This window comes from Gossypium arboreum, chromosome 2 (assembly GCF_025698485.1).
Source record: "Gossypium arboreum isolate Shixiya-1 chromosome 2, ASM2569848v2, whole genome shotgun sequence".
NCBI classification, from domain to species: Eukaryota; Viridiplantae; Streptophyta; class Magnoliopsida; order Malvales; family Malvaceae; genus Gossypium; species Gossypium arboreum.
Genome location: NC_069071.1, coordinates 4,309,106 through 4,370,053, shown reverse-complemented (window position 1 = coordinate 4,370,053; position 60,948 = coordinate 4,309,106). Strand labels below are relative to the sequence as shown.

Here is a 60,948-nt window from a genome sequence, read left to right as displayed (position 1 = left end):
TTCGCCATCACAGACGGTGGTGCGTGACAACAACAAAGATTTTTGATCTTGCGCCGGTCTGGCGCCTGGGTACCGACCCGACCATGGCCGGAATGGGGAAAGATGGAGAGAGTTGAGAGCTTTGTTTTATTTTTTTATTTTATTATTTTTACTAATATTTATATTATTATTATTATTTCTCATGTATATATTATTATTTATATTATTATTATATTATATATACCCTTTCCATATTTATTTATATTATTACTATCATTATTGTTACTTCTATTATTTTTATTTCGACTACTATTATTATATATATATATGTATTATTGTTTGTATTATTATTATTATTATTATTATTATTATTATTATTATAACCCTATTGTTGTTACTTTACTTTTGTATTCTAAATATATTATTAATATTACTCATATTTTCATTATTTTTGCTATTACTATTATTATTATATATTAGTGTATATTTTTATGTATATATATATATTTATATATAGTATTGTTTTTTATTACTTTAATTTAATATTTTTATTATATTTGCTTTTTGTATTTCTATATTTATTATTATTATATAGTAGTGTGTATTTCTATTATATACATATATATATATTTATATATAGTATTATTATTTACTTTACTTTAATATTATTATTATTATCATTATATCCAACCCAATAATAATTCTTTCATAAAAGTAATATTCCGTATTTGGTAATTCGAGACAATTGTGCCCTAACTTACTGGGTTTCGATTTTTCTCCTTTAACCTAAATAACGGAATACTCTTTTAAATCGCGACATGAGTTTTGAAAAATGCTTATTCTCGGAGATACGAGGTGTTGTGCCCTAACTTACCGGGTATGGCATTTTGTTACCTCGAAATAAGATTTTTGCAAGGCAAATTCGGTGTTCGAAAATTCGAGGAAACGTGCCCTAACTTACTGGGTTTCGATTTTACTTGTTCACCTTAACTAACTGAATAACCTTTTGAAATACACGGATTTTTATATAAAAGGCAAGCTCGCTCTCGAAAATTCAAGATGTCGTGTCCTAACTTACTGGATGTGACATTTTATATTGTGAGACGAGAAGGTCTTTAACATTTGAGCATTTTCTTTACAAAGAGGGATCGTATTTTAAATTCTTTCAAGTTTTCAAATTTTCGACACTAAGACACTAATTAATCAACTAGGTGCCAATTTTGGGCGACGAGGGTGCTAATCCTTCCTCGTATGTAATGCACTCCGAACTCATTTTCGATTTTCGTAGACCAAAATTATCGTTTTAGTAAATCTTAACTTTTATTAAAATGATTAATTTAAGGTGATCCGATCACACCTCATCAAAAAATATTGGTGGCGACTCCTCTATTCGTTTTCATTTCCAAAAATCTAAGTCGATTCCCGTTTTTTCAAAAAAAAATGGTTACGACACATATTATCTAAGTTTAACAATGTTAACTTCTTAATTTTCATTTCATAAAGTAAAACGACCAAATTTTGATAAAACAAAAGGAATAAGTTCTTTGTTTTAATAATGTAGATAGATGAAATTCATAATTAAGTTTTGTTGATACGAGTCATCAACAAGGAGGAGATGACGATGAAAGGGAATATCAGTTCACTTATGACAGGTGGAGAACTAGTGTAAGAAAAAGGGAGAAGAAGAACTAGCAAGAGAGGAGAGCTAGGGTTGTGGTGTAGGGTTTTCAGAGGAGAAGGAGTCGATCCTTGGTCATTTGTGCACTTAGGCTTATATAGGAGGTCATCCATTGTCTTATAGTGCCACGTAGCCAACAACAAAATGTCCCACAAAGTTGTGCAAGTTGACCAGATGGCAGGATTTTTACAAGTCAGTTGTCACCAAGGAGCGTACTATGCAGTCTTGCTCTGACATTCTTATCATTAATGCCGTACGAGGCAATTATATTTGAGTGGTCCCCATAAAAGGTGCATAGCGAGCCGTCTTTAAGTTGACTCAAATAAGATTTGTTTTGGGTTGCTTGCGAATCGTCTCACACAAAGAGTTGATACGGGCTATTCGTTGTGGTGGGTTGTATGCAGACCGCTCTTAGCAAAGGGTCATATGCAAACTGTCCAATAGCCTGCCGCATGTTGTACTAAGGCCTTAGGCCCTTGAGTACTCATAGTCAAATTCTATTATATACAATTATTATGTGTGAGTCTCCAATCACACCATTATTACGTGTGGGTTTTATATTGATTTTTAATCTATTTGTGTTAGTATTAATTTAATTCTACATTTTAGTTGTTAAATTATATATCTATAAAACATTAAAAATGAAATAAGGATTTATATCATCTATACTTATTAAGATTAAAAAGTGTTGATTCAAAGGTTGTTTTCTTTTCCTTTGAAAATATATTTTTAGACTTTTTATTTTCTTTTATTTCACTTTCATTGGTTTTTGAAGGGTATTTGATGGCATTTCCTTAAATTGCATAAAACTATGATAAACTTTTAGAGGTAATTGATTGATGAGTGCTTTACCTTTTAATTTCTTTCTACTTTCTTTTGTTAGTACTACCCAACCATAGGAAATAAAAAAGTACATTTTGCTCTCTAATATTATTTATACACTTTCATTTATTTATCTTTAAATTATAACTTTCATTTTAAATTTGTCCCTAAATTTTAAAAGATTTTAACTACACCCCAAACAGTTTAGGTTATATAACTTATGTTATTCTATTATTAAAATAATTTAACTATTAAATGAGATGTCAAATTTTATATGGCATGGTTTAAAATGAAAAGTTGAAAGGAATATGAATATTGTAAAAATCATAAAAGCTTCATCACCCACTCTCCTCTTTTTTCCTTTTACTTTTAGAAGTTATGCGGCACATTTTACTCTTTTTTTAAAAAAAAATTCATTTTAAATTATGTCACATAAAATTTGACATGTCATCTATCGATTAAATTAACGATTTTAATAATTGGAGTTGATTGATATAACATCGATAGTTTAGATATATATATTTAAATTTTTTAAAAATTGAGAGCCAATTTAAAATGAGGATCACAATTTAGAGATGTCTGGTACAATTAACACATTTATTTATAATAATTTCTTAATAATGTTTTAATTTTGTATCAAACATACCATACGGTTGGCAATTTTTAAGAAACTAGAATGTTTTCTCTCAATTATATAAATAAATACTTCCATTAAGCATGATAGATTATTGACTTTAAACCATTGTGGATATTTAATTCGGTTTTTAGCAATTCAGAGAATATTTTAATTACTCTTTCTAACAAATTCAGAATGAATGCAGATATTAACCTTTTAATATCTTTTTTTTTTAGAATAAAGCTGATATTTATTAATGAAGGAAATAATGACACACGGCTCAAAAACTGACTCCAACATCCAATCAGAACCAGAAGAGAAAAGTATAGGAAACAAAACCAAATGAAATCGAAATAGTCAACAAAACTAGATAAAAAGACGCACATAGAAAACAAGCAAATCATAAATGAGAAAATAAATCGCCCCATGCCAAAACCCAAACATCACAGAACAGAGAAAATATCAGCCAAACTTTCTTCCAATCTTGCGAAACTCAAATCTGAAAGGAGTAAAGGAAGAAACTTGAAAGCTCTAAACATAATCATGGAGATTCGCAAGAACCTTCTCCAAAATCAGAGCATACCCCAAAAACTCACTTATTCTGGAACCAAATCGTTCGATCCATAGAGCCATCTTCTTCATCAATTCGGGAACGCCATCAATCCGGATGCACGAGACTTGCCGTCTTTTTTCTTCCAAAAACAAGAGTAGGAACCGCATTGTTAATCTCCCGAGGAAAAAAGATAAGAAACACTTTCAAAACTCTTCTCAGTAGAACGAATATTATGAAAAATAGAGCTGAGAATGGATTTATCTTTCGCAGATGTCTTAAGCTTTTTTATTACAATCAGATAATTCGACGAAAACCCATGTCGACTGTAAAAAAGATAAGCCTTCCACAAGCTCGTGTTTCGGCCACAAAAGACGACATTTTCAACAACGTAAGTACTTGCCCCTACAACTTCACACTTGTAGTCTCTAGCCAAAACTGCAACAATAGAAGTTCTAGAGTCCCTTTGAAAAGGCGCATCAAAGTTTATTTTGATAAACCCATTATTAGGTGGTTTCCATAACTTTTCTGTCATTGAACTGGAAAAACTCTTTATATTCTCATGACTTAAACATATCTCTTGATGATATCCTCGGATGAAACTTAAAGTTTTCTGCAATGAGAACTTGACACCTTCATACACACATTTAATTCTACGGTACCATAGTGCCATAAAGAGATAGATATAATCTGTCTGTTATGTTCGTCACCTGCAAGAAATGTATTAACAAAATGACATTTGTAATTTGAGGTACACCCAACCGGAGCCATTTTGATTTGAAGGCCATTACATAGTTGTCGTAAGATACAACACGACCACAGCAGATGATCTGAGTCCTCCGGATCTTTCTTGCAAAGAGACCAGTTAACATCCGTAACTAATTTCCTCCTAGCAAGAGTACAAAAATGCGGCACCAAGTTTTTAAACAACCTCTACACATGGATTTTTACTTTAGAAGGAATTTGTATAATCCATAGCGCCTTATAGAAACCCATGTAATTTTATGCATTAGGAAGGTTGTAACTCTTATTTTGATTAAGCTCTGTAAGTAGTACTCGATAATCGATCTTTACAGAGAATTCCCCAGTAGCGTCATGTTTCCATACCACCATGTCCTCTAGACCATGGCTATTAATTGGGATGGCAAAGATACGCTTTAATTGATCTTCATCAACAAAACTACCAAGAAGCTCATTATTCTAGGTATTGGTTTCTGATTCAATTAATTGGTTCACAGTTTTCATTTGAGGAATAAAATTTTGGAATAATAATCTACTATTTTCTAGACCAGGGAGCCACGGATCATTCCAAATGTTAACACGGGTTCCATTGCGGATTTGCCAAATAATCCCTTCTACAATCAATTTTCTAGCCTCACAGATACTCCTCCAGGTAAACAAAGGGTAAGAATCAACCTTTGCTGATAGAATATCTGAAAACAGAAAATAATGGGCTTTAAATACTTTAGCTAAAAGGCAATTGGGTTGGGATAAAATACGCCACACTTGTTTTGCTAATAACGCCTTATTAAACAAAAAACAAATTTCGAAAACCCAGTCTACCAGCACATTTCGGCTTACATAACACGTCTCACGTACTCCAATGAATGCCTTTAGCAGTTTTAGAATTTGACTATCAGAATTTTTCATAATACCTTCTAATTTACAACATAGCTATTTCGACAAAGCGAAACATTGCATGACATAAACCGATATTGCTTGAAGAACCGACTTTATAAAAACCTCATTACCACCCATAGAAAGATATCGCACACTCCAGTTATTGATTCTTTTCCTGAACCTGCCCACAAAATTAGCAAAAGCCAATTCTTTTTCCTACCAACCATCATTGGTAAGCCTAAATACTTTTCTGGATTTGAAGCCACCCGAACACCCAAAAGATTAACAATTATCTCTTTGATGTTTGACTCCACATTGGCACCAAAGAAAATAAGGGATTTATCAAAGTTTACTCTTTGTCTCGAAATCGTCTTATACTACCGAATAGTATTGCGGACCACATTAGTTCCTTCACTCGAAGCGTCCCCAAAAAAAATGCAATCGCCTGCAAAGAACAAATGGATTATCGATAATCTTTCCCTACTAATAGGAGCACCTCTCATCAACCCTTTTTGTTTTGCCTCGATAAGTAAAGTAGAGAATCCTTCAGCACAAATTAGAAATAGATAAGGGCTTAAAGGATCATCCTGTCTTAACCCTCGCGGCGGCGTAAACCAATCACTCATATCCCTATTGAGGCACACAGAATAGCTGACAGAACAAACGCATCTCATAACAAGAACAACCCAATCAGCATGGAAACCTAATCGAATCATCATTCCAGCTAAAAAGTCTCATTCAACACGGTCGTACGATTTACTCATACCGAGTTTAAGCGCAAAATTACCTTTCTTCCCTTTCTTTTTCATTTTAAGAAAGTGTAAGACCTCATAAGCAATAAGCACGTTATCAGAAATAAGTCTTCCTGGAATAAACGCTCATTGAGCTTCGTTAATGTAACATCCCAAAATCCTACTTATACGATTCACCAAGACTTTCGCAACGATCTTGTAAATAACGCTACATAAACTTATAGGTCTAAATTGAGAGAAATTCATTGGTTTCTCAACTTTAGGAATTAAGACAATGTGTGTTTTATTAATCTCTCCTAATTCAGATTCACCGCTTAAAATAGATAAACAAAATTTAGCAATATTAGGCCCAACAATGTGGCAATACTTCTAAGAAAAAAATTAGAAAAACTGTCATTACCAATAGCCTTCAATGGTGCCATATCTTTGGCAGCTTCTCCAATCTCCTCCTCGTTAAACTGTTTGAGTAGTTTTACATTCATAACCGTAGAAATTTGTTTCTCCACAATCCCGAATAACCGATCATCTGCACCCGCCTCCAAAGTCGAGAATAAATTACCAAAGTACTTAACAGCAAGTTGAAGCATCTCTTCAGTCGTAGAAGCCTATTTACCATCGTCCCTTTCCAAACTGTTAATCCTTCATTTATTATATCTTTGCACAGCTATTTTATGGAAAAAAAACTCGTATTCCGATCACCATTTTTTAGCCAATTAATATGGGCTCATTGCTCCCAAAATACTTTTTCTTGGCCAGTCTCTAAATTAAGACCCAGTTGAACATCCAGAATTTCAGCTAAAATCTCATCGGTAGGACCCTGGCTATACAAGTTGTTTAACCTTTCTTCTAAACTAATCCGACTTTCTTTTTCTCCCTATTTCTGGCCTGGTCCCATTGATAAAGCTGCTGGCCCAAGATCTCAAGCTTGTTCGGCACACTTCCTGATAATAAGTCCCATTTTCTTTTAACCACCTCCTCAAAAGAGTTTTCAAGACACTATTTTGCTTCAAAACGGAACCTTTTAATCCCATTAGTCTGATTTATCGGAACCTTTTAATCCCATTAACCTGCTCTATCCTTTGTTTTCCAATGGTATCCAATAGAATAGGACAGTGATCCGAAAATGCATGGCTTAAATGCCCCACCTAGTGGTTCAGAAAAAGATTCAACCATTCCAAAGAAGCAACCCCTCGATCAAGCCTCTCCCTTATATTTGTTGACAAAAATCTCCCTCGCTCCCACGTAAACCACCTACCCGTGTAGCCTAAATCATTTAGACCATAATCCTCCAATGTGGTTCGAAACTCTTCCATTTGACGTTCTAATCTAAGGAGACCACCCTTTTTCTCAAAAGAACTTATGATCTTGTTAAAACCCCCTATTACCACCCAAGAAACCGATTGATCATGGCCCAACTATCGATGTAGCTCTTAAGATCCACTTCTATACCTTTCTTCTAGATGCCCGTAAAATCCCATAAACCTTCAAACATCACTACCATCATTATCTTGGACCTCAACATCAATGTGACAACAAGAGAAACTTTTGAGCCGAAACTAACGAGTTCCCTTTCCACCCCAATAATAAACCACCTTTAAAACCTGATGCCTCAATATTAATTCCATTTAAAAAACTGTATTCTAGTCTAACCATTTCCATCATTTTCAAACTTAATTTTGTTTCTATTAGAAACAAAATTTAGGGATTAACGGCTCTTAGTTTGTTCTTGAGCCTATTAACAGTTCGTGATCTCCCCAAACCACGAACGTTCTAACTTAAAATCTTCATAGCATTTGGCTGCTCTGTTCAACAAAGCTAGCCGTTACAACAAGCGAAATTCTTTTCGAGCTGTTTCTAAAATTAGTTGTTGAATCTTCCACAACCCTTTGACGTTTCTTCCCTTCCAAAATAATTAATGGGTCATTTTCCTCATTCAGCATCAAATCTAGTAGGCCATTGTCCCCCACATTTTCAGTCGAAACCCCGTTACCCAAATTATGCCATCTGTCCAGCCCTTTAAGTGATATCTTTTGACCAGATTCCAAAGGCATGGAATTAGGAATTAAAGATCTTATCCCCAAATCACCCCTTTAATTTCTCTCAGTATCACTCTCCCCACTAAAATTGTTGTGCTGATTATTCCTTTACAAATCTGTACTGCTGAAAACAGAACCATCCATCGTACGTAACCACCGACTCACTGTACTGTTCCTTCGGCATGCCACCGCCCTTAAGGAGATGTCCCACCTAAAGATAATTTTAGCTGGATCAATTCGTAGTCGCAGTGGGCAAAAACTCTCACCATGCCCCAATTTACCATAATTGAAACAAAATAAACTCAACTTTTCATACTGAAAACGAGCATAAATCGTCGTTTCTTCTCATATCCGAATCTTTTTCTTTCTTTTCAACGGCATGGACACATCCAATCGAACACGAATACGTATAATCTAAGTCCCATCGCCGGAATAGCATGATCATATTCAATAAACTGCCCCATAAAATCGCCAAATTGTTTAGCCATCGTCTCCATCATTAATCCAAGAGGCAAATCATGTATTTGAACCCAAAAATCAATAAAATTTAACAAGATACTTGACGGATCTTCTCCATTTTGAACTTTTTGTAGAATAAGCAGATGGTTATTGAAGAACCATGGCGTACCAGATATCGCTCTTTTAATATCAACTTCATAAAAGAATTGGAAAAGGTATCTTTTATCCCCCAAACCTGAAATACAGATCCCACCAATAGAATGCCAGAGATCGTCTATAGTGTTGCGAAGAGAAGGAAAATGAACTACGCTATCGGTTAAGCAGCTCCCAACCAAACAATATTGATAGTTCCATTCCATCATAGCAGATTCTTCATTAAACTTTTCTTCCTCCTCGTCCATTAGTTTCAAATTGGCTATTCCTTCCTCCATAAAAAGAATCACTTAATCGGCTCTCCAAGAGAATAAAAATAGAACAATGACAAACCAAACACCCATAAGGAAAAAAGAAAAAAAAGACAGACAGAGAGAAGCATGTCACAGAGACAAACAGAGAGAAGCGTGTCACAGAGACAAACAAAATCAATTCAATATCTATTATTTTAAATCCATTTTATTTTTACCAATAATAAATTTAAAGTTGTATATCTATTAGGAGAATTTGATTTATTTTTAGAAATAGATTTAGAAATAGATTTAAAAATCTAAATTTATCATCTGTTATTTAGGATGGGTTTAGATGGGCAATGTGTCTACTTGCGATTAGTATAAAAATAACAATGACGGTTAGATTAAATACGGTAACGATACTACAATGTGAGAAAAAATATAAATTAAATGCACCACACCTAAATCACTCATCCAAACCCACCCTTAAACTTGTATCCCTAATTGAAAACAATAGTTGCCCCAAGAAGCATAGATGTCTAATAGAGATCTTCAAAGATAAAAGGCCTATGGAGAGAGATGCTCACCAAAAGCCCATTGAGCAAATCACGCCCAAGCCCACAACACCAATATCCCTAATGTTAAAATTAAGAAAAAAATTGAAATTCATCCGAGTAGATTTTTGAAAAATAACTTTAAAAAATTATATAAATAATTACTTTTTTTTCAAAAGACCATTATATAAAATATTATTTTAGACATGTATAAACTATAAAATTTTAGAAAATATTATTAAAAATAAAAATAAATTCAGCTGAACCGAAATCACGAATTAGGTTTCCAATACATGCATGGATGTAGGAAAGAGTTTCTATTTACAAGTAGTTCATCAATAAACACTACACCATTGCTGACCAGCATTTGTCAACATCTCACCACAAACAATTTCTATTTCTAGACATAATTTTTGATTCAGTCCAAAGGAAACAGTTCTGTTTTTTTTTTTTAATACAACCCCATTTGCAATTTAGGGTAAACATAATCAGAAATTCAGCTGTCTGCACCGCGCCGCATCGACATCGGATGGGCAGTACGGGCACTTGAAAGTTTTCGATCCATTCTTCGACATCTTGTTGATGGATTGTTTGCAGAGCACGTGACCACACGACATCAGCATCGGCGGGTTATCTTCGGTCGATTGCTCCTTGGACACGGGACACACGAATATAGAATGAAATTGGAACTCTTTATCTAACTCAACCGGCACAGGCAACTGCTTCATTGATTGCCATTCTTGCTTCTTCCCAGCCATAACTGTCATAAACTTTAAAAGTGGTGGTAGACCTTGCACACCTGCTGCTATTGTCACACTCAATGGGCTCTGATATGACTGCCCCAGTAAGTTGCAGAACTGTCGAGTGAGCTCTTCAGCCACTATATCCCAATTGGTTGGTGATAATAAATGAGCATATGGGGACTCACTAAGTCTGTCGGAATACAAGAGACACCCCATGAGTTTCTGGATCTCAGCCATATGGTTTCCGGCAAAAGGAACGAAGTTAGTTCTTGCATACTTGAGTGCTTCATCTCTGCTTCCCTTCTGTAGTATTTTCACAAACTGCAACTGATGGAGTCCCAACAGGAGGTCCGAACCATTTTCTTTCAGTTTATCAGAGTTTGCGGCTGCCCATTTCAGGGCAGGCTCTAGGTTCCTACTCTTCATGGCTTCAAGTATTTGATACATTTCTTGAAAAAGCGATCTCACAGCAGCAGCAGCTTCTGCTTCCCTAGCTTCAGTTATAAAACAATCACCAACATCAAACATGCCCTGCCGATAGAAATGGCTGGCAATTATTTGGTTAACTGTATGAGAATCAAACTCGATATTTCGATAAGCCTTGGATATATCAGGATTAAGGGTTTTCTCAAGAGCTTTTGGATACTTGCTCAATGCAATGTTGAGTTCCTTCTGTGTGCCTTCTAGCTGAGCGAGTGGAGCAATTTCATGCAACTTTTGCTTCAGTTCAGCAAGTATAGATTTATGGTCAAGGGTGGTTGACTGCATCATTTCTATTGCCTTCTCGATTTCTTGTACAATCTGATCCATAACTTCCTGCACTTTAGAGCAGGACAGCTTTTGCTTCTTTGCTACACGATCAAATGCATCCTTCAGGTTATTCAACTCCATTGTCAATCCCATTCACAGTATCAGTCCTTATATTAGAATATTTTGTCACAGAAGCAACTGCAAAGAATGCAATAAAGAATTCGTATCAGTTAATATTTAATTTCAAAGAAATTATATGCGGCAACACACAAACACACAAAGAAAAAGTACCAAGACCTCAGATCTGGAGCCGATAGTTAATGGTTGGTCACAGGCTGCAGATATAGCACTCTATAGTCCATTCAATTTAAACCTATGTTTGAAATATCAGGTTTGCGTTAGATTATAAGAATGCTAGAGAAAACATGATTACAACAAATTAGCAAACAATGACCTCAGATGCTCAATTGCCATCTAGATTCAAATAAGAGAAAAAGAAAAGAAAAGAAAAGTTTGATAACAATACGAATAGTCTACAAAGTCTTGAACAGTTCTTAGTCTATTAATTTAAACATCTTTTTCTAAGAAACCAGGCACAACTTTAGCACAAAGAAACAGCTCCACCAATTAAGTACTTGAATCAATTCTAGATGATGCACAAGCAGGCCAATACATCCTGATTACCAAACGCACATTTAGATAAATAAAAGATTACCAGATACATTGGAAGTCTAGTGTAACCACAAATTCTGTTCAAACAAAGGGGAAATTCTGCTAGATGTAAATAAGATGAACAATGTATTACAGGATTGAACAAGTAAAGGTAGAATTAACAATGCTGCACTGACAAATAAAGATAAGAGTTAAAATTTTGAGTATAAAGGAGAAGATAGAGGTTGCAAACATTGAGTATAAACAGAAGGAAAACACATTTAAGGTGGTCTGGAAACATAACAATTTAGAAATAGCCAGTGAGAAGATTTGATTCAATACAAAATGCTAATGTCAAGCGAGGGAAAGGAGAGCAAAGACGTGAATAGCATCTACAAATGCCGAACTAAACTATTAGTCACCTTACTGAGACCATAGTGTTAACTTGGGTTGTAAATGAATAACGCGTTTGATTAACAGTTCACTTATGTTCGTTTAACAAACTAAATAAACAAAAACATAACTAGATTTTGAGGCTTGTTTACTAAACTAACCAAACACGAACAAGACATGTTCAGTTCATTTATGTTCATTTAGAATTTGTTTATTGTTTGATTATAATAAAATAAGATAATATTTATATTTGATTATTTCATATCTAAATAATAAGAAATATGTTTATTTATGGTTTGTCGGTTTACTATTCATGAACAGATTTTTAATTGTTTGTCGACATATTCAATTATATTAAGTTTACGAATAAGTTCATTTATTTGAACGAATGAACACAAACATACAAACACAAATGCAACTTTGGAATTCTTAACAAACACAATCAAACTTAAAAATAAACTAGCAAACATCAATAAAAGTTGTTCATTCAAGCTGAGTTTATTTACCACCTTCCATAAGCATGGTATAGCCAATACTCCATATAAATAGGACAAAAGGTTATTTTTCAAAGTTAATATTCTTGTTATTACAGTAAGCAAAAAGGAAATGCACAACCATGACATATATTCTATACGAATGATCTTGACATCTAAAGGAAGCCCTAGGCAAAGAACAGGACATAATCAATCTGATTCTCAGATTAACAAATCGATATCCACTTTAAAGAATAATATAAAAGTTTCAATTGGATATAAGAATTACAAAAACACAAAGCTTATAGTACTTAAAATTATAAGTCCATATCAACAATCAGTTTCGAATCAGCATTTCCATAGAATTCATGAGAGAAAATAAAAACTTTTCTAAGTAACTAAGTGAAAACAGATTAATATCAAATTACCATTCAAAAGCTTCGGGGAGTACGGTAAAAGTTGAAATGATTCCTGCAACAAAATGAATAATCAACATTCAGTGTTCGAATTGAAATGAAAATTATAAGATGGATCTCATTCAATGCAAAATTCGTAGTTACAATTACAAATTCAACTTTAAAATACAAGATATCTAAGACTAGAAAGGGCCGTTAATAACTTAAATCGCATAATTATCGAAACTTATAACATAAAAGAGATCAAACCTTAACTAAATCAAACAAATTAATCGAAGGAACAAGCAATTAAAAACGCCATTTAAATTAATAAGAACTGCAAATCAATTACTGAAACTAAAGCACCAAAGATAAAAAAAATTTAAAAATAAAGAGAAATCCATAATAATTTTATATACGTACACGAAATTGAAGACGAAGATAAACAAGAAATTAAATAATTTATATTAGAATAAAAAGAATTAAGATTTTAATATAGATTTTAAAATTTATTTTTCAAAAGGAAATAAAAATGAAAAAAGGGAAGAGCGTACGGATTTGCGGTGTAGAGAATCAGCGAGGGCGAAATCTCGGTGGGGGTGGGGAGTAGGAAGAAGAGAGGAGAAGAAAGGGGATGATTTTGAGGACTGAAATGGCGAAAAAGGGAATAGAGGTTTTGTGTTATTGCTGTTTTATGCCCGTTTAAGATACGGGGGTTATTTGGGAAACTGGAGGTTTGTGTAATGGATCAGGATCAAGGAATCCTGGCCGTTGATGTAGTGTTGTTGAATCAATGATTATTTTGATCCGTCCATGATCATCGGAAAATTTTTATTTATAATTATTTAATTTATAATCTATCTATTTTATAAACATTGACATATATCTATCATCTATAATATATATTAAATTAGGGTAAATATATAGTTACTATATTACTAAATTGAAATTAAAAATATTTAATATATTATTAATTACCATGTGATAATAAAAATAATTAATATTATTGAGATAGATAACATCATTTTAATACTAAATTAGGATATGTTTGTTTCACATAAAATGATTTAGGATAAATATTTTCTATTTTTTAACGTTTGTATCATGAAAATAATTTGGTCAACAAAAAAAGTCAATTTTTCTAAAAAGGATTTTATCTTTTAAAAGCATAAATTACTATCTAGAAATTATTTCTTTATACAACTTGATTTTCATATAAAAATTAACTTGAATAAAGTCAATTATTATATTAATTTTAATAATAGGTGCATTTTAATAGAGGCATAGTTTAAAACAATTTTTAATATAAATTCAACAACTTTTTTAGCTTATCAAATAGTACTGAAATAAAATTAGAATGTGTTTGTTTCACAAATAATGACTTACAAAACGAATTTTTACGTTTTTTACATTTGTTTTATGGAAAATAGTTTGATAAGTGAAAAATAATTTGCTGATCAATGGAAAATAAATCTTTTCTCTGAAAAATGACTTTCCTCTTTTAAAAACATAACTCATTTTCAAAAATGTAATTTCTCATAGGTAACTTGATTTTTATATAAAAATAAATTGAATAAAATTAATTATTATATTAATATTTTAATAATAAATATATATTACAACTTATAGATATTTTATTGCATAAAATATGAATATTTTAATAAAGATATAAATATAAGCATTTGTTTAAATCTTACTTAATTTCATTTATCACTCTATTTTCATTGTATCACTATTTACTCCCATATATATAATATACTTAACTTTAAATTAAGTTTTAGTTAAATATCTATTAATAATATTATTAAATCTATATGAGATATAATTTATTATAAAATAATAAAATAAATTTAATTGTCCAAGAAAATGTTTCTTCTCTAACAAATATAATTTGTTTTATGTTTTTCACCACAACCAAATTAAAAAATAATTTCAAGAAAATTATTAAACAATGAGCGAAAATCATCTTAGCATAAAAATATAATTTTCTTCAAAAAAATCAATTCGCATTTTAAAATTTATTTTTCAAGTTTTCATAGTTTCAATGGCCCGTTTGACCCAATCTAAGCTTGAGTAATGATTTTTATCGTTGAGTAAACCCGATCTAATTTAAATTAAAATTAAAATATTTTATATAAACATTAATATGAAATTATATAATTTGATATTTTATTATTTTTAAATAATAAATGAACTCGAGTCCAAGTCTGTTTAATATATTCTATAAACAAGATAATTTTTGTCTATATTCTAATCATATCCTTATATCCTTAAACTAAACTTAAAGGTTTTTAATTGACATCAATTAATAATATGTTGTCAATTTTTTTTTAAATTCTTTTCCATAAATCATATATCCTTGTATTTCCATTCAAATGCATGTTTAATATAAATATCCAACACTAATAAATAGAAGCAACATAAATTCACTCCTTTAATGCTTTTTAATAACAGAAAATTATATAATATATAATTTCTTTGAATTCTAAACCATTTAACACTAACAATTATCTATTAGTGAATGTTTAAAAAGTGTACAAAATTCAATCAGGCTATACGCTTAAGAGATTCACCACTCTTTGACATAATTTTAATTTAAAATATCAAGACAATTGCAAAGACCAATACATGCTATTGAGTTATAATGTAACATATATTTCAGTAAAGATACAACAGCAGCAGGAACCCTTAATTTCTTAGGTTGGTTAGTGGGTACCTCTTCTTCTTTTTTCATTTTTTTGCAGGTTCAGTCTACTGGAGGTTCTTGGTGCTGTCATGCATGCCTATCAAGTGCGATCCTGTACGCCCTAACCGACTCGTAATATTCTTCGTCCCCGTAAACTTTCCTGGAGAATCAGATGGAGGTCCATATGTAGAATTGAAAATTTAGAAATAGGATCACACATGCAGGCAGTGGTGGAATTTTGAGAACTCTAAAAGAAGTAGTGAGCAACGATGCACACATACAACTGTATGATATTGATACAAAAGGCCCTTGTATTAAGTTCTAGGCCGAGTTCTTAATACGAGTAGAAGTTAGATTTAAGAAAATTTAAATATACTTTGAGTTCGTTTTGGCAAGCAAAGGCCAGTTAAAACAAGTAATCGGGTAATACTTTTATGGAATTTGCTAATGGCTGTTCTAAGAGCACTCTAGGTTACTATATATACTAATGTATTTACTTTGATGCGTTGATATTTGAAAATGATGAATATCAAGTTTTCGAATTTTGTACTTATTACTATAAATAGGATTAAGTACCCTAAGGATACTAATTAATAAAACCCTACTTCTAAATCAAGTTAACCTTAAAAGGACAAATTTTCAAACACTCGCCATTAATCTAGGTAACATAGTTAAAGATATCTATCTTGTAGTATAATCAAGACGAGCAACCATCTTGTAATGGATGAATAATGCAAATGCAGATGGGAAAGTGATTGAATAATGCAAAACAGGCAACCGAAACCCATAAATGTAAACCTAAAATCATACTTACGCTAGATCTGCCAAATTTTGTGACTTGATGATGGCTTTTCCCTCTGTGAATTCAAGGCAGGAGTAATGCATTATCATCTCCTTTAACGTATGCTTTGTGCTTTTAACGTCATTATCCCATAATATGCTCTGAAATAAGAGGTCAAAAAAAGTTGTAAACCAAGGCAAGTTCAATTCAGTATCAAAAGGTGTGAAAGTTAACCAGCATGCAGAAACAGTAGCTACAAAAACTTGAAAGTTTTCAGTAATGCAGAGAATTAATTGGGAGCATTAAACAGAAGAACTTGCTTATTTATAAACATTACAAAACAAGCACAGGTTTACTTCAATAACTTTTTTCTTTTTTATCACATATCATGTTTCTTAGACCTAAGAGTGAGATTAGTGAACTTAAATAATACTTAGTAAAATTGCATTCCTCTGTCAAACCGGTATAGATTCAAGAAAAGTTATTGTCATTGTTTAAGAAGAAATTGCGGAGCACAATATCAAGTTGTATTTAAGTGGGCCAGTAGGGACAAACCTACCTTCCTAACATACTCCTTTTTCACATCTTCCCAATGTGCTTCAACATTGGGAGAGAAAATTGAAGCATTCCAGAGAGCACCTCTTGCAACCATAACTGATGAAGCACCTTTAAGAGAGAAAAAAAATCAAGTGACACATATCTGGCCACAATATAAAATTATGTACAGAATATGAAAGACTTCAGGATTGGTAACCGCATAAAAATTTAAGTCTGGAATCCATAGGAAATTTCGCAACATAACAGTGGGAGTGCTTAGGGCAAGGAGGATATAATACTAATGGTACAAGAATGTTTTTTAGTCACTTAACATGTACCATTTTAAAAACTTGGAAGAACAGAAATATAAGTAAAATATCATTAGAAAACCAAAGTTAACTTTTAGCCACCTGTTGCAACTTTAATGCGCTGAATGTCATCATATTCAAAAACATCACCATTTGCAATAACTGGAATAGTTAATGCTGATACAACATCAGCAATCTCATTCCACTTTGCAGGATCCCTTGGCCTATCTGCAACTTGCCTGCAATTTTAACAAGAAAAATACAACACATCATTAAGAAAAAACCAAAGGCCTAATGTGATAGAAGCACAGAAACACGATCCATATGGTGTCCCTAATTTGGTTTCTAGTTGATACCACAACAATCTTCTATACCATTACAACGAATATCTATTCATTGGCCTAAGAATCACGCCTTTAACTTTCCAAAGACAACTTTAATTCTCAGAATATCCTCCTTCACGCTGCTAGACCAACACCTTGATGGTTGATAGTTTGAACTTTTGCTATCTGTTAGTCATCATTATATTCCCAGACACTTAATGCACACTAAATAATTTATATGATTGCCAAGAGTAGCATTTTCCTAAAGCATTATATTTTCCTTCTCTCAGAAGCATCAGGCTTCTATCATCGCCTCACTTTCCCTGCCAGATTTCACCAAAAATGTATCACCTAATCCCCTCACCCTACAACTTTAAGCTAACCATTGAAGTTACCGATTTTGATATAAAATCATGACCAAATATTGTATTTTGAAAGATATAACATCAGATAAAAGGTCGTTTTCCTGCTTATACAGAAAGTGTAATGGTTCAGAACAAAGACTTGAAGAAACACAATTCTGTAGCTATATCAAGAATATGATAAGAGTTTTCCTTTTCCAATTTTGATTTCCATTCCAGGCTGATCCAACAAAGTTAAGATTTAACTACTTTGAAAAGTTGAAGAAATAATTAGCATAGATATGACAAATACATTACAGACTATTGGCTAAAAAGGTATATTATATGATCGATCCACTTTAAACAGATGAAACAGCTATATATACCAACAAAGGAACATGGAAACCATTAATTTTGATCTCATTGATTGCCAAATTGCAGTCACACCAAAAGTCATAAATGTCTCAAACACACAAAAGATTGCATCTACAGTTACCTTCCATGGACAGCAAGAGCAGAAACACCAGTCTTCTCAATTCTCCTTGCAAGTTCTACTGTATCCTGGGATGATTTTAAAAGTCGGATCTTGCATGTTACTGGAGTGTCTATGTTCCTCCTTAAAGTTGTTAAAATCTGAATTAGCAAAATAATAATGTGAAAGATCAAAGTTAAGAGCACACACTGGCAAGGAAACTAAAGGATGTTTCCAATAATATGAGGCACCTACATCATGTATGAGATCAGGCTTTGTCAACAAAGCAGCACCCATGCCACCACTCACAGAAAATGACTTGGGACAACCCATATTGATATCTACGGCAGCAACATCTTTGCACCTGTAGAAAGATTGACTTTCACCGTTAAAAAGGTCAAAAAGAAATCCTGACTTTGCCTATATTAATTATTTCCAACATCATAAAATATAGAATAATAATTTGCATAAAATAATCATATACTTGTTAGACAAGTAGTTGGAACGGAGCAATGATCAAATTATCATAATCACTTAAATTTTTGGAACAAATAAAGACACCCCTTAACATGAATCATGCATTTAATAAATCAATCAACTATTGTCATGATAACCCGGAGTTATCAGGAGCATAACTAACATTGAAGAACAAAAAACAAATTAACCAGCCCTAGGCTCCATGGATAAAGGATTAGTGTATCTTAAAACCGATTCAGTTACAAATGCGGGTGGATTCCAAATTTAACCATTATCAGTATAGTTATGGCTTGATAAAAAACCTTTGTGGATTCCAATAGCCTACAGCTCAAGCCATCTTCTGTATGCCGAAGAGAATTCTAAACTAGAGTTTTCCATAAGAGACAAGAAAGAAAGTGATTTGATGATAACACTTGAGAATGTAATAAAATAAAAGGGTCATATTCTAGATTATTGTTATGTAATTAATAGTACTCATCTAGAATAAAAATGACACGCATAAAAGGATGGTGCAAACAAAAGAGGGGGGGGGGGGGGCAGTTCATGAGCATCATTGCAACTGCATGACAACAAGAAAAAAGAATGCCAAACTGGTATAAAATTTACACTAATTGAGCAGCCTTTAGAGCCCTCACAGCATCAGAAGTGCCCATTTGAAATACAACCCGACCCTTCTCTTCATTACAGGTTCTAAAGACAACATTATCCGTTCCCTTCTCAACAAAATCAGTTGATTTGATATAATCTGCGAAAAACAATAATGGAAAAAGAAACAAATATGACTAAATCAACTCAATTTCAATCATACGAGAGAAACAAACGGAAAAACATTAAAAGACGGTGCTATCCTCTTTCCAATCCTCTGTCTCACTTTCATTGAAAAAATAAAGTCGTTTATGAATTGATATTCCAATTAATTCGAAAAGCTAAAAGCATGTACATGGCCATGAGATTAAAGCTAACCTTATTAAGGCAAAAAGAAGAAGAAGAATAGTCCTAAAATTTGTTGCATTAACGGAATTATCCAGTAAGTTCAAAAAGAATAAAAACAAGTGTAACATACCATTAACTATGCGCTCACATTTGATAATCTTGTGATCAATAATTTCCTCGGAGTATGTAATATCTGCACCGTAATCAGCCGCTAGTAATCTAAATGGCAGCGTTCCCTGGAACAACCAAGAAAGAGAAGTCCAATTACACAATGAAATTTCAAAACGAAGAGATGAACTGATTAAGAAAGTGAGAATTTGGTAACGGGAGTTCAATTTACTTACAACTCGAACCATGGGAGCGAGAACGAGCTTGTTCTCGTACTCCATTGTTGCTGCTTCGGAGTTGACGGCGGAGACGAGCAATAATAGCCACAAAAACGCACGCAAAATTTGTGTGGAACGACTTTAAACGGCGAAAACCGGCGCCTGGAAACAGAATCAACATACTTTTTTTCAGAATTGGGCTTCAGCAAGAAGTAAGGCCTAAAACCCTAACTCTAAATCTCAAGTTCTGAGCCCATTAATGATGATACTAATTTGAAATAAAAAAAAATCTACTTTACAAATAGAATTCTTCACGGGCTGATTTTGCCCGCTCAAGTTGCTCGAATTTGATTTGGACAAAAAGAAAATTTAAGTTAATTTAAAATACAGATCAGATTTAAGTTTCAATATTTAAGTCTTGGCTTCGTTTGTTTTGTTGAAAATAACTTTTAAAAATATTTTTAAAAATTAATTTTTTGGAAAAATTAATACTTTTTAATGTTTGAATAAATTTGTGTAAAATATTTTCTTTTATTTGATAAATTTACTGCAAATATTTCATAAAATTATTTTCAATGAAACAAACATGCATGTGAGGTTTTCTAATTTTTTTATTATTGAGTTTATTTTATATCTATAAATTTATATTTTACATTTTTTACATATATTAAAAATATTTTGTTAAATTCAGTCCATTACAATATCATTTTTTAGTTACATGACTACCAAATCGGTATTTTTATTTAAAATGTGAAATCAACAAAATTGACAAAAAAATTTAACAATGTTAACAATTAGACTTGATTTTCAAATCTGAAAAGTAGAGGGATTAAATTCTCGAAAATTAAAGTATAAGGATTAAATTCTAAATTTGTGAAGAGTACATGGATTTGTGGCATGTTTTAACCTTTATACTACAAAACATTTATTTTCAATATATTTATAATTTTAAAAATATTTTAAAATATTAAAATTGAATATTTTAATAATATGTGAAGAATATTATTTAAAATTATTTTTAAAATTTATTATTAAAATAAAATTGAAATATTAAATAATCTATTAAAATACTAAATTATATTAATTATATTAATAATTTATTTTATGATTAAATATAAATAATTAAATACGTATGTTTATTAATATTAAAAATTATAATATTTTAATAATTTAAAATATTTTAAAATAAAATAAATTTTATTATCAATATAATAATATTAAATTTTTTAAGTTAATTTTATATAAAAATAAAATTACTCGAGAGGATTTATTTTCCCAAAAATAACTTACGCTTTTCAAAAGATAAGTGAAAAATAGCTTATTTTTCGTTAATCTGTAAGTCATTTTCTATTTACTAAACTGTTTTATGTGAAACAAACACAAGAAAATGTAGAATTAGTATAATCTTAACTCTTTTAAATATTATAATATATTATTTTATTCGATGTGTTATGTGATTTTTTTCGCATAAAATTTATATATATAATATTATAATGTAAATTAAAAATGCTTGTTAAGTGGTTTATATTTAAAATTTTAAGTTAAAAATATAATTTAAAATTTAAAATAAAAACTTAAAATAAGTATGGATTAGTTATTTGTGAGTATATTAAGTCATTTTTACAAGATTTAGGTTCATATTTTGGACTAGGATAGGCTTGAGCAAAGCATAAATTATGTTAACACCTCAATTTAGGATGAATTTGGCTCGGTTCAATCAAATTTCTTGAAAATTTTAAACCATATAATTCAATTTGGTTATCTATTCTTTTAATTTATTTTAGATTTATTTTGAAAAAATGAGTTTTATTTTGTATCTTTCAAATATTATTTGATAAAACTTCAAAGCCATTTTATAAATATTTCTTTAAAATCAAATAAATAAAAATAACCCTTTTGATTTTTATCAGTCTAAATAATTTTTACATATTTCATAAATTAAATAAAATAATATTAAATTCGATTCTAGTAATCATCATCTATATTCATAAATTTTCTAAATACCTCGATTCGAGATCAGATTCGATTTCTCGATTTTTCTTGCCCAATCTTACTTCTATATAATAGATATAAAATATTATTATTAAAATTTTGTTATTATTATTGTTATTTAAGTAGAATAAAAAGCGGATTGACATTACGGTGCAAGTTTACTTCCATTCATAATCGTTGACTTGGGCAAAAAATCTCATGCTTAACTAAATGAATTTAGTCTTAATCAATATCAACTAGAGAAGTGACCCAATTTTATTTTCTTTTTTGGTTATTAAATTATAAAATAATTAATTAATTTTCTTTTTTTGGCCACCAGCTAGGTAACATAAAAATAAAAATATCTAAAAATCTAAGATAGTTGGGTGATCGAAATGATAAAATTAAATAATTGAATGACCATTTTATAACTTTTCATGATTGGTCGATCAAAAATAAATTTACTAATAATTTAGATGACCATTTTAAAACTTTTAATAATTAGATGACTTAAAAAACATAACTAAATGCCTAGTAATATAATTTACCCTTATATTATATACTAGATAAGAAAAAACTTGTCAAATCAAAATATTCATTTTATTAAAAACTTCCTAAAACTTAATCCATAATTTATATATTTTAATTAGAGATTTTTAATTAATTAAACAGATGTTAAAATTCATCTAACTTGAGCTCGAAAAGTTTAATGAAAAATTTAGTCCAATTTAATTGAAACTCGATTTTAAAATAAAAACTCATCAATATTAAATAGATTAAATCGAAATTTATCATATAAATAATTTTTGTGTCATATTTAAAAATAATACAATAAAAAAAGTCAATTTTATATCGATACCACTCATGTCTATTAGAAAGTTATAGAAAACTTAATTCCATGCTAAAACGCGACCGTAATAGAAATCAAATTTAAGAAAATTAGCTCCTTCGAGCTTTCCTGCAGAAGCATTTTGATCTCATGACATCAACAAATTTAAAACTAAAACAAAATTAGTACCCAAGCAAGAAATAGAAATAAAACATGGTTTTGTTCATTTCCAATTGATTGAAGAAAAAAAATTAATTGAGTTTTAACTCAATTGATATGAGCATTATTTTCAATTCAAAAGGACGTGAGTTCAAATGCGCTAGAACACATTATCCTCTTATTTATAAATTGAAAAAGGATTATAATTAATTTCAAGCATTAAGTTAAAAATAAATACTTATAAATAAAATATTTTAAAAAAAATCAAACTTAACATAGACGAAACTTCTTTCTAATGAAAATTTCCTTCATCTCACCTACACAATTCCGTGGACTTTGAACATTTAATTAAGCTATAATTTTAGTACAAACAACATTACTTGACTCAAGAAACTTCCTTCTCTATGTTTGATTGTCCTTTTTATTTGGGATAAAACATAATTTAGTATTTTTTTTTCCATTTTAGATAAACTTTTATTTTTTTGTTTTACGTTAATCCTTGACTATGATAATTTTTTCATTTTTGGTCTATGTATTAACGTATCACTTTAAGCTAATGTCATATCACAAACTTTTTTTTTTTTAATGAACAATTATATTTTTTAGGTGATGGCTTGATATAGTATCAAAATGTTATGTCATCACATGAATCAAAATCGAGAGAAAATATCAAGTTTAAGAACTAATGTGGACAAAAAATTTAAAACCAAATTAAAAATATCACCAAATTCAAGGACTAAATATTACATTATTACTTTTATTTTACTATTTTTATCCATTATTAATTTTTCTTTCTTTCTTTTCTAAACCAAATATTCAAACAATTTTAAAATATAACCATTACATCATAACACCAAATATTTTGGGGAAAAATTAGTGTCCAAAATTGCACAGGTTTATCTAATATTGTACTCTCTTTTTGAATGGGGTATTTAAAAGAATTAACTAAATTTCCTTTTAAAGATGATCTATAACATAAAGGTCTAATTTGCTTATAGTCCTTGTACTCTTATATTTAATATTTTTATGTTTGGTTTTACACATATAATATTGATCACGTGAGTAAAATTTTTATTTAAAATTTTGTCACAAAATTAACTTAACAAATGTTTTTTAGTATTATTATAGATCCGATTTCAATTATTAAAGTAAATTACTAAATTTTGGAGATTAAAAAGAGAGACTAAATATCAAATCCTATAGAGTACAATAACTAGAAACAGAATTAGACCTTAAATAAATCAAGATTCAACCAACATTATCTTATTTAAGCTTGACCCATACTTAATCAATCAAGTGGCAAATAACTTCTTGTAATGTGGTAAAATCGGGTAAGTTATCGATTTTACGATTCGAATGGTTTGATTAAAAATGATAATAAAAAAAAAATCAAATAATCTGGTTTAATCAGTTCAATTAGTTCGTAGTGGTTTCCAAATCAATCGATTCAAAACCTCTCACTAGATCAATAGCTAATTGTTTTTTGGTTCAATCAGTTCAACCATGCAATCCTATCTAATTTAAACAACATTACTTTTTTGTTGGCACCTTAAAAATTAAGATTCCATTATTGTTGCCATCAGAAGCGAATAAAAGAAGTATGCGTCCCCCAAAAATGCAAAATTACTTTTAAACACTTTAAAATTTAAAAATTATAAATTAATATAATAGTGAAATTGTTTTCTAGCCCCTTAAATTATTTTCAAATTGTAGTATGTACAAAAAAATTTATTTTTTTTAGTCAAACATTTCCCAGTATAAAATAGATGATGGAGTTAAGACAAGATAATTACTCTTCTAAATATATTTTATCAAAACTAAAGATGTTTCATTCATTCATCACAAAGATCAAATATATCATATGCATATTAAAAAGGCTATAGAGGTCATTGACCCATTTATTTATTTATTTAGTTTTCTATTAAAATCTTGAAAGAGTCATTGTACGAGCAAAATGGCCGTACAAATGCTCTTAAGTCATTGGATTAAGGGACCAAATTGCACAACAAAACTCCAAAAGGCATTTTGACTTTTTAATCCTTAAAAATTAAAATGTCAAAAGAAAGGGACTAATAGCCTCATTTGACTCCAACTTGTATTTTAGTGACACTTCTTTGGCGGCAATACTTATCTAATCAATTTTTAAGTATTTGAAAAGGAACATTATAGAGAAAATAAAAAGGAAAAAATATGTTTTTTTTCCTTGTACTTTGACTAAATTTGAGATTTAGTTTCTATACCTAAAAAGTTAAAAATTAAGTCATATTATATTTTTTCTATTTAAACATTTCAATCTAACTATTAAAATCATAAGTATTTTTCTTTAAAATTTGTCAACTTGAAATTTTGATTAGGCTACTTCATGTGACGTGGCATATGATCGACGAAAAATAAACATCTTATGTTGAAATTTTTTTACGAAAACAATCGAAGATGATAATGATTGGACTGTAATTTTTAAATTAAAAAGATAGGATTAAATTTTAACTTTTTAAGTAAAGGGGCTAAATCTTAAATTCTACAAAGGTGTAAGGATTAACAACATGTTTTAACCAAATATAAATTCTAGATACAAAAGCACAAAGATAACGATTAGAGTGATCATGGGTCAAGGCTGGCCCTACCAAAGGCCCTTTGAAAAATGGGAGGTTTGGGTAAAAATATAGGCCGAAAAATGGGCTTGGGCAAAAAATGAGGCCTGCTTAAAAACGACTGGGCCTCGGGTAAGAGTTTTTGGCTTGACCAGCCTGCCCGCCCAAATTATATATTAATATATTTTTTTTATTTTTAATTATTTTAAATTTTAATATAACTATTTTTATTATATTGTTAATTTGTGTATTGTTTTAAGAATTATTTTAGTATTATTTTATTTGTTTTAATATTTATTTTATGTTTTTAAATATATTTGATTTATTATATTTTTAAATTTTTTATTTAATGAAATAAGAAAAAAAATTAATATGGGCCGGGTTGGGCGAGCTCGGCTTAGTAATTTTATTTCGGGCGGGCTTGGGTAAAATTTTAGGCCCATATTTGAATGGGCGGGCCCGGCCTAGTAGATGGGCCTAAAATTTTATCTGGGCCCGGCCCATGATCACCTCTAATACGTATAGGAAAAATTAATAATGAAAATAACTCAAGAAACAAATAGAGCATATTTAGCATAACTAAAATAATTAATTCGATATATTTATACGAATTATATTGATTTTGTTGAAGGGGAATCGACTCCTTTAGGAGAAGTATTGTCTTTAAAGTGTTATTCTTTGCGCAGCTGATCTGGACCTCAATAATCGAAGGTTTTGTTCCCGTGTCAGGGTTTTCTCCCTAGCCTCTGAAGAGAGTCATGTATGGTTCGTAGAGGGAGGTGCCTCGACTGGTGGAGATCAATACCTACAAGACTCAGGATAGGTGTTAGTATTGGGCGTATGAATAATTATAGAGGTACCTGGGCACACTGTAGCTCAAACCACCAACCTTGGTCTTATTTGCAATTGTTAAGGGGGAATCAATTCCTCTAAGAGAAGTCTTGTCTTCGAACTATCCTCAACATGGGGACAATCTCTTTGATTGTTGATGTCCAGGTCGACTATCTAGAAGACAACACTTCGAAGATAAGACTTCTCTCAGAGGAGTCGATTTCACCTTAATAGTTTTAAATATGTCAATAGTTTTTGTCCTATTTTAAATTTTAAAATTTAGTCCCTATATGTTAATTTTGAAATATTGAGTCCCTTTTTTATTTGAAAATATTGGTCCCTCCGTCAATTTTGTTGTTAGATTGGTCCCTAAACTATGTTTTTTGAAATATATATTATTTTGAGGATATATTTATTTTTTATATAAAATTTAAAAATAAATATACATATGATGAGATTTGAACTCAAAATACGTAATCTCTACCATTAAACTTTCGGATAAACTGCACTCTATGTCACTAAACTATTATTAATTTTACATTCGGTCATTTAACTTAAAAAGTTATAAAATAATCATTGAATTAATAAAAAATTCTATTTAACTCACTAAACTATTCGAAAGTTTTTATTTAAGTCATTAATTCTTAAGTTTTTTCTTTGATCTAACATATAAGAACCAATTTATCTAATTTTTAATAAAAAAGGTAAAATATAATTTTACTATTAGTATAAAAACTTTTACAATATTTTTACCACTAAAAGATTACAAAATTTAGTGAATTAGGTCAACATTATGAAAAGTTTATTGTATAAATAAAGTAAAAGATTAGTGGGTGGGTTTTTGCCTTTTTGTAGTTAATGGGTGGGGGGATGGAAGTGTAGTTTTCGAAAGGACGGCAAAAAGAAGAATATAAAATTTGACCCAAAAAGTGCATAAATCTATCAATTATGAATTATCTCCTTCAAGTTGGGAACTCCCCCAGCCCCTTTTGTTTTCGCAGCATTTATTCCCCCCAAGATGCAGAACCAACCTCCCCCCCAACCCGACAAATCTTCTTCATTTTTATATATACGGATAAAATTGTTTTAATATTTTATATAATTACGATGGCAAAAATGCTATAAAGACCCTTGTATTAAAAGTTATATTGTATTTTAATACATTTATTTAAATAATGAGCAAATAAATCTCTGTATATTAAATTAAAGAATAAAATAGTCATTTCTATTAAAAATTGACATAGCTAATAGAATAATCAAACAGTTGCATGTGGTATGCCATTTGTACCTCATGCTGACATATAAAGATTAGATTTTAATCGAAGAAATAGATGAAATTTTTAATAAAAAGTGTCAAAACCTTTTTTTGAAATCGACTTTTATTTTAAAAATAAAAATGGAGTTGCCACCAATCTTTTTTTTATTTATTTAGGTGCGATTGGATCATCTCAAAACTCGATCATTTTAATAAAGAGTTAGATTTACTAAAACGGTAATATTCGGTCCTACAAATCCGAAAAATAGGTTCGGGAATCTATTATGTATGAGGAAAGATTAGCACCCTTATAACGCCCAAAATTAGTACCTAATTGATTACTTGATGTTTTGATGTCAGAAGTTGAAAAATCGAAGAGATATTAAAATACAATCTCTCTTTGCATGATGTTCTTTTTAATTAAAATCACTTAACTAAATCAAATTTTATGAAAAGGCTTTATTTCGAGTTAGTTGAGAAGAAAAGATCATGCCCCGTAAGTTAGGACACAATGCATTGAATCCTCGAAAACAAGAATAATCACCATTTGATCCTTACTTAAATCTCATCTTTTTTAAATAGGATAATCAATTACTTCAATTTTAGAAATAGATCATACTCCGTAAGTTAGGAGCACGACTCTTCGAATCTCAAAAATAATGAACATTGTCTCAGTTTTAAATATTTCCTATACGTTTGGTAGAATGAACGTAATTTTTAAAACAATGTACTTTTTAATTTGTTTAGGCGTAATAAAATGGATAAATATATTCTAACACGATACACAACATGGTGATTAGCAAAATAAAGCAAAATAGTAGTGGGTAAAAATGAAATGATGACATTAAACCGATAAACAAATGAATAAATAAATAAATAAATGAAGAAAAATAAAAGATAAAATAAAAGAAATGCTATGCTAGTGGAGAATAACAATGCAACTATAATAATAAGAAAACATCAATTTATAGTAATAATAGCGATAATCATGTCATGATTATTATCATAATCTTGATATGAATAATATAATAATAACAAGGATAAAATAAAATGTATATAAAAAGAGAAATATAAAATAACATGAATTTTAAGCGTTAAAATAAAAGATATAGTAAATGAAGATGCAAAATTAAATAAATGAGGATTAAGTTGAAATTTAAACAAAACTTAAAGTAGGAATTGCTAAATAAATGAAGAAAAGGGAAGTAGAGGACTAAATTGATAATATAACAATATTTAATACCTAAATTATAAGAAAATAGAATGTAAAGGATTAAATTAAAATATAGTATAAAAATTTAGGGACTTCGGGGGCAAATAATCCTAGCCCTAGCACATATCACTCCCAAAGAGTCGAGAGTACAAGAACTGAATTGAATATAAAAAAATTAAAGCATAAATAGTAAAAATATATATAAAGGATAAAATTGAAACAACGTAGAAATGTACAGGGACTCATAAGGTTATTTTTCCATCTGTGTCATTTCCTTAAGTTTGACAGTAGGTCAAAGGACTGATTTGTAAGCAGATTAAAATTATGGGGCAAGAAATAAAACGACAAAAGAGGAATAGGACGAAATTGAAAAGAGCCACAAAAGCGGAAGGACCAGGGAAATAGATAGACCCCCCATATCCAAAACACGCGGATCCTATGCCATTTAGGTCAGGTTGTCAGGCTAAGCATCAAAACGGCGTCGTTTTGGGCGTATAAAAGTTAAGCCCAAAACAGCATTGTATCATGACCTTATATAAGTAAAAAATAAGAAAAAAGAATTTACCCTCAGTTAAAAAAAATCCTTTTCTTTCTCTCAAGCACCCTCTCTTCCGGCCATGGGGGCAGTTGCATGTCCGCTGCGGCCACCAGTTATCGGCGACGGTGATCGCCACCTCCGGTGGCCGAAATGTAACAGTTCGTTTTCAGTGAAATTGAAATAGTAGTTTCGGAACCACAAATCCGAGTTAGAAAGAAAAGTTATTTTAATGTCATTGCATGGTCTACATTATAATAGGAATGACGAATGAAAATTTTATTAAGAAAATTTTACCAATTTCATGGTTAATTGTTAGGAATGACTAAATTGCATGAAATGCAAAAGTTGAATTCTAGTAGCTAGAAGGATTAAATAGCTATGGAAATCAAAATCTGAGGTCCTTATAAGGCAATTAGACCATTAAGAGAAATTAGTAGATATTTATGATGATTCATCTATGGAAATTTAAGAAAAGAAAATGACTAAATTGGAAAGTGAAAATATTAAAGATGATAATTAAATTAAAAGATAAAATATCATCTTATTTCATCATCTTCCCCAAAGTTTTTCTATGGAAACCCTAGCAAAGAGAGAGAAATTCAAGCAAGCTTAATTAGGTAAGTAATCATGTCCCGTTTTTAGTCATTTTTATATTTCCAAGATCGTAGTAACCTAATCTAGCTACTTTGGGGATCAATTTGTAAATTTATTAAAGTATCAAAGTTTTCTCAAGGATTAATATGCATGAATTATGAAATTTATGGTAGAAAATGAAATTTTGTTGATAGATAAACAACTTTTGTAAAGGAAATTTTCATGAAATTGTGATTTAGGGACTGAATTGAAAAATGAAAAATTCATAGAAAATTTTTTATTTTTGTGAAATATATAGGCTGTAAATGTTATATGTAAAAATTGGCTAGGCTTGAACAAGGATTAAATTTCATGAATTTCATTTTCCGAGGCTAGGGACGAAATTGGAATTAATCAATAATATAAGGGCAAAAATGGTACTTTTGCCTAAGATGTGAATTGGACTAAAATTGAATATGAATTTTATTAAATTTATATTAAATTCATTTATATAGATCCGGAAAAACCAAACAAGGAGTTAGATCGAGAAAAAGAAAAGTGTTGGATTAGTAGATTTCTTACACAAGTAAGTGTTGAGGCAAATTCGTGTAACTAAATTGTGTACCTTTATATGTTTGATTGGATACAGGGCTCCCATATTGGTTTTGGTCTTGCATATGTTGCAGACACACCATAGCTCGAAAGAGCATCCTGATATTAGCTCTCATGAGGTTCCTGTTATTTGGTTCTTGCGAGCTTCCTGTTAATAGCTCTTCGAAGCGTCCCGATAGGTTGTGATCCTACATGTGTTGTGGACACACCTTAGCTCTTATGAGCTTCCCAATATGGCTAGCTTGAACTTCCCGATATATGGCTATCCGGAGCCTACCAATTAATGGCTCTTCGGAGCTACCCATTATAGGCTCGCTTGAGCTTCCTGAATATTGCTCTTATGAGCTTTCTGTTTTAGCACAAATAAGCTTTCCGTTTATAGGCTTTTATAAGCACTCCTAGATATGAGTTGACAGATTGACTGTATTGTAAACTTCGTGTGTATTGCCCAAATATTCATCGATATTTTAAATAATTCAACGGGTAAAATTTCAGGTATGAGATAATATGAATTATAAATGAATGATTGTGAGAAATACTAATGATTGTGAGAAATACTTTATATACAAAGATATGATATGTATATGTTCATTGGAAATTTGAAGTAACAAATATATGTATATGGAAATGGAATATTGATGAGCTCATCCATATATCTTGGTATTTATATGAATTGCATAACTAACTTGCTTGTTGAGGATTATGTGTGTTTAGGTTATTGATTACATTGATTTGGGTGTGCTATGTATGCTTATTTTAAATGAACATGATTGGTAAGTTAAATTCTTATTATACGAACTTACTAAGCATTAAATGCTTACTCATTTTTCTTTTCTCTGTTTTATAGTACTTGGAAGCTCGTAAAGGTTGGACGTGGTCAGAGCAACATCACACTATTATTCAGCTCGTTTTGGTATAAATAGCAAACTTATTTTTGTATAATAGCATGTATAGGTTAAATTGGCCAATGATGGCATGTATATGGTTAGTTGTAAGTAGCCATTGGAATGGCTAGTAATGGTATGTTTGATGTAATTAGAAGGTTATATCATGTTTAATATATATGTGCTTGGTATGATAGTTTGAATTTTGATAAACTTATATGATTATACAAATAGGTAAGTTTGAATACTTAAATACATGTGATGATATATCATGTATAAGATTGTTTTGGGCTTGGTTTTAATGTCTTGAATTGGTTGGTGAATGTATTCAAGTGTTGTTGTAGGTTGAAAGCAAATTTGGGTGAGAAAAGTGGCCTTAAAATTGGCCTATTTTCATCCACACGGGTAGACACACGGGCGTGTGGTTTGGCCGTGTGTTCCCTGCATCCTTAAAATTGAGAAATAGAATGCCCAGGTATTTTCACACAGGCAGAGACATGGACGTGTGTCTCAGTCATGTGATCCCTGCACCTAATTAATGTAAAATAAATTGTTCACACGGCTTAGCAAACGGGCATGTGGCTTGGTCGTGTGACCCAAGTCAGTAGCTACTTTAATTTGAACATGGGCTGGGACACAGCCGTGAGCCTCTCATCGAATGCCCACATGGCCTAGCCACAAGGGCGTGTCTCCCCTGCACCTAAGAAAAAAATTGAAATTTCGCGAAAAATTCATTGAGTTCTCTGTTAAGTCCCGATTTGATCTAACTGCATATTTTGGGCCTCGAGGGCCCATTTAAAGGACAATATGATTGATTTCGGATATAAATAGTAAATTATATGAAATTTTCTATAATTGATCTATAAATTTCGGTAATGCTCTATAACCCTGTTCCAACGATCGATAGGGGGTTAGGGGTGTTACACGAAAAACCCAAAAAAATTCTTTTTAAACCCTCTCTTCGAGTAGAAAATAGATCTTGGGTTTAAATCCCCAGAAATTTAACCGATGCTTGGCCGAAGGAAATAAAATCGAAAGTTTTCTCCCTTTTCTAACGAGGCCCTCGATGGAACCCTAAAGGGTTCCGAGGCTTCTCGAGTCGGAGGAAAGGGCCTCGCGGCAACGACAGCGTTTTTCAAGTAAGATTCCTTTCTCTCTATTTTTTTTGCTTGAAAGTAAAAGAAATAAAAATGCTACCTTTTTCTTTTGAAACTTGTTCTTTTGTATAGTTTTTTATCTATTCTATTGCTTGTGTGTGTGAATACAATTTATTTTTTTCTGGCTTTTATAGTCGATTGATTACAAATATTTGCATTTGTTTTTTGCTTTCTACTTCTATCTTTTCTTTCTTTTCTGCAGGTCGCGATGGTGGTCAACAACGATGGGAGAAGCATGCCCTTGCCATTTTGGTGAAATAGCAATAGAGAAGGTAGACTCAGGGTGAAGGACTTCAGGGAGCATACCCGTTGACGTGGAGAATTAGAGGAGCGGTAGCGGCTAAAGGTAGGGTTTTTTTCCTTAGGGTTTCTTAAAATTTTAAGATAGTCGGCTTTAAGGTTTTTTGTATTTAGGCCATTATTTTTTGTAAATGGACTTTTATTGTTTTTATTTATTTGTTTAGTTTTTGTTCAGCCAGACGAAATTTGGCCCTTACAGAAAGACCTGTTTGCTCTTTAATAAATAGAAATACCTTGCCAAAACATGCGAATACTTCATACCTTAACCTTGTTACCCTTCTTATTTTCTTCTAGATTGTTAAGAGTCGTATACTCTAGTTCCCTTTCGTGACAATCTGACGGGATCCCCTGTCAATAAGATTACATGTATTCTAGGACAATTCTACTAGCTTTGCTTATTTTCATAATTTGATGGATCTTTGGATTATCTCGTTTACCCACATTCTCAGATGCATCGTACTCATTCAATCATGCTACTCTCTGATTAGGTCATACAACAATCTTTTTTACCTTGTCCTGTCAGCTTTCTAGCTTAACACTTTGGCGGACTTTACCTAATGCCATAACCGATCTATGATTGTACACAGTCTGAACCCATATAGAACGTCCTGACGAACTCTATTGGTTGCCAAAATCGAGCCATGGTCTTACACCTTGTAATCCCTCATATTTAATGTTCTGGCAGATTCTAATGGTTATCATAGTCGAGTCATTGTCTTACACCTTAAACCTTTTTTAATTTATCGTCTCATAGAGCCTGCAGACCGTCGTCACGGTGTCGCCCTAAAACACCAATCAATAATCATCGTTACGGTTTCATTCTAGCGAGCCAGTCGATATTATTCTACGACACAACCATACTCCATTGAATTCTTTTAGCAATCTGCCCGTTCCTCTTGTAACGACCCGATAGTCACGGATATCAGAAAGTGAATTTTCAAGACTCCATTTTTGTAAATCAAACTCGTAAATATTTATAATAAATATTTACAAAGTTTTTTGTGTAGTTAAATAGGTTTTGGTTAAGCGAATTTGCATGAATTAAGAGTAATTAGGTAAAATGACTAAACTGCATATAGGATGAAAGTTGAATTATAGATTAAAGAAAAATTAAAGGGACTAAAGAAGCAATTATGCCATTGTCTTGAAATGAAGCGGCATAAGGTGTATATTATTATAAAATTTAAAGTTAAAATATATATTATAATATTATAATATTAAATCTTAATATTTAAGTATATAAATTACATATTATAATAAGTAAATGATTTTTTTTTAAAAAAAAGGAGAGAAAGAAAGAATGCCAACGAAATTAGAAAGGAAAGAAAGAAAAGAAAAAGGAGAAAGAAACAGACGAAGGGTCTTAAGGTTTCAAAAGTTTCCAAGTTCAATTGGTTAGTCAATTTAGTCTCATTTTCTTATAATTTTTATATTTTTGGAATCCCGGTGTTAAATACTACCCGAACCATGTCGAAATTTTAGAAATTATTGAGTTTTTTAAGTGTTGTCTATGTTGAATACTTTTAGTATTATGGATTAAATTGATAGATTTTTAAGTTAGAATTGAAAAAGGATTGAATTGTAAAATAAATTGTAAATTTTGAGTAAAAATAGGGAGTTAAATTTAGTTTAAAGTGGAAATTGAATAAAAATATAGAATTAAATGTAAAGAAATAAAGTTAGTCTCGGTTTAGGGACTAAATTGAAAATTAGGCAAATATTGAGTAAAAATTAAAATATTCAATAGGAAATTGAATTGTATTGTATTGATGAATTTTAATTGTTTTGATTTTATAGCTAACGTCGTATCAAATCTTCGACTAAAAAGGGAAAAGATAAAGTCAATGAGGAATAGCTCGGAATTTCTGGTTTGTATTTCTATAATCCGAACTTAGCTATTAATTGTTATATTTTTTTATTTAATGCATGTGGCAAGTATTGAGGTGAGTATTTAACACTTTGTCATTGAATTGAAGTTAATTGAATGGATTGAATTGGTATATATATATTGAATATATTGATTATTTGAATTGAAATGAATATTGATTGTATTTGAAAAGTGAATTGGAACCCTATTAACTATATCAGGTTGAGTCGGATATAGATGGCATGTCATAGGATTGGAAGAGTTCAGGGATTTCTCCGAGTTGATGAGACACTGGGTGTCAATTTACTACTTCAGATTAATTCGATGAGGCACTGGGTGCCAATTTACTTATGTTTAGTCGATGAGACATTGGGTGTTAATTTATTACTTTGAATTATCCGATGAGGTACTGGGTGCCAAACTGTTTGTGAATTCCCTGATGTGTTTCTCGAGGATTTAGCAGGATTACCACCGGATCGGGAGGTTGAGTTTGCAATTGAAGTGTTTCCTGGTACAGCTTCGGTTTCAATGCCCCCTATCGTATGTCACCTGCAGAGTTGAAAGAATTAAAAGTACAATTGCAAGACTCATTAGATCGTGGTTTTAACGCCCTAGTGTATCGCCTTAGGTAGCCCTAGTGCTTTTTGTCAAAAAGAAATATGGTTCGATGCGGCTTTGTATTGATTATCGGCAATTGAATAAGTTGACGATTAAGAATCAATATCCTCTACCCCGTATTGATGACTTATTTGATCAACTAAAAGAAGCTTCTATCTTTTCAAAGATCGATTTGAGATCGGGTTACTATTAGTTGAAAGTGAAAGAAAGTGATGTAACGAAGACATTTCGTACACGGTATGGTCATTATGAATTTTTAGTGATGCCTTTTGGATTGATGAATGCTCTGGCAGCATTTATGGATCTCATGAATCGTATTTTTCACCAGTATTTGGATCAATTTCTAGTAGTTTTTATTGATGATATTTTGGTCTATTCCAAATCCGAATTCGAGCATAAACAATACTTCAGAATTGTTTTGCAAGTGTTACGAGAGAAACAATTATACGGAAAGCTTAGTAAGTGTGAATTCCGATTATTAGAGGTTGTATTTTTGGGTCATGTTATCTCAGCAGATGGAATTAGAGTTGATCCGAAAAAAATAGAGGCAATTGTTCAGTAGAAAGCACTGAGGAATGTGTTAGAGGTTCATAGTTTTCTTAGATTAACTGGTTATTACCAAAGATTTGTAAATGGATTTTTGAAGATATCTTTGCCGATGACAAAGCTGTTACATAAGAATGTTCAGTTCATTTGGTATGATCAGTGTCAAGAAAGTTTTGAGAAATTGAAGCAGATGTTGACTGAAGAGCTGGTTTTGACTTTACCAGAATCGAGAAAGGATTTTGTTGTTTATAGTGATGCTTCCTTGAGCAGTCTTGGTAGTGTTTTGATGCAAGATGGGAAAGTGATTGCTTATGTGTCTCGTCAGCTAAAAACAGATGAACGTAATTATCCGACGCACAATTTAGAGTTAGCTGTTGTGGCTTTTGCTTTAAAGATATGGAAGCACTACCTGTACGGCGAAAAGTGTTATATTTATATCGATCATAAGAGTCCCAAATATCTTTTATCTCAAAAGGAGTTGAATTTGAGACAGTGTCGTTGGGTAGAATTTTTGAAAGATTTTGATTGTGTTATTGATTATCACCCTGGTAAAGCTAATGTTGTAACTGATGTTGTAACACATATTTTGGGCCTCGAAGGCTCAAATAAGGGATAGTATGTATGAGTTTAATTGGTTTTTGACCTGAATATAATATGATAAGAAATGTTTGTAATTTATGTTTGTTTGATCTGTAAACTCCGGCAATGCTCTGTAACCCGGTTCCAGCGAGGGATAGAGGTTGGGGGTGTTACACCTCTAATTCCACCAAATTTTCCTAACTTCTTCTACCCCATCAAGATAAATTACCTCTGTACTCTGTATACAATATAATCATATATTTCATGCGATCAATATACTAGATACATAACATAAAGTACACCACATATTCAACACCATGTGATATTGATTTAACATTCAATAATCGTACTTTCATATACTCACATACTCGTACACGATATGCTGAAACAGTATGTTTAGTCACTAATTTTACACACAACGAAAGACTCAAACAACCCAGAATAATCACAACACAAATCATCTAAAAACTTAATCTCATCAACAACCCAAGACAAAGTATAGAAACTCACATTGCTTTCTTTATCCTTGACAGCTTAGCTTGTCCAAATGCCGAAGCCTCATTGTCTAGGTAGCTAAGCATAACAACCATTTATCAGTTAACTCAAAGGCCTTCAAACCTTAAAAGCCCAAAATTCATAATTATACAAAAACTTTTCGAAAATTCTTACTTATCTTTTCTCAAATCCATGAGTACAGAGAGACTTAGGGTGATAAACCATAATTTATACATATTTTTAACCTATGTTTAACGCATTTTATGAATGATTTTCCATAAGAATTGGTGAATTCGATGCTCCTAATGCTTTAATTTCATGTTTTATACTTAGGAGAGCATAGGAGAGCGAAAGGAACGAGAAACGGGCCAAAAACAGAAAAAATAGGCCAAAGTACGAGATCAACATGGCTTGGACCTCCTCACACGGGCAGACCACACGGCCGTGTTAATCTGGCAGAATTGGAGCACGACTCACACGGGTATAACACACGCTCGTGCCATTCTAATAGGCTCGAACACAGCCTGAAGTAAACGCACACGGGCGTGTCCCTGCCGAGCCCAAGTTGATTCCAATTCGGAAAAGGCTAATTTTGAGGGCCTCTAGGCATTCCAAAGCCTATAAATACACTCTAGAGGAGGAAGAAAGGAGAGACGGAGAGGAAGGGGTAAGGAATTACTCCAAGGAAGTCGATTGATCCATCTTTGAAGCCGGATTCATCATCAAGACTGAAGATCTCTCCTCAATTTCTCTTCAGGAGTTTTGGGTTTTCTTTATGTTTTGTATTATTTATTCTTCTAAGATGTTTTCTTATTTAGTTATGAACTAAAACCCCTAAATACCTAAGGTGAATGAAACCTAAGACGAATCTTGTTATTATTTTCTGAATCGTATGATAAATATTTAACTTGTTCTTAATTCTTATTTTGATATTCCAGGATACTGATTCAAGACATGCTCTTATTCAGAGGAGGAATAGACCCTGTCTAAAAGTAATTTTGTCATAATTAAGCGGAGTTGATTGCGCGCCTAGAAATAGGGTGACAAGATTTTACCGGATTAGGGTGAAACCTAATAAGGGGATCCATAGATCGAGTTAATGCAACCTTAGAGTGTTAATTAGAGAAAACTCTTGGTTATTCAATCTAGGGATTAGATGTTATTAGTCTTGAATAGGGATAATAACATAACTTAGGAATCTCTACGGAACAAGTTAAATGAATAAATCGTCTGATTCGGAGCCAGAATAACAAGTAAAGTCTAGGTGGATTTTTCCTTAGATATTGTCTTCATTCAATCGATTTTCCCAAAAGCAATTCCCCAATTCTTTTCTCTGTGAGTTCTTAGTTTAGATAATTAGTTAATTAAAACAAAACCTCTTTATTCTTAGGCTAGATAATAAAAAGACAATCATTACTAGTACTTTTAGTTCCTTTGGGTTCGACAATCCGGTCTTGCGAAAACTATACTACTGTTCGATAGGAACACTTGCCTACATCGTGATAATAGTTAGTTCAAGAACGAATAATTATAAATATTTGAAACCTATCACGAAACCTCGCGATCAAGTTTTTGGCGCTGTTGCCAGGGAACTAAAATTTTAGGAACGCTTAATTTTTATTACTTTAGCCATTTATTTTTTTTGCAATTTAATTTACTTTTATCATTATTATTATTTATTAACCTATCCTTTATTTCTCTTGGCAGGTTTTCATAGTTTATGACTAGAAAAAACCCGTTAGGGCCACTACTTTTTGATGAAGAAATAGATCGAACAGTTCGTAGAAACCAAAGAGAAATAAGACGAAGCTTAAGATACATAGAGAATGAGCAAGAAGGCGATACTCAACCCCTAACCGAAGAGATGACTGAAAACCAAAGCAATCAGCTACCTCCTGCAATTGCGGTTAATTAAAATCCTGCTCCACGTACTGTGTATGATTATGCTAAACCTTCTTTATCAGGAACTGAATCTAGCATAGTTAGACCTGCTGTAGCAGCAAATACTTTTGAATTAAAACCTAACACTATTCATATAATACAGCAATTTGTTCAGTTTGATGGTTTGCAGGAGGAAGATCCCAACACTTATTTAGCAAACTTTCTGGAATTTTGCGATACATTTAAAATCAATGGCGTTTCTAATGATGCCATTCATCTTCAGTTATTCCCTTTTTCATTGAGGAACAAAGCTAAACAGTGGCTGAACTCGCTATCACGAGGGTCAATTACTACTTGGAAACAAATGACCGAAAAATTTTTACTAAAATATTTTCCGCCGGCTAAAACGGCTAAATTACGTAATGATATCTCTTCTTTTGTGCAGATGGACTTAGAAACACTTTACGATGCATAGGAGAGATACAAGGATCTATTGCGAAGGTGCCCTCAGCATGGGTTACCTCTATGGCTGCAAGTTCAAACGTTATACAATGGTGTAAATCCCTCGACAAGACAGATGATTGACGCAGCTGCTAGAGGAACCATCAATAAAAAAACACCTGAAGAGGCTTATAAATTCATTGAAGAAATGTCACTGAATAATTATCAGTGGCAAGTCATGAGGACTAAGCCAACAAAAACAGTCGGCGTTATAACGTCGACTCAGTTACTATGCTATCAAATCAGGTAGAACTTCTCAATAAAAAGATTGATGGTTTACTTGGTTCTACGCAGGTACATCCAGTAATGAGGTGTGACTCAAGTGCAGGAGGTGTGCATACAGAATATCAATCCTTCAATCCTACAACCGAAGAGGAACAAGTCAACTATATGGGTAACAATAACTTTAGATCTCAAAATAACCCATACAGTAATACTTATAATGCAGGTTGGAGGAACCACCCAAATTTCTCCTGGGGTGGTCAAGGGAATCAAAAGCTACAAAATCCTCAGGGTTTTCAACAGCCACATTATCAACAAGAGAAGAAATCGAACCTTGAGGAGATGCTCTCAAAATTCAATCAGTGTTAGGAACCCGTTTCCAAAATACCGACACAGCACTTAAAAATCAACAAGCATTGATCCAAAGACTCGAAACTCAGATAGGCCAGCTATCCAAACTAATTTTCGAACGACCACAAAGTAACTTACCAAGTAATACTGAACCTAACCCAAGGGAACACCTCAACGCAATTAGTACTCAAGATAAGGAAGGATTCATTGCGCCTGAGCCAGAATTGATGCAAGAAACTGTGGTGAGCAAAGGTAAAAGTGAGGTAAGTCATAACAAAACGGTAAATGAAAAATATAAACCTAGTGTCCCATATCCTAACGCGACAAGGAAAGACCGCTCAGACGAACAATTTGGTAAATTCCTTAAACTTTTGAAAAAATTACATATTAACTTACCATTTATTGAAGCTCAATTGCAAATGTCGAATGCAATGAAATTTTTAAAAAAGCTTTTAGTAAATAAGCGAAAGTTGAACAAAGCGTTGCATGTGGAGCTAAACGCAGTCTGCTCAGCTATTCTACAGAATAAGCTACCCCACAAATTGAAAGATCCAGGGAGTTTTACAATTCCTTGATTAATTGGTAGTTTAGATATAAATCATGCATTAGCTGATTTAGGGGCTAGTATTAACGTCATGCCTTACAAAATATTTAAGCAACTAGGTCTTGGGAAACCTGAACAAACTAGGATGAGCATTCAATTGGTAAATAAAACTATAAGATTTCCTAGGGGTATTATTGAAGATGTACTAGTGAAAGTAGATAAGTTCATATTTCCCGTTGATTTCATTGTTCTAGACATAGAGGAGGGTATAACACCCCTTTGATTTTAAGGAGGCCCTTTTTAGTAACTGCTAAAACAATTATTGATGTTGGCACAGGTGAGCTTACAATTCGTGTGGGAGACGAAACGATCACCTTTCAAGCTTGTAATTCTGGCATCACATCGAACATTGAAGGTAATGGTCCACACCAATCTACTAAAACTGACAATATGACTTTGCAGAAATTGAGCTTTAAAGAAGTTTACGAGCCATGTTTCAGAAATGATAGAGGACACATTCATGAAGAACGAAGGCTACAGATAGAGGAGCTAGACGAATGGCGAGCACATAAACCGACACACGATAAACTGAAACTACGCCAAAACGAGCCCGATACCTCTCCAAATCAACTTAAGGTTGGTGATAAAGTCTTACTAGATGCCACAGATCCCCACGTTGTCACTACCACACCGAATAAGGAAATCCCTCTTACGGTACTCAGTATTTTTCCATTCAGTATGGTGGAGGTGTGTCATTCTAAGTTGGGCACTTTTAAGGTAAACAACACTCGTTTAAAACCTTATTTTGATGAGACTGAAAGCAGGAATGAGGAGTATAAACTCCTCGAACCACCTGACCATACAACGGAGAGGTAAGTCGAGCTTAGACTATAAATAAGCACTTCTCGAGAGGCAACTTGAGCACTAACAATATTAATTTCTCTAAATTTTGGTATTTAACTCCTAACTTACTAACAAAAATCTTGAATACAGGTGTTTCCACAGAGACACGGCCAAGCACACAGGTGAGCTTAAGGCCGTGTGAAAACAGGGCAAAAGATTTCCCCAACACGGGCTACGATTAAACGCCAAGGCTGTGCGATACGGCCGTGGTCGAGCTTGCCAAAACAACACGGACGTACGACACACCCGTGTGGAACATCCGTGGTTGAAACTGAGAAACTAGTACGGGCGTGCGACACGCTCGTGTCTAACACCCGTGGTCGAACCTGTTAAATTAACATGGGTATGGAGCTTGAACACATAGGTGTGGGAGAACCGAACGAAGCTAGACACGAAAGTGCAACACGGCCGTGTGAACCCACACCCCCGAGGAACACGGGCGTGTACTAAATGTCAAACGCACCCAAATTTGAAATTCGCGAATCACACGGGCTGAAATTGGGGGACACAGGCGTCTTCCATGGCCGTGTGCCCCAAAATCTATAAATACCCTGCATTATTCACTTTTTTCCCCATTCAAAAACCTTAACCCTATTCGCTGCAACTCTACACGGCCCCCTGCTACGCCCGTGCGCCGCCTTCAACTTTGTTTTTTACGCCCAATCTCTCTCCCTTAGTGTTTGTTTACTCTTTTCACTTCTATTCTACTTATTACTAATGCTTATTATTACAATAATTTCTATTTCTTTTGAACTATCTTCCATTTCTGTTCATTACTTTATCATTTAGTTTGCATTTTTAGTTAGTTATTATACATTGCATGTTAAATCAAGTGATTAGGAAACTTCATACCCATGATTTTACCATGCTCATTCTCAGGATATTCTCATGCCAATATCTCTCATGTAATTTGCATTGTTTAATTATTTCTTATACATTTCATGTTGTTAGGAAAGCTTCATTCTTTTACACATGCCATTACTACATACAATGACAAAGTCATGAAATTATTATATTAATTATGTTTGGTTGTGGCTGAAAGTCTACTTTTTAGTTGGAAATTGTATTCCTTTTACTTCTACCACTCATCAACATGACCTGATGATTCTAACCGCAGGTACCATGTCATCGTCAAGAGGAAAGAAAACCGTCGTACCTGTTTCAAAGAAGAGGAAGGGAGCGTCTTCTTTCGCGTGCCCAACCGCAGAAATCTGTCACCCTCTCCTACAGTTTCTCCGAGGCCCCAGGAAGAACTGTTCTAAATACTTCAGGCTCGACCCTTAATTGCCAGCTGCTGCATCGACTGGACTGCCTTAGAAGAAGTCCTGATGGCTGACGCGAATCGGGCTCTCCTAACCATCGACTCTTGGGAGCTGTTCTTCGAGATTATAGAGCTGACATACCTCGAGCTCACGATGGAACTATGCTCAACGTTCTATCTCCAGACCGTAATGACAAGGTATGATGATCTCGATACGGTTCAATTTCGCCTAGGCGGATCAATCCGCCAGCTAAGCGTCCCAGAGTTCGGTGCTGCTGTAGGCCTATATACGGAGTAGTTTCAAGAGGAGAATGAACTACATGCTCTTAGTCGCCACATACATTTCTCTTCCTCAAAGTGCTGACACACTTTGGCCCCTAGCACGGCCTCATACAATCCTAGTTGCTCCAAGGCATCAGTTCTCCCACGATCCCTGAAGTACTTACACGCTATTTTAGCTCACACGATTACAAGAAGGCGAGAGAGCACTAGCGTCGTCAACACCCACGACGTCTACTTTTTATGCTGCATGTCGCAATGGCACGTCATCGACCTTGCCTATTTCATCGCCCTTGTGATTCAGCACCAGACAGAGCAGCATCGGAAGGGGGTCATCTCTATTGGCCCCTACGTGACTAGGCTGGCATGACTTTTCGAGCTCCTCAACACCGCGGCCCAAGAATCATCCCTCACTCTCATCGACTAGATGTCTCCACAAGGCATCTCGAGCATTCTTAGCATGAGAATGATCGAGAGACGCCGAGGAACCTACCCTCCCCAATATCGTCTCGCTCAATCTATCGAGGAGGAAGCCTACGAGGATATTCCTGATGATGTCCCCTTACAGCACGAGGACCCACCGACTCAGCCACCATCACCCTCTCGTCAAGTTCATGCGGCGGCTTCATATACTGACATCTCTGAGCACCTCACTCAATTCAAGCAGCAGTGTTTTCAACGATTTGACAACATTGATGCTACTCTACAGTGGATTTGTCAGCACCTCCACATCTCATCGCCAGTCCCATCTCGCGAACCATCCAGCGATGAAGATGTTTAGAATTATTTATTTATTTATTTATGTTTTTAATTTTTATTGAAACTACTTTTTATTTTTGTTAGATTTTGGAATTTTATTTTTTTAATTATTAATTTTGGTTATTTATTTTCGAGTACTTATTCTTCCTAATATCCCCTAAAAAGTTCTTGATTTTATCACAGTTATATAGAGCTCTTAAGCTTATCATCACATAAGAACTAAAACTCCACCGGGAAAGGTTCTCCACGACTGCCATGTCCTACTAGACCACGACCATAGCTACCACTAGATATAATATTCTTTTGGCTCAGGACTTATGGCCTAATGAACCTATACGACTGCCGGAGTATTTTCCTCCACCCTAAAACCGATCACTCTCTAAAACTCTAATTCGAGGAATTCATCATCAGGAAATTTCACTTCACTCCCTATCTTATTTTTATACTCTAATATCTATCTTTGTACATTGAGGACAATGTACATATTAAGTGTGGGGGGTATTTATTTCATTATCAGAAAAATCCCTGAATAATCATCTATTCTATTGAAAAACTCTCATTTTATATTTATGATAAATTTTAATTAATTTATGATTTTGATTGATATATCTTGAATTAAAACATAGGATTTATGCATTGATTATTTAAACTTTAAGACATTAGAGAATCAAGCATGATAAGTTGATTTTTAAGAATTTAAAATTATAGGTTATTTCCCCAAGTCTTTGAATTGGAATTCACGAGTCTAAACATCCAAAAGCCATAATTTTTGTGAGATTTTTGAGCCTTTTGAGCATCTATTAATCCTTTCATGCTCACTTTTATTATTGCTTTGAGTGCATCAGTATTGAACTGTTATTCTATAACTTGCTTGATTATGCATGTCGAGACCACACTATTTGATTTGATATGTCAAATTGATTAGGGCACTTACGATTAACCCACTCATGCCATGAAAAGCCTACCTCCACGATTAACCTCTAGTAAACCCCCTTGAGCCTAACAAACTATTTCTTGTATTACCCTTAATATTAACCTTTAACCTATTATTGTTGAAATCCCTTAAATTAATCCCTATTTTTGTCAAGATTTGAGTTGAATGGACTGTCTAGCTATGTTTTGTTCTTAATAGTTAGTCTATATTATTTTAACTTGTTCTTAAAAAAAAAAACTAGGTATACATATCTGTACTTTCATATTCTGAGAGAAGCTCTGTTGTACACAAGTGAAGATTAACTCTTTTTCTAGTTAGGCAATTTTTCAATTCAATCTCGATTCTAACCCTTTCTTTCAGCTTGTGACCACACCCCCTAACCAAGCCTCACTACAACCCTCTAAAGACCTTTTGATTGATGTATCATCTTAAATTATAGTGGTGGAGATTTGATGTTCATGCAAGCCTATGGTAATGACTTTTCATTATTGACTATTGAGTGCTTCATTTATTATCCTTAAATACCTCGAGTGATTTGAATGAATCTTTAGTGAGGATGTGAAACTCTGTGATATTCTAAATCAAAGATAATTACTTAGATGCGGAGAGACATCTATGTTTGTATAATTAAATACTCAACTTGGAATGTTTAAAACTTTTATGTTCTTTTAGTTGAATTCTCAATGTATGATTACCTATGGATTATTCTGAGATATTATCGATAGGAATTGTAAGTTGAGGAGAATTTATTTTGATTATGAGTTGAGAATTTTGCTTGAGGACAAGCAAATGCTTAAGTGTGGGGGTATTTGATGAACCGTAATTTATACATATTTTTACCCCATGTTTAACGTATTTTATGGATGATTTTTCATAAGAATTGGTGAATTCGATGCTCCTAATGCTTTAATTTCATGTTTTATACTTAGGAGAGCATAGGAGAGCGAAAGGAACGAGGAACGGGCCAAAAACAGAGAAAATAGGCCAAAGTACGAGATCAACACGGCCTGGACCTCCTCACACGGGTAGAGCACACGGCCGTGTCAATCTGGCAGAATTAGAGCACGACTCACACGGGTATAGCACACGTTCGTGTAATTCTAACAGGCTCGAACACGGCCTGAAATAATCGCACACGGGCGTGTCCCTGTCGAGCCCAAGTTGAGTCTAATTCGAAAAAGGCTAATTTTGAGGGCCTCTAGGCATTCCAAAGCCTATAAATACACCCTAGAGGAGGAAGAAAGGGGAGACGGAGAATAGGGGGTAACGAATTACTCCAAGGAAGCCAATTGATCCATCTCGGAAGCTGGATTCATCATCAAGACTGAAGATCTCTCCTCAATTTCCCTTCAGGAGTTTTGGGTTTTCTTTATGTTTTGTATTCTTTATTCTTTTGAGATGTTTTCTTATTTAGTTATGAACTAAAACCCCTAAATACCTAAGAGGAATGAAACCTAAGACGAATCTTGTTATTATTTTTTGAATTGTATGATAAATATTTAACTTGTTCTTAATTATGTGTTCTTAATTCTTATTTTGATATCCCAGGATACTGATTCAAGACATGCTCTTATTCAAAGAAGGAATAGACCCTGTCTAAGAGTACTTTTGTCATAATTAAGTGGAGTTGATTGCGCGCCTAGAAATAGGGTGACAAGATTTTGTCGGATTAGGGTAAAACCTAGCAAGGGGATCCATAGATCGAGTTAATGCAACCCTAGAGTGTTAATTAGAGAAAAGTCACAGTTATTCAATCTAGGGATTAGACGTTATTAGTCTTGAATAGGGATAATAACATAACTTAGGGATCTCTACGGAACAATTTAAATGAATAAATCATCCGATTCGGAGCCAGAATAACAAGTAAAGTCTAGGTGGATTTTTCCTTAGGTATTGTTTTCATTCAATCGATTTTCCCAAAAGTAATTCCCCAATTCTTTTCTCTGTGAGTTCTTAGTTTAGATAATTAGCTAATTAAAATAAAACCTCTTTATTCTTAGGCTAGATAATAAAAAGACAGTCATTACTAGTACTTTTAGTTCCTCTGGGTTCGCCAATGCGGTCTTGCTAAAACTATACTACTGTTCGATAGGTACACTTGCCTACATCGCGATAATAGTTAGTTCAAGAACGAGTAATTATAAATATTTAAAACCTATCACGAAACCTCGCGATCATAGGGCTTACCAACTTATCGAATTCTCAACTTTCCAGACTTTGGTCCCCACCATTACCACCTCATGTAGAGCTTTCTTGAACCTCTTATTCTTCTTTGGAGCGACCAAAGAAGACGTTGCAAATGAAAAGGAGATTACCAGTTCAGTTCAAGAGAAATCATTCCTCTCCACACACGTGTATATATATAGCCAAAGTTGGCAAGATCTCCTTAGTCCTTTACAACCATTCACTGCTAAGTATTTTGTTTCCGACTAAGGAGATAACTGATTCCAAACTAACTAAACCAGAATTGAGATCCAACTAATCACAATTCAATCACTAAAATTTCTAAAATTCTTAACACGACCTGACAATTCGCAAATCCATTTAATTTAATCCTAATTTTCCTTAAATTTTGAATCAACAAAGATAATCGAGTGTTACACAACAACCTTGCCACCTAGTTGACAACATAACCACTATGTCCCAGATTTGTCAGTGACATGACCTTAATGAGCAAAAGCCCTCCTTCTTTATAAATACCCTATAAAACAATGAAAAAAGGATCGAATCTCTAGTCTTTCATCAACCTTAAAACACTACTCAACACTCATTCTTTTTACTACCCAATCCTCCTCACTTATCTCATTTCTTCAACTCTTGTCTATTTTGATGAACTTTCTTTCCACTAGCATATCTTCCTCATTCTCTTCTCAATTACTAACAGTTGTATCAATATTGATGAATAATTTTATCTCATAATATTTAAATAGTTATTTTCAATTTTATATTATTTAATAATAAAAAGGCCAAGGAAAGATGATTTTGTTTTTTTTTTCCCTTTCCCAATGTTCCCCTTTTAACCTCTACCACATATCCCTTCCCTGGTTATAACCTCTTATTTGTTTTAGCTTTAATTTGATTTTCAAATTTCACGTGAATGGATGATGTTCTTGTGTGAGTTACAAGATTTTCAACCTTGGAATTGGATTTCCCAATCAATCTCCAAAACATATATATATATATACGAAAATTTATTTAATATATTATCTTTAACAATTTTATTATATATTTTCTTTTAAGTTGTAATAAATTAAAAAAATAAAATAAAATACATGATGTTGAATTAAAAATAATTTCGCTCTAAATGTATCAGATACTAATGATTTATATTGATTCGCCATTTGTGCTGTGAATTAAATTCGCATGGACCCCTCGACAAAGAATTTTGTGCAATAATCTCAACCACCACATCTATAATTTAGATTCATCACATCTAACTTTTCTTAAATGTTGCAATTCCGAATATAATATCTTACCATATAATATTTTAAAAATAATACAGATTAAAACGTTAAGTTTTTAAATATAGAAATCCGTATGACAGCTTAAATGTATTTGATTTTTATTTTTATTTTGAATTTGTATAAATTTTTATAATTTTTAATATTAGATTTATTTTTTAATTTTTAAACTTTTTGTTGACGTGACAAATAAGACAAATAACATCATGTTAGTATGAAAAATATGCGGACTACCACACGAATTGTTATGCTAATATCGTTAAAAGTTTAATTTTTTAATTAGTATTTCTATTAAGAAAATTTTATTTAATTTTTTTAAATTAATGACTAAATTTAGCTAAAAGAGTAAAGATCAAAATGAAATATTAAGTGCTTTATATATTTTTAGAAGCAAAGGATTATGGTTTGTCCCTGCAGTCAAAACCATCCACACCAAAGTGTTTAAAAACAGCTTGTCTCAACATAAAAAAACCCTTCATTTATTCTTGTTGGTGCTTGCGTGGTTAAATGATGATCTTGACTTCTTTCTCATATGTAAATTGCAACAGTATTGAAACTATTTCTAAAAAATACAACTATTTTTGATCTTCAAAATAATCCCTAAAGTAATGGTAGAAACCTTTAAAAAAAATGTTTTATCCAAAACTTGGTCATAAGATTCGAATTAATCAAATTATTTAAATTATTCGACTTGCGAACATATTTAATATATATAGAATATCGGCTTTATTTTTCTTGATTTGAATATTGCATATTCGAGTAATATTTCGATTTAGATTTTAAAATTACTCTCTATCAGTAAATACATATAAATACTTAGAGTATTTATTATTCAATTCATTGGTTACCATTGGTTACAAAATGCTTATAATTTTGGTTTAAATTATTGATCTAAATTAGAGATGACAATTTAGATAGTAGATTTGAATATCTTTTCTATTTTTCCTTGATTTGAATATTGCATATTCAAATAATATTTTGATTTAGATTTTAAAATTACTCTATACCATGAATACATATAAATACTTAGAGTATCCATTATTCGCATTCATTGGTTACAAAATACTTATAATTTTAGTTTAATATATATAAAATAAATTTTAACGGATTCAAATTTAAATTTTGTTGACTTTGGGTATCTAAAAATGTAGATAAAAAATTTGAAATTGATTATTTTTTACAAATTTAAATATCCACAGATTAGCATTTAATCAAAATTCGAATTTAAATAGTAGTTGAATAATTTACTAATGATAAATGAATATGACTTTTTAATCAAATTTACAAATTTAAATAATTTTTAAAATATAAAATCCGACTTACAGCTAGACTTGTTGATGGGTCGGGCTACTCGTCCAGGCCCAAAGGCCCACCCGAAATTTGGGAGGGTTTGTACAAAAATATTAGACTTAAAAAATGGGTTTGAGTAAAAAAATTAGGCTCGTTTAAGATATAAGTTGGGCTTGAGATTGAATCTTCAAGGCTTGAACCCGACCCAAATTGACCCATTTTTAAGTTTACAATACTTTGTATTATGTTATTTTTATGTATTATGTAATTTAGAACACATTAAAAAATAAACCTATACTAAATATATAATACTACTTTAATATAAATATTAAAAAATTTCAATAAATAAAAAATTATTAAATTATTAAATATTAAAATAAAATAAAATAAATATTTAAAAAATAATATAGACGGGCTTAAAATGAACTTGGAATTAGTTTTTTTGTAAATATGAGCGAGTTTGGACAAAATTTTAAATCCATATTTCGGGTTAAGCCTAACTTAAATAAACATAAAACATATTAATATTATACTTAGTTCCAATCCGACTCATAAACATCTCTATCTACAGTCATTTCAAATGACCCTCTCTAATTTGATGACCTTAGGTGGCAGATGTGTACATTTCATTATAGATGTGTCACATAATGAAATGGATGTAATGTATGGTTAGCCATTTGTTTTCAATGTAGTTATGTTCTTTCTCTCTCTATATTTCCTCACACACGTATTAACAACGTGTCCCATTAATTCATATTATATCAACCAAATGTCTGGATCATTCAATTTATATCAATTTTGATCTCCTCAATTCCTTTATAAAAATTATTTTTATTATTTTCATATATTTTATAATTTTTGGGTTAAATTTAATTTTTAACTTTTAAAAATAATCAAATTTGATTATTAACAATTAAAAAGGAGTAAAATTATTTTTAAAACAAAAATATTACCTAAAACATTAAAATTTTTAAACAAGGCAACTTACATACTAATTTTAATATTTTTTATAATTTTTAAATTATTTTTGATCTAACATATAAAATAAACAAAGAAAACTGCCATGTCAAGATTAACAACTAAATTATAAATAAAAGAGTTCTCTTAATTGATTCCAAAACTGATGTCAAACTGAAGACTTAAACAAAAATGCATTATTACTCCAATTATAATTTAGTTGACTAATTATCCATATTATATAAATTCTAATAAATTCATATATTTATAGTAAAATTAAATACCAAACCCACATGTTTTCCATGCCTTGTGGAAGTTTGGTTGAATACTATAGAGTACATAGTGTTGAATTTAGAAAAAAAAATTAAAACTTTTATGGTGTAATAATTTATTTGACTTTCCATTTTAATAGAAAAAAGTCAACGTTTGTTAATTTTATTAACATGGCATTCATCTAAATTGTCACATGAATGTCACTTCAGAATTAATTTATTTTTAATATTTAAAAAATTATTTTAAAATTTTAAAATGATTAAAAATATAAAAATTAATTAATAACTAATATGATATACATGTGGATTGTCACGTGTATCTTACGTCAGCAAAATTAATAAATATTAATTTTTCCATCTATTTTAAGTATAAAATTAAAGGAAAAAAAACCAAAAATTAAATGAAATGTTGAATGCCATATAAGTTTTTTTTTTTTTTATTTCCTTAATTGAAAGATATATTCAAGTCGATGTAATTGGAAACATGACAAGGAGCCTGGTGGCCACGTTTTTCTTGGTGCAAAATGCTATGAACCCTTCCTATTCAATTTTCTTTTCAACGTTTTACACACAAGTCCGAGTGTATACATACGTGGAATTAATTTATTTTATTAAAATTATATATTTTAAAGATTTTAAATAAAAAAATCATGATTAAAATAGTCTAAAGTCAAGTTACTCTAAAATCACTAAGAAAATTATTCAAATAACAATATGAAATGGATGTACGGACGCCAATTTTAATTTCCCCGCCGTGGACGAGGAAGCCGCTTCCCACCCATGGTATAAAGTAAAAAGTTAAAATTTCTCGGTACAAAATTAATAGATAAAATACATATAATGAAACTTGAATTTAGGTACTAAATGCCCCGAGATCCCTACATTCTCTGAAAAGGTTAAGGTTTTATTAGTATTTTCTTAAGTTAGATTGAGTTCGAGTTAAATCTATGCATTGTATTAATATGACACATACGTATATGAGTTTTAACTTTTACCTATAGTTTATGTTATAAATGGATAACTCAATTTTTTAAACCCATTGTATATTTTTTTTAAAAAAATCTAAGTTATATATAGTAAAATTATAATTTAATTATTTAAATTATTAAAATTTTGATTTGGTCTTTTGAAAATCATAAAGATATATAAATTAATACAATAGTGAAATTGTATTTTAACTCTCATAAAAATATATAACTCAATCATGCCTCCTTTAAAGAAATTTCTGTCTTTGCTATTCGTGATAGTTGTTGAGTTTTGGTGTTTTGTTAGAACTTTTTTTGAGCTATTATAGGGGCGAAGCCAGAATTTTTTTAGGGGGAATGTCAAAATTAAATTGTAATTTTTATGATAGTAAAATTATAATTTTACCATTTTAATAACCTATGTCTTTATAATTTTCAAAGGATTAAATCAAAATTTTATCATTTATAGGAAAGACAAAGTGTAATTTTACTTTTACTAATTTAAAATTTAAAATGGCCTAAATAGAAGATTTTTCATTTTGGGGGAGTTGCCCCGCCTACCAACCCCTTAGTTACACCCCTAAGCTATTGGTTGGGGAGAAGTCAGAAAATTTTTTAGGGGGTTGAATCATAAAAATACAATTTCACCATTTTAATAACTTATATTTTTATAATTTTAAAATATTAAATCAAACTTTTATTATTTTTAAGAGATAAAATGTAATTTAATTTTTATTAATTTAAAATTTTAAAGAACTTAAATAAAAAAATTCTATTTTAAGAGGGACAAAACCCTACAAACCCCTAATTACACCCATGATTATTGGCAGATTATTTTCCTTTATTTATAAAAGTTTTATTGAGTTTTATTAAAAAATAAGGAAACATTACGGTTTTTGAATTGTAAATTTTAAATTTTAAAACATTATTATTATCAATTAAGTTAAGATTTAAATTGTTTATGTTTATTGAATTAATGTTTAATCATCTTAAGAATTTTTTAAAAATCTTAAAACAATCTTAAGAAATTAAATATATTAAGATGCAATGTTTAAAAAATAAGAAATAAAATTAGTCGTTGTCGTAGTATCCAATTGAAAAAGAATGGACCGCACGAACTTTTTTACATTACACGCATTAACGTAATTAATCACTGCCTTTTTTTTAGAAAAAAATAATTTGAAGAAGAAAAAAATTAGAAAGTCAAAGTCAAAAATTAAATTGCCACCAAAAGAAAAGAATAAATAAACAAATAAACAAACGTCAGCGAGGGGATTAAACCTCGGATGGTTTTCCAGGAAAGGATAAATGACGTGGCGCATCTTTAGCAGGTTTACTTCGAAAAATGTCCGAAGGATAACGGCTGACGTGGACGTGATGATGCGGAAGCTGTTAGGGGGTATCTTCTTTATATGGAATAAGTAACGGTCCAATCATAATATGGTTTTTCCCACATCAAATTCGGTATTTGTGGGCTGTGACTGATGTGTAAAAGTTTTTTTATAGACTTTGAATTATTATTATTAAGGATTAATATATATAGAAGTAACTTCAATAGCAGGTTGGGAAGATGTACAATTTTTTGGTAAAAATTTGGGGTATTTTTAATGGTTTGACGGTTCTACAAAAACGATAATGTAAGATGTTTTGTTGCAAACGGATAGTTTAAAAGTCGTTGAAGTTATAAAGAAGTATATCTCGTGTTAGTCAAAAAGATTCAACATCATCTGATGAATATAGGCTATTGGAGTCTACATTACATTCCAATAGAAGATAACAGAAAAATTGATCGAATAACTAAGATGGCTTTTGATATTAATAAAAGTTTTCATTTGCTTGTAAATGTCCTTGTAATTTAGATTAATTGGTTTTATTTTTGTTTTCACCAAATATATATAGAGAGAAGTAACTTAATTTAGCAATTTGTACTCGTTTGGTATTTAATTTTTTAGACTTAATTATTATTTAAATTTGCAAATAGTAAGTCAATTTGGTATTTTTTAAGTATTTTAAAAAAATAATGAAGTGATTTATGGTTTTCAAGTTTAGGAACAGATTAGATTTCTAAAATAATTTAGATACCAAGTAGGCATAAATTGCCCAATTCAAAAACTTTCGTATATATTAACTCTATAATTAAATATATTATTAGCAAAATACTATTTTTATATAAATAGACTTAAAATGGTAATATATGTTTCATTTATTTAACTTTAAAATTGTAAGTATATCTCAAACTACATATGTCATCATTTTAACTTTATTTGTAAAAGGTTTTAGAGTTAATTACATTAGATATTCTCAAATATTCATTTTAAATTGATCTCAAATTTCAAAATATTTTAATATTGTAACTTTAGTTTAATCATTAAATAACATGCAAAATATTATATGACATGATTTAAAATGATAATTTTAAAGAAAAGTAAAATGTTGTCATATGAGTTTTAAAACAAAAAGCTAAAAATAAAATAAAGCTGAAAAAGGAGGAGAAAATAAACAATAGTTTGTGTAAAAGTTTTGAAACCCTCAAAATCAATATTTTAACAATATTTTTTTAAATCATTTAAAAATAGAGTTAACATTTGGTACACCGGTTGTGTACTTTTTTTATTTCACAAGTCGTATTAAAAATTGTCACGTGTCTCTTTTTTTAATACTTATTTTTGGGATAAATTTCAAAATTATACATGAATTTTGATTTAATGTACAATTGTATACATGAATTTTAGCTTGGTGCAATTATATACACGAAACTCGATTATGGTTCAAATGTATACTTGAAACTTTAATTTTGATTTGATCATACACATTTAAAGAGATAAATACATCAATTTATTTATATATTGGATAAATATAATTATTTATGCAATATATAAACACAAAATGATGTTATATCAATAATTGTATTAATAATTTACAAGAACTGAATCAAATCAAAACTTCATGTATAAAATTGTACAAAATCAAAGTTCATGTACACAATTGCACATTAAACTATAGTTCATATGTATAGTTTTGGGATTTTTCTCCTTATAATTTATTATACTTAAATAGGACACTTGTCAACTTCTTGACTTTACTTATGAAGTACAAAACTCTATTGACAATTATACCAAATATTATTATTTTAATATTAAATAATATTTTACATCTCATTTAACAGTTAAATTATTGATTTTAATAATAAAATAACATTATTGGTATAACATTAATAATTTAAAGATATAATTAAAATATTTAAAGTTTTAAAGACCGATGTAAAATAAGTGTTTAGTATTTTTACTAATAATGTATATTCATATCAAATTAGATTACATGTTCTTTTTAACAGCTTTGAGTCGGTGGGTGTTTTAAAAATGTGTATTTCTTTTTACAATAAAAAAATATGTATTTTATTTATTAAACTTGGGTCAATAATCAAAGCTTATTCTTGAATTTTTACTTTATTAAAAAAAAAAAAAAAAAAAGAGTTCGTGGCCAAGTTGTAATCGCCGATTCGCTCTTAGGTTATTCTCAATGTCTCGTCATATTATATTTGATATGAATTATTTTGAAAGTCCATGAATTCTATTATTATATCTTATTCAACATGAATTCGTATTTATATAATTTTATGTTTAATTTATGAATAATATGTCACAAAAAGTATTTAATTTATTCTTTATGATCATTTGATTCTTTTTTCTTTTTTTATATTTCATGTTTGAAATTTTATGGTTTATACCTCAGGTTTATAGTTGTTTCTTTCAACAATACTACATTATAGGTTTAAATTTGAATTTCCTAACTTAAAAGTGCAATATGTCTTACCATTATACTTAACACTTATTGATGCATCTTTTGATTATTGATTGTGCATCAAATATTACCCATTTAGTTTATGTTTTTATTTTTTTGAAAATCTGTAAATGATATCTTGGCATAATTACAAAATCGAGGCTATGAGAATAATGCTTTTTAGGTTTGAATCTCATTATATGCAACTTGTTAGTGTGTGGGGTATAAAAATGAACTTATAAGAAATTAACAAAAGATTTTAGGCATGTATCAATGCCACTTTTTTTAAGGTTTTATTCGTCCCTACCTATGCTTGATATGCAAAAGAGTTATGGGCAAATGAACCTTGATGATACAATATGTAACGTCTCCTAACCCTATAACGTCGCCGGAACAGGGTTATGAGACATTACCCGTCAGTACAGTCCAATTCTGGTCATTAATTAAAATAAATATTCATACTCATCCTAGTTTTAAGATGTCGCCCCTTTAATGGGCCCTTGCGGTCCAATATGAACAGTAAATTCAATTCGGGACTAATTTAGAATCACTACGAATTTTTAGTAAATTTCAAAATTCATATTATATACCGTTGCCAACCATAATTTACTCATTTCATCAATACTTCTACAACCTAATTGACTCTCATAAAACATCCTAGGTACATGCCATTACCAATACTCAACATACTTTACCTTATTGAATTCGGGATCGGCCTGGGATGCTGATTCAACGGTCTAGCCTTAACTTAACTCAAGCATCTAAAAACAAACCGTCTGCAATGAGTATACACTCGATGGTATTTCTATAATCTGAACACTTAAACAATTATAAAACATATTAATTTATATATATTGAATTATTCAAACTCAATGAGAATTCAAACATTCACTTTCCAACCAATGTTTTGGTATACTTTAAATTTCAAATCATTTATTATTTTTCAATAGCAATTAATCAATCAGTAATGTTCATTAACACTCAGAATAATTATTTATTCAGTAATAGTCAGTTATTCGGTAACAATCAATTATTCAATAATAACCAGTTCTTCAGTATCGATCAATTGATCGGTTATCCAGTAACAGTCAATTATTCAGTAAAATCAGATATTTAGTAACTATTAAGTTATTCAGTAGCAGTCATTCATTCAGTGACAATCGGTTATTCAAGAATGATCAATTATCGGTAATATTCGATTATTCATAATGATCTAATATCCATAATGATCAATTATCCGTAATGATCAATTATTCAAGAATAATCGGTTATTTTATACCTTTATTTACCCTATTAACATGACTCGGACTCGAGCGGATACGGATCCAACCAACACACCGATGCGGCACATAGTGCCTCGTCGGCCGGCCGAACGATAAGAATAAGATAAGCGATGACGGTACATAGAGTACCTCATCGGAACAAATCCGAACGATAAGATAAGATAAATATTCAACACACAAAGTGCTGAATCGGTAACGGTAACAGTAACAATATTCGACACACACAGTGCCGAATCGGTAACAGTATTAGTAACAATATTCGACACACAAAGTGCCAAATCAGTAACAATAGCAGTAACAATATTCGACACCCCAAGTGTCGAATCGGTAACAGTAGCAGTAGCGGTAACAGTAACTAGTACATAAGTGCCTAAAATACGGCACATAAAGTGCTCGATCGGTAAAGTCGATAAATCCCGTACTCTTCCAATCCTATGGCATGCCAATTATAACCGACTAGCCCGACAAGTTAATAGGAAATTTAATTCTTATTCCAATTTTACTTAATATTCATATTTACCCTATTAACAAGACTCGGCTTTGGCGGATATCTGATTCAACCAAACACACCAAGATGGCACTCAATTGCTGAACACTTCAAATCCTATGGCATGCTAACTATATCCGACTCAGTCCGACTAGTTAATAGGGTATTCAAATCATTTTTCTATTTCAAATTCGCTTTCAATTCAATCACAATTTCTCATATTTCAATATCCAACCAATACACATTTCAATTAATCATAATTCCATTCCATTCAATTCAATTCAATTCAAATTCACTTTTCCACTTTCTAATCAGCATACAATTCAATACCAATATATATTTCAAATATTCACATATAATCATACTTCGGTTCAATTCCAACCACTTTTCAATCAATACACAATTCACATATTTACAGATATTCATAATTTATTTTGTTTTTATTCAATTCATATTTTTATTTATTTATTTATTGTCCAATCAAATTTAAAATCACTAATTTCTTTTCAATCAATATACATTTCAAATAATCACATTCAATTGAATTTGGTTCAATTCCATATCATCCAATCAAAGCCATTCCAATATTAACTTCTCATGTATTTTATTTGTTTCAATTTTCCAATCAATTCACATTTTAATTTCAATTCAATAACAATTCACATATATTCATAAATCAATTCAATATAATCAATATTCAATCCAATTCATATAATCATCTCAAAACACCTACTACATATATATATATATATATATTAAATAATAAATCCAAAAATTTAAGTATTAAGTTTGGATTATAAAAATACAAACCGAAATTTTCGAGCTAACTCCCGTTGACTTTGTCTTGTCCTTTCTTAGCTGAGATTTCCGGTACCACATTGACTACGAAATTAATACAATTCATAATCATTAATACATTACTAATTTATATCTTGAGTTACAGAATTCTAAATTAAGATCCGCTAATTTTCCCTGAAACTAGACTCACAAAACTTCTTACCATAAAATTTTCAGAATTTTTCGTTTAGTCATTAAATACAGTTTATTCTTTAAATTCATCCCTATTCTGTTGTTTGACAGTTTCGACCCTTCTTCACTAAAAATTAATTATCTCACAGTATAGAACTCGGATAATATTCCCGTTGATTTCTCCTGAAAATAGACTCATTAGGGATTCTAAGCATATAATTTTAAGCCTCTAATTATTTTTCTTCAATTTTTGGTGATTTTCCAAAGTCAGAACAGGGGAACTCGAATTCATTCTGACATTGTCTAACAAAACTCATTATATCTCATAATTTACAATTCAATTGCTTACACGTTTCTTCTATAAGAAATTAGACTAAATAAGATTTAATTAAATATTTTATTCATCCTCTAATTCAATTTATACAATTTTTGGTGATTTTTCAAACTTAAACTACTGCTGCTGTCTCAAACAGTCATAATACAAAATGTTGATTTTCTACTTTAATTTTAATTTAATCCTAACTAAATTCATTTACTTTTCTATCTTAATTCATACTTTATTTCTACTCAATTTTTAACCAAACTTAGACATAATTATCTATTTTTCATCATAAAACCATAATTTCAAAATTCTTTCAATTTAGTCCTTAAAGCATAAAACTTATGAATCACTTTACAATTGAATCCTTATTTCATTTCTAACTTGAATTTCTATCAATTTAGCCCTTAATTCATCTTTTTGTTCAACTTAATCAACACATAAAAATTCATTAACTTCCTAACTTTTAATATAATTCATGTAGTACTCTTCTTTAGAATTCCATAAACATCAAAATTGCAAGAAAATGAATCAAATTGACTTACCTAGTAAAGCTTAAGGCTTCAAAAACCCCAATTTTCCTTTTATTTTTCTTTCCTTCCTTTCTTTCCCTTGTTTCGTCTCCTTCTCTGTTTCTTTTTCTTTCTCTCTTTTTCTTTTGTTTTACTTTTTATATATATGTATTACAAAAGTATATATAATACTTATTACACATGTATGTTATTTTTGCCATACACGTGGCACTCCTTTGGCTTATTTACTTATTTAGTCTTTTCAATTTCTTTATCCTATAATTAAACTTTCACACTTCATTCAATTTAATCTTTTTATCTAATTATCCTTTATTTAAGCTAATTTGCTTCATTAAACTTTCATAAATCACTCTCTTAACTTCGTAAATATTTTTAATAAATATTTACAAATCTATTTTTCAGAAACGGAGACCCGGAAATGCATTTTGTCGATAACTGTAAAAATTCAGGTCATTACACAATAAAACCCAATGATTGTTGACGTTTTGTACTAACGGAAACAATCTATTGAACCTTGAGCGGAGCATAGCAAGAGTATCAATTTCTTAAAGAACCTTTGCAATAATGCTTTAGAGAACAATGTAAGAATATTAGTAGATGGTGGATAATATAAAGAAACTTTTGATATGTTTTTGGCATAACAAACAAATAAAATTTGGCTCCTATATATAGGAGTTCTCATGTCTCTCATAAAAACATAACTATCTAAATGACTAGTTACATATTGTAGCAATAAACATTGTTGATACAACGTTCAACAATGAAGGGAGACAAGAAGGAGACCGAGATAGTGCAATGGAAGCCAGTTCACATAAATAAGTCAAAAGCCAAAGTAGGGACAAGAGGTTGGGTGATCTTGCTCAGAGGCATTGAGGTCGGTGGCCTGCTGGGACAATACTTTAATAGAAGTCAACATAGATGTCAATGATGTATCTAATGCTGACACGTGTCTGAGTAGCGGAGGGATATAACAAACATAATTATTTAATAAATATCTACCTGAATAATTTTAACTCTTTTGTTATTATTTAAGTGACATAACTTTTAGTAACAAGAAACACAATCCTCACTATCAATAATGACAACTCTTAATTAATAACCATTTGGATAAATGTTTTATCATTGCAAAATGGTTTTATCTGAAAATTTAATATATTTGTCGAATTTAAAAATATTTAGGGTTTTAAGTCGATTTTTTTATATTTAGAGATATATACTAACTTATTTGGATGGTTTTGTCCTTGAGTATTAAGTTTGATCCTCTATTATTCACATTTATATTTTTTAGTTCATATTATTTTAAATTATTTTATATTTTAATTAATAATTAATAAATATATTTTTAATTAATAACTCTTTTATTTATATAAATAAAATAATAAATATGTAATTATATAATAAAATATATTTTTATATATATTATTATGTTGAAAATATTTTTAATTAATAGCTCCTTTATTTATATATATAAAATTAATAAATATGTAATTATATAATGAAATTATATTTTTATATTTATCATTTTGTTAAATATATTTTATTTTAAATTAATTTGTTTGATATATTTTTATATATAATTTTTATATTTTAAATTTTTATTTTCTCCATATGGGTATGATGATTTCTAATATTATAAAATCAAAAATTATTTCAAATATCATTATTATTTTTATATATAAAAGATTTTAAATATCATTTTTTAATCTATATTGTGGGTATGGTAAATTCTAATATTATAAAATCAAAATTAATTTTTATTATTTATAAATAAAGGAGTTATTAATTAAAAATATATTTATTATTTATTAATTAAAAATTAAAAAGTTTAAAATAACATGAAAAAAAGAAAATGTGAGTAGAAGAGGAATCAACACAGGACTCAATGACAAAACTACTAACATTTAACTATTTAACAAAAAAAAAACAACTAACATGTTT

The 60,948-nt window shown here is 30.9% G+C and overlaps 3 protein-coding genes and 1 non-coding gene across 8 annotated transcripts; all 4 read right to left on the bottom strand.

Moving 5' to 3' along the window:
- Positions 1–5,006: 5,006 nt before the first annotated feature.
- On the bottom strand, positions 5,007–6,604 carry LOC108466390 (uncharacterized). The gene is made up of 5 exons (XM_017766716.2): positions 6,418–6,604; positions 6,053–6,130; positions 5,647–5,968; positions 5,389–5,446; positions 5,007–5,078 (listed from the first exon to the last, which is right to left on the bottom strand). Exons 1-5 carry the CDS (start codon positions 6,602–6,604, stop codon positions 5,007–5,009), a joined length of 717 nt encoding a protein of 238 aa, XP_017622205.1.
- A 3,083-nt stretch (positions 6,605–9,687) lies between these two features.
- LOC108467286 (protein RMD5 homolog) lies at positions 9,688–13,588 on the bottom strand. Of its 3 annotated transcripts, none has more exons than XM_017767886.2 (4): positions 13,412–13,587; positions 12,891–12,933; positions 11,243–11,318; positions 9,688–11,143 (listed from the first exon to the last, which is right to left on the bottom strand). In XM_017767886.2, the coding sequence occupies exon 4, from the start codon at positions 11,096–11,098 to the stop codon at positions 9,941–9,943; it is 1,158 nt and encodes a 385-aa protein (XP_017623375.1). In that variant the 5' UTR covers positions 11,099–11,143; positions 11,243–11,318; positions 12,891–12,933; positions 13,412–13,587; the 3' UTR covers positions 9,688–9,940. The 3 variants fall into 3 exon arrangements, with proteins under 3 accessions (XP_017623375.1, XP_017623376.1, XP_017623377.1); XM_017767887.2 differs by having other exon boundaries at positions 11,237–11,318; positions 13,412–13,586; XM_017767888.2 differs by lacking the exon at positions 11,243–11,318 and having other exon boundaries at positions 13,412–13,588.
- Positions 13,589–15,350: 1,762 nt separating this feature from the next.
- Positions 15,351–20,283, bottom strand: LOC108463476 (uncharacterized). 3 transcript variants are annotated; one of them, XM_017763425.2, is made up of 9 exons: positions 20,060–20,283; positions 19,846–19,951; positions 19,389–19,527; positions 18,516–18,669; positions 18,330–18,394; positions 17,272–17,408; positions 16,884–16,990; positions 16,358–16,485; positions 15,351–15,703 (listed from the first exon to the last, which is right to left on the bottom strand). In XM_017763425.2, the coding sequence occupies exons 1-9, from the start codon at positions 20,102–20,104 to the stop codon at positions 15,631–15,633; spliced, it is 954 nt and encodes a 317-aa protein (XP_017618914.1). In that variant the 5' UTR covers positions 20,105–20,283; the 3' UTR covers positions 15,351–15,630. The 3 variants fall into 3 exon arrangements, with proteins under 3 accessions (XP_017618914.1, XP_017618900.1, XP_052879751.1); XM_017763411.2 differs by having other exon boundaries at positions 18,330–18,466; positions 18,561–18,669; XM_053023791.1 differs by having other exon boundaries at positions 16,884–16,978; positions 18,330–18,466; positions 18,561–18,669.
- Positions 20,284–39,352: 19,069 nt separating this feature from the next.
- Positions 39,353–39,459, bottom strand: LOC128289490 (small nucleolar RNA R71). Its single transcript, XR_008279138.1, has one exon. It is a non-coding gene; the product is annotated as a small nucleolar RNA R71 (small nucleolar RNA).
- Positions 39,460–60,948: the final 21,489 nt, after the last annotated feature.

What these genes read in the sequence shown, in the direction of transcription:
- LOC108467286 (XM_017767888.2), bottom strand. Translation starts at nt 11,098, where the DNA reads ATGGGATTGACAATGGAGTTGAATAACCTGAAGGATGCATTTGATCGT.
- LOC108463476 (XM_017763411.2), bottom strand. Translation starts at nt 20,104, where the DNA reads ATGGAGTACGAGAACAAGCTCGTTCTCGCTCCCATGGTTCGAGTT. An exon ending in CTAAAGGCTGCTCAATTAGT is followed by an intron (nt 18,670 to 19,388) that starts GTAAATTTTATA and finishes ATCTTTCTACAG; the next exon opens with GTGCAAAGATGTTGCTGCCG. An exon ending in GCTCTTGCTGTCCATGGAAG is followed by an intron (nt 17,409 to 18,329) that starts GTAACTGTAGAT and finishes TTAAAATTGCAG; the next exon opens with GCAAGTTGCAGATAGGCCAA.
- LOC108466390 (XM_017766716.2), bottom strand. Translation starts at nt 6,604, where the DNA reads ATGCTTCAACTTGCTGTTAAGTACTTTGGTAATTTATTCTCGACTTTG. An exon ending in GGCACCATTGAAGGCTATTG is followed by an intron (nt 6,131 to 6,417) that starts GTAATGACAGTT and finishes CGTTTATTCCAG; the next exon opens with GAAGACTTATTTCTGATAAC. An exon ending in GTGGTCCGCAATACTATTCG is followed by an intron (nt 5,447 to 5,646) that starts GTAGTATAAGAC and finishes TTTTGTGGGCAG; the next exon opens with GTTCAGGAAAAGAATCAATA.